Consider the following 69,395-nt stretch of genomic DNA (forward strand, 5'->3'; position numbering starts at 1 on the left):
CTGGGGGTGCAGAGCTGAAGCTGAGGCAGCACCAAGCTCTGCCAGCCCAGCCCCAGCCCTGTCCTGGGCTGATCCCCAGCAGTGTGGGCAGCAGGGGCAGGGAGGGGATTCTGCCCCTCTGCTGTGCTCTGCTCAGAGCACCCCTGCAGTGCTGGGGCAGCTCTGGAATCCTCATCACAGACAGGGACCTGTTGCAGCAGGGCCAGAGGAGGCCACAGCAGTGCTGGCAGGGCTGGAAGCCCTCTGCTGGGAGGCCAGGCTGAGAGAGTTGGGCTTGGGCAGCCTGGAGAGGAGAAGGCTCCAGGGAGACCTTCTGGTGGCCTTGCAGTGCTTCAAGGGCTGAGCAGAAAGCTGGGGACAGAGTTTGGAGCAGGGCCTGTTGGGACAGGCCAAGGGGGGATGGTTTGGAACTGCAAGAGGGAGCTTGAGAGTGGAGAGAAGGGAGAAATGTTTGACCCTGGGGGTGGGGAGAGCCTGTCCCAGGCTGCCCAGGGAGGCTGGAGCTGCCCCATCCCTGGCACCATTGCAGGTTATGTTGTTTGGGGCTGTGAGCAACCTGCTCTGGTTGGGGATGTCCCTGCTGGCTGCAGAGGACTGGATGATTCATTTAAAAACCAAATGAATTAAAATTCAGTTGAATTAGAAGAGGAAAAGAAAAAAAACAACCAAAAGAAAGAGGAAAGGAAAAGTCATTTAAGAAGTCAGAGCTGCAGGATGAGGGCGAGAGTCGCCTATTGCTCTACAGAACAATGAGTGATGGCTGCTGGAGGTGGCCAGAATGAGGGTGTGGGTTCTTCCTGGGCAGGAGGCATCCTGATTGCTTTTTGCTTTGGGATTGTAAGGGGTAAAACCAAACCAAACCAGAACAAAAACCCCAAACAAACCAACACCAAAACCACCCCAAGAAAAAACCAAACCCCAAACCCAACGAAAACCAAAACCCAACACAAAACCCAACCCCCCTGAAGTTTTTTCCTGGGCAGGAGGCATCCTGATTGCTTTTCCTTTGGGAATTTAAGGGGTAAAACAAAACCCAAAAAACCCAAACAAACAACAAACCAAACCAAATCCAAGCCCAAACCAAACCCAAATCCTCTCCATTATTTTTTCCTGAGCAGGAGTCATCCTGATTGGTTTTCCTTTGGGATTGTAAGGGGTAAACCAAAACCAAACCAGAACAAAAACCCAAACCAACACCAAAACTACCCCAAGATTAAACCCCAAACCCAAGGAAAACCAAACCCAAACCTAAAACCCACCCCCCCTGAAGTTTTTTCCTGGGCAGGAGGCATCCTGATTGCTTTTCCTTTGGGATTGTAAGAGGTAAAACAATACCAAACCAGAACAAAAACCCCAAACAAACCCAAAACCCCCAAACAAACCAACACTAAAACCACCCCAAGAAAAAAAACCTAAACCCAAAGAAAACCAAACCCAAACCCAAAACCCAACCCCCCTGAAGTTTTTTCCTGGGCAGGAGGCATCCTGATTGCTTTTCCTTTGGGAATTTAAAGGGTAAAAAAGCCCAAAAGGAAGCCACTTAATGGTGGGGACACAGGGTGGGGATGAGGGTGGTCACCGGGTGTGGTGTCAGCAGCTCAACCAGCACGGTGGTACCTTCACAGAATCCTCCAATCCCAGCAGGGACCTCTGGGGATCATCCAGTCCAAGCCCCCTGCTCCAGTAGGGCACCCACAGCATCCTGCCCAGCAGCACAATTCCCGGGGGGGGTTGGAAGCTCTCCGCACCAGGAGACTCCACAACCTCTCTGGGCAGCCTGCTCCAGGCCTCCAGCACCCTCACACCAAACAATTTTCTCCTCATATTGAGGTGGAACCTCCTGGGTTCTATTTTGTGCCCCTTTCCCCTTGTGCTGTCCCTGGGCACCACTGAGCAGAGTCTGGCCCCAGCCTCTTGCCTCCCACAGGTCATTTAGCTCTTGCTGAGCATTGCTCAGCTCCCCTCTGGGGCTGCTCTTCTGCAGGCTCCCAGCCTTTGCTCCTCAGAGACCTTCACTGTGCATGAAGCAGTTGGGGCACAGTAAGAAGGAGCTGATCACCTTCAGCAGGCAGCCTGCAGATGCTCAAGAAAAAGGACCCAGTGGTGATCTTGCAAAGCCATTTCTCAGCAGGGAGAAACTCCAACCCTTGGCCAGCTCTGTGCCAATGGCCCACCTAAAGCTTGGCTCTGGCTGTGCCAAAGTGGGGTGACAATGGCTAAAGCTCAGCTGGGCAACCCCAGCTCACCTGGTGGGGCAGGGTCAGTGCTGCCCTGCTGCTGGTGATGGGTTGGACAAAAGGACTTTCGAAGCTCCCTCCCAGCCCGATGCAATCTGGGAATCTGTTTACAAAGCACAAAAGCCAGCAGTGGAAAACTTCCACCCAAGGGAGAGCCAAAACATCTGGGGGAGGAGAGGGGGTCTGGGTAATGAAAGGACCCAGATCCCTGAGAACTTCCACAGGTGAGGTAGGACACAGTGGCCAGGCTGAACCAGCAGGTCTCAGTGGGAGATCCCAGGTCCCCTCCCCTTCCTCAGCCTCCATCACCCCTGGAGATGCCCCTGGGGCCCTGATTTTGCTCCTGCTTCCCACAGCAAGAAAATGCCCTTTTAGGGGCAACCCTGGTTGAGAGAATTGTCTTGAGGACAGAGCTTGGATTGTCTTTACCTGCAGGGAAAAAAATCTTTGGTATCGTGGCGAGTTGCTCCTCAGGGCATTTTGTTTGGTGTGGGCAGCAGATGTGGGCAGAGCCAGCATGGGAGCAAGGCTCAGCCTGGTTGTGGCTGGTCCAGGAGTGCTGGTGGGCTACAGGACACTTGGCTTCTGGCTTCTCCAGGCTTTCCCAAGCTGCTCAGTTCATTGAGACCATCAGGTCTCTCTAAGATCCAGAGATTTGGGGCTGTTGCTTGCATAGCAGCCTGGAGAGAGCTCCTCGTGGCTGGAAACAAGGTATTGGCCTCCAAGAAGCAAAGCTTCTCATGCTGGAAAAGGTCTTGCTGGGGCAAATGGGACATGGGTGGAAAGCAGAGCTCCCTGGAGGGCAGGGGGGTTGGTTAGAGGATGAATGGTGCTGCTGGATCATCTCTTCCCAAAAGCCAGCCCCTTGCTCAGTGGGTCCCACATCTGACGCCATCATCTGGTGCTGAGCATCTCAGAGCTGGCCAGGTAGAAGGCAAAAGCTGCAGGGACAAGGCAAGAGCTGCAGATTCAAACCCTGCTTTGCCACTCTGGCAGGGCCTGAAGAAGCTGAGATGTCCTTCCTCACAGTGGGCTGAGCTCTGGGGCCACCTCTTGTGATGGAGGCAAAGGATGGTGTGGTGAGGAGGGTGGGGAGGGCTGAGGAATCATCAGTTTAAGGTGAAACCTCTGGTGATGGTGGGGGAGCAGAAAGAAGCAGGTGCCACTGCCTTCTCCAGGCCACCATCACTTTCTTGACCTCCAAAGAAGGGACTCACTGCTGCTCTCCTCCTGTCTCTGCATGAGGAGGAGGAGCAGGAGGAGGAAGGAGCAGGGCATGCAGCCCTTTTCAGGGGGAACTCTTTGGACATTTGCAGGCAGCTCCCTGGCAGTCAAGGGCAGGCAGGGAGATCTTCCAAAGTCCCCTGACACCTGCTGGTGGGCTGAGGTCCTCCAGGCCCTCTTCCACTGCCTGGACTCTTCTTGAACCCCTTCAAGCAGAGCAGAAGCCTCCATGCAGAGTGAGAGCCAGGCTGGGGGGCACAGCAAAGCCTGGTAGAGGCAGCACTGGGTGCTGGGTGCTGCCTCTGACCCAAACCACATCTTTAGGGAGCAAAACCTCCAAACCAGGTCCCTGCACTCCACCCTTGGGTCCAGCTGGCTGTTGATGCAGCTCCATCCTCGGCAGCTCTTTCCACATAGGCAGAGGCAGATCTCTGAGGCCATCCCAAGGGACAGGGACTTGGGGGCATCACCTAGAGAGCTCTCAGCTGCAGAGGGGAGGTTTGGGGGGCCCAGGGGAGGTTTGGGGGGTCCAGGGGCTGTTTCCCTTGTCTCAGAGCACACAAGGAGCCCCAGGGCTCAGGTGGTGGCAGCTGATTGTCTCCTTCTCTCTCTGCACTAAGGATTTGACCCACAGAGCTGGATAAAGAAATGAAAAACCTCCCAAGACCCAACCCCAAAGTGCAGCCAGGAGCTGACTGCAGCAGCAGCTGGGATGGGTGGGTGCCCCCCGGGGTCCCGTGCCCCAGATACCCTTACCCTGTTTGCCAGGCACGGAGCCACGCCGTGCACCTCAGCACTTGCAGGCTGGATGAGGCTCTGTCCAGCCTGATCTAGTGTGGGGTGTCCCTGCCCATGGCAGGGGGGTTGGAACTAGATGATCCTTGTGGTCCCTTCCAACCCTGAATGAAACTATGAAACTATGAAACTATGAAACCCTGGGGTCCTCTGAGCATCCTTTGGCCTCTCTGAGGTCCTCCAAGGACCTGCTCTGAGGTCTTCCAAGCAAGCCCTGGCTTCCTTGAGGTCCTCAGAGTAGTCCCTTGGCCTCTCTGGGGTCCCCTAGGGCTCCTCAGAGAAGGTTTTGACCTCCCTGAGGTCCCCTCTGGGGGTCTTCCAAGCAGCACCCGACCTCCTGGGGGTGATCAGAGCAGCCCTTGGCCACTCTGAGGTCCTCCAAGGACCCTTCCAGGGGCCCTCAGAACAGCCTTTGGCCTCTCTGGGATCCTTCAAAGACCCTTCTGGGGGTCTTCAGAGCAGCCTTTGGCCTCTGGGGTCCTCCAAGGATCCTCTCTGGGGTCTTCCAAGCAACCGCTTTCTTTCTGAGGGTCCTCAAAGCAGCCCTTGGCCTCTTTGGGGTCCTCCAAAGACCCTTCTGAGGGTCCTCAAAGCAGCCCTTGATCTCTCTGGGGTCTTCCAAGCAACCCCTGTCCTTCTGGGGGGGTCCTTAGAGCAACCCTTGGCCTCTTTGGGGGTCTTCCAAAGACCCTTCTGGGGGTCCTTAGAGCAACCCTTGGCCTCTCTGGGGTCCTCCAAAGACCCTCCCTGGGGTCTTCAAAGTCCTCCTGCGGGTCCTCAGAGCAGCCCTGCCCTCCCTGCATCGCCGTTGCGGGGTTTGGAAGGAGGGAAGGAAAAGGAAGAGAAGAGGCAGAGGAAGAACCCAGGGGGTGGGAGTGGGGGTGTGTGTAGTGTTGGGGGGTGGGGGGTGATGAACAAGTTGGACACAAAGATGATCCATGCAGAGAGGTCCTCATCAACCAAGACCCCAAAGTGGTGGTGGACAACGAAAGCAACACTTTGGCCCCTCCCACTCCCACCCTCTTTTTTCCCACCCCACCCCCTCCCCACCCCCAAACCCCTCCCCCAAACCTCCCCCCCCCCCAATAATTAGCAACATTACTTCCAGAAAGAGTTATAAGTATTATTTTTCTTTGTTGTTGTCTTTGGTTTGGTTTTTTTTGGGGGGGTTTGGGGTTGGTTTTTTTTTTCCTCCTTTTTTTGTTTGTTTTTTTTTTGTTTGTTTGTTTGTTTTTTTTCATGCATAAATCAAATTTTCTTCTTTCTTTTTTGTCTTTTTTTTTTGTCTTTTTTTTTTTGTCTTCTTTTAAATTACATCTGAACACAGAACACGGAGAATAAATACTCTTTACGACATGACTCAGAGAAAAAAAAAGGAACACAGCCGAACGCAAAGGGAATCGGGGAGGGGAAGGGAGGGGAAGGGAGGGGAGGGGGGAGTAGTTTTTTTTCCTCTTTTTCTTCATTTTTTTTCCCCATTTTCTTCTTCTTTTCCCTGGTTTTCATCATTTTTCCCTCTTTTTTCCTCTTCCCCCCCCTTTTTGTCTTCATTTCCCCCTTTATTTTTTGTTCCCCCCCTCTTTATTCTTCGTTTCCCCCTTTTTTCCTCTTTTCCCACCTTTTTTCCTCTTTTCCCCCTTTTTTTCCTCTTTCCCCCTTTTTTCCTCTTTTTCCCCCTTTTTTTCCTCTTTTATCCCACTTTTCCCCCTTTTTTCCTCTTTTCCCACCTTTTTTCCTCTTTTCCCCCTTTTTTTCCTCTTTTCCCACCTTTTTTCCTCTTTTTCCCCCTTTTTTTCCTCTTTTATCCCACTTTTCCTCCTTTTTTCCTCTTTTCCCCCTTTTTTCCTCTTTTCCCCCTTTTTTCCTCCTTTTTTCCTCTTTTCCCCCTTTTTCCTCATTTTTTCCTCTTTTCCCCCTTTTTTCCTCCTTTTTTCCTCTTTCCCCCCTTTTTTCCCCCTTTTTACCTCTTTTCCCCCTTTTTTCCTCTTCTCCCCCCTTTTTTACTTTTTTCCCCCCTTTTTCCTCATTTCCCCCATTTTTCCTCATTTTCGCCCTTTTGTCTTCATTTCCCCCTTTATTCTTCATTTCCCCCCTTTATTCTTCGTTTTCCCCTTTTTTCCCTCTTTTCCCTCTTTTTCCCTTTTTTCCCCTTTTTTCCTCTTCTCCCCCCTTTTTTCCACTTCCCCCCCCTTTTTTCCTCTTTTATCCCACTTTTCCTCCTTTTTTCCTCTTTTCCCCCTTTTTTCCTTTTGCCCCTTTTTTCCTTTTTCCCCTTTTTTCCTTTTCCCCCCTTTTTTCCTCTTCTCCCCCCTATTTTCCTCTTTTTTGCTCTTTTTCCCCCCTTTTGTCCTCATTTTCCCCATTTTTCCTTTTCTCCCCTTTTGTCTTCATTTCCCCCTTTATTCTTCATTTTCCCCCCCTTTATTCTTCGTTTTCCCCCTTTTTTCCTCTTTTCCCCCCCTTTTTACTCTTTTTTCCCCTTTTTTCCTCTTTTCCTCTTCCCCCCCTTTTTTCCTCTTTTTCCCCTTTTTTCCTCTTTTTCCCTTTTTCCTTCTCCCCCTTTTTTCCTCTTTTCCCCCCTTTTTTCCTCTTTTCTACCCCCTTTTTCCTCTTCCCCTCCTTTTTTCCTCTTTTTTTGCTCTTTTCCCCCCCTTTTGTCCTCATTTTCCCCATTTTTCCTTTTTCCCCTTTTTTGCCTTCATTCCCCTCCTTTTTCTTCATATTTTCCATATTTTGTCGTTTTCCTTTTCCCCCTCTTTTTTCCTCTTTTTCTTCATTTTCCCTTTTTTCCCTCTTTCCCCGTTTTTTTCCTCTTTTCCTCTTTTTGTCTTAATTCTCTCCCCTTTTCTTCATATTTTCCCTGGGTTTTGTCTTTTCCCCTATTTTTTCCTCTTTTTTTTTATTTTTCCTTCTTTTTTCTCTTTCCCCCCCCTTTTTTCCTCCTTTTCTCCTTCCCCCCCTTTTTCCTCCTTTTCTCCTTTCCCCCCTTTTTCCTCTTTCCCCTCTTTTTAATTTCTCCCTTTTCTCTCCATCCCCCCCTTTTCTTCATTTTCACCTTTTTCTTCATTTTCCCTTTTCTTCATTTTTTCTCCCTTTTTTCTCCATTTCCTCCCTTGTTATAATTTTCCCCCCTTTTTTCTCCATTTTCCCCTTTTTCTCCATTTTTTCCCTTCTTAATTTTTCTCTTTTTCTCTTAATTTCCTTTTATTTCCTTTCCCTTTTTTCTTTGTTCCCCCTTTCTTATTTTTTCCCTTTTTCTTCGTTTTCCCCCCTTTTTCCTCTTCCCCCCCTTTTTCTCCATTTTTCCCTTTTTTATTTCCCCCTTTTCCTTTTTCTCTTAATTTCCCCTTTTATGCCCATTCCCCCCCTTTTTCACTCTTTCCCCCTTTTCCCTCTTTCCCCCCTTTTCCCTTCCCCCTTTTTCCCTCTTACCCTCCTTTCTCCCCCCCTTTCCCCTCCTTTTCCCCTTTTTTTCCTCTTTCCCCTTTTCCTCTTCAACTTCCCCCCTTTCCCCCTCATTTTCCACCCCCCCTTTTTCACCAGTATTATTTTTTTGGGGTCTTTTGTTTTTGTTTTTAAAGGACTTCTGCTTAAATATGAAATCTGTAAACACCAAGGGTCCTTTTATCATTATTATTATTATTATTATTATTATTATTATTATTATTATTACTAATGATTATTATTATTAACCTTTCTCTCTTTCTCTTTATCTCTTTCTCTCTTATTTTTTTTTTTAGGGGGTGTGTGTTCTTTTATTTTTTCTCTTTTTTTTTGGGGGGGGGGGTGGGGCTATTTTTTGGGTGGGGGTGGGGGTGTTTTTTAACTCCTTCCTCTCCAGCTTGCACCTCCTCCACATTCAATATGTCTCCCACTGGAACAACTCATCAAAGAAATAAGGAACATGCCGTCTTCTGCAAAAAATTATAATTTAACAGTAGAAAGCTTCAAGTCACAAAGTCCAAAAACTACCTAAGTAACTTTTTTTTTTTCCTTTTTTTTCCCCTTTTTTTCCTTTTTTTTTTTTCTTTTTTTTTTTGGTTGGTTTTTTGGGGTAATTTTTTTGGTCTTTTTTTTCCCTTTTTTTTAATTCTTTTTTTTCCCTTCTTCTTCTTCTTTTTTTTTTTTTTTTAATATATATCACATAAACTATACATTAAATATTCTTGAGGTATTTCAGAGAACATTGTCAAAAGGCTTGTAAGGTCTGTGCTGGGTGGATCATCAAGAAGGGCTTTCTCCTGCATAGAGAACGTCTTTGGTATCACAAGATCATGAGGTTGGGGATTGGGGGGGGGGGGGGGGGGAAGGGGTTGGGGGGAAGTTGGGGTTTAGAGAAGGGTTGGAGTGGTCAAGGGGTCCAGGCAAGATTTGGCCAAGGCAATAAGTGTGGAGGGACAACGGGGGAGTGGGGAGGGAATGAGGTAAGGGAGGTTCTGACCTGCTCTATCAGGGTTGCCCGGTGGGATGGTCCTGGTTGGGCTTGGTGCCACCTGGATTGACTCTGGGCAAATATGGTCTGGCACAAAAGGAGTCACCTCAGTGGCTGCCCAATGGGATGGACCTTGCAGAGGTCCTGGTTGGGCTTGGTGCCACCTGGATTGACCCTGGGCAAATATGGTCTGGCACAAAAGGAGTCACCTCAGTGGCTGCCCAATGAGATGGACCTTGCAGAGGTCCTGGTTGGGCTTGGTGCCACCTGGATTGACTCTGGGAAAATCTGGCCCAGCACAAAAGGAGTCACCTCAGTGGCTGCCCAATGGAATGGACCTTGCAGAGGTCCTGGTTGGGCTTGGTTCCACCTGGATTGACCCTGGGCAAATATGGTCTGGCACAGAAGGAGTTGCCTCACCTGGAGTCTGAACCAAGCAGGTACCACTGCATCCTAACCAAGATTGCTGGGCAAGAGCATCTCCTCCAGCAGGTCATCCACCACTGCCTTTTGCTAAAGCTGAGTAGTGGAGCAGCCCAAGATGTGCTCATCTCCCTCAGTCAGTCAAAAATGCTCCTTTAGGGACTTGGTTCCTGCTGAAAGGTCTCACAGCTCCAACCCATCTCTAAAGGAGAGGTTTGGAGAAATCTCAGGGTGAGGCTTTCTACTGCTCCTGCTTTTGTCTTTCCAAACAGAAAAACCAGGAACCCTCCCTGTGCTACCAAAGCAGGGGAACCAAAGCCTAAGTCTGAGCTGAGCGAGGAAGGAAAACCCTGTGATGAAATCCAGGACTTCTCATTTCCAATGAGACTCTGGAACAGGTTGCCCAGGGAGGCTGTGTCTGCCTCCTCCCTGGAGGTATTTGAGGCCAGCTTGGATGAGGCCTTGAGCAACCTGTGCTGGTGGGAGGTGTCCCTGCCCATGGCAGGAGGTTGGAACTGGATGGTCTTGAAGGTCCTTTCCAACCCAGCCCATTCTGTGAATCCATGAATCTCGTGGACTTCTGTAGGGTCCCAGCACTGAGCTGGGCTGGGGAAGGACATGGAGCAAAGCCTTTCCCCCAGAAGAAGAGAGGTCAGTGCTCCTAGGGCAAGAGGGGCTGGATGGAAGGACCCTGGGGACCATGCCAGGCTTGGTGGGGAGGGTGATACAGTGACATCTAAGCGGGGGACCACACCAGGGAACCAGCACCTTTCCCACTGCGGGCAGCAAGGGGGATGCTTTGTCTTCAGTCAGGACAAGGGTTGGGTTCCTCTCCTTCATCCCAACACCCAAAGACTACAAGAGTTTGCCAGAATCCATCCCTTTGGAGAGCTGAGGTAATAGAGTGAGTCTTTAGGGTCAAAGCAGAGGAGCAAAGAAATGGCCACACACCTTTGGTACAAGAAAAAGGCACTCATCTACCACGCTGCCATCCCCCAGCCGCTCGCTTGCCTTCTCCCTCACTCTCTGGGGACCCGACGGGGCTGGGGCTGGGGAGGACTGGGGGTGGCAAGGAGGTCTTGGCCAGGCTAGGGGGAGAGAAGCTCTCAGGCAGCCCAGCCACGAAGTGGGGGGGGGGGGGGGGGAGGGAGAGCAGGGAAAGTGGAGTTTCCAGCACAGACCAGACAAGGCAGCAAAAATCTTTGGTATCAGACGTGATTTTCCAATCACAAACATTGAAAACTCAAGTGAGGTAGCCTTGATTCTTGGGTTCTCACTAGAAATGTCTTTGCATCCTTGAGGGCCTGTGGCATTTACTCTTTTTTTTTGTCTTTTCTTTATTTTTTTCTTTTATTTTTTCCCTTTTTTTCTCTTTTTTTTTCCCCTTTTTTTCCTCTTTTTTTTTCCCTTTTTTTCCTCTTTTCCCTTTTTTTCCTCTTTTTTTTCTCTTTTTCATTTTTATTTTCTTTTTTTCCCCTCTATTTTCTTTTTTTTATCTTTATTTTTTCCTTTATTTTCTTTTCCCCTTTTTTATTTTCTTTTTTTCCCCTTTATTTTCTTTTTTCCCATTTTTTTCCTTTATTTTCTTTTTTCCTTTATTTTCTTTTTTCCTTTATTTTCTTTTTTTCCTTCATTTTTTCTTTATTTTCTTTTTTCTTTATTTTTTCTTTATTTTCTTTCTTTATTTTTTCTTTATTTTCTTTCTTTTTTTCCCCTTTATTTTTTTTTTCTTTATTTTATTTATTTTTTTCCCCCTTTATTTACTTTTTTTTTTCTTTATTTTCTTTCTTTTTTTTTTTTTTCCTTTTATTTTTTCCTGCATGTTTTGGGTTTTTTTGGGGTTGGTTTTTTTTTTGTTGTTGTTGGTTGGTTTATTGTTTAGTTGTTGGTTGGGTGGGTTTTTTTTCTTCACTTCCCAAACCAAGCCCCCTTCCTGGCTTTTGCAGCCCTTGACTACTACTCGGTGGGGTTCAGCAAATCCTTCCTTCCCCCCCTCCCCCCCCCCAACCACCACCATCGTCACCACGTCACAGACAAGACAAGAAGAAACAACGTCAGGGTTAAAAACTCAGCGGCGGGAAGCTGGGGGCCGGGGGGGGGGGGTGGGGGTCCTAGGGAGAGGTGTTGGAGGAGGTAGGCAATGAGGGAGGAGGGGGATGAGATTGGCTTTGCCCTTAACTTGTGGGTGGCGGTTGGCAAAACACAGCGGAGGCATCTCTACCCCTTCCCCCTCCTTCTCCTCTCTCTTCCTCTCTCCTGAACGAAATCGCTTTGGTTGGGTGTGAAGGTGTCCGGGCTGACACTTCCCCCAGCCCCTCCACCGCCCACCTACCCCGGGGGCTCTTTGCTGACAGATGTCCTCTAACCCCACCGGCGAGCACGGCCGGCCAGGGGCTCCGAGTGTGTGCAGGGCTTGGTTTGGGGGTTGGTTTTTTTGTCCCTTTCACACTTTTTGTCCTTTTTTCTTTTTCCCTTTTTCTTTCTTTTTTTTTTTTTTTTGTCCTTTCATCTTTCTTTTTTTTTTTTTCTTGTCCTTTCCTCTTTTTCTTTGTTCTTTCTTTTTCTTTGTCCTTTCTTTTTTCTTGTCCTTTCCTTTCTTTTTCTTGTCCTTTCCTCTTTCTTTCTTGTCCTTTCCTCTTTCTTTCTTGTCCTTTCCTCTTTCTTTCTTGTCCTTTCCTCTTTCCTTTTTCCTTTGTCCTTTCTTTTTCTTTGTCCTTTCTTTTTTCTTGTCCTTTCCTTTCTTTTTCTTTGTCCTTTCCTCTTTCTTCCTTGTCCTTTCCTCTTTCCTTTTTCTTTGTCCTTTCTTTTTCCTTGTCCTTTCCTCTTTCTTTCTTGTCCTTTCCTCTTTCCTTTTTCTTTGTCCTTTCTTTTTTCTTGTCCTTTTTTTTTCTTCTCCTTTCCTCTTTCTTCCTCGTCCTTTCCTCTTTCCTTTTTCTTTGTCCTTCCTTTTTTCTTTGTCCTTTCCCCTTTCTCATTTTCCCCTTTGTCCTTTCCTCTCTCTTTTCTTTTTGACGTGCTTTTTGTGTTGGTTTTTCTTTTTTCCTCTTCATGAACACATACATTATAATTTTTTTTAATCCTTTTTTTGTTTTCCTTTTTCCTTCTTTTTCACAAGGTGCCTTCCTGTTACACAACAGCTTGCTCTCAAAGTAAAGTGAATCGAAGAAACCATAGCTCTAGAACACAGATGGTACTATTTTACCCGCATCAAAATTCATCCTGTCCCTCTTTTTGGGGGTGGGGGTGGGGTTGGTTGGTTGGGTTTGGGGTGGTTGTTTCTTTTTTGGTTGATGGTTGATTTAGGAGGGTTTTTTTTCCCCCTTTTATTTTCTCCCCCCCACACCACACACAACTTTTCCCCAAATGGCAGGGAAGAGAAAAAAAAGAGGAGGGGTAGGAGGGGGGTGGATCTTGCCTCCCCCCCACCACCACCACCATCCATCCCCAAGCTTCTTCCCAATCCTCAGCGGCACCTCCTCGCTCCTCCTGAGGACAACCCCTGGGTTGGGCCAAGGGTTGATGGTGAAAGGGTTTGGCCTGGTGATTGCTTCTTCTTCTTTTTTTGGGGGGGGAGGAAGGGAGGAGGGGAAGTGAGGAGGGGGGGAGGTGTTGTTTTTTTATATGGCACAAGTCACCATGGAGAGCTGGGAGGAAACAATGGTGTTGAAGCTAGTACCAGTGCTCCAGACATTCGCATTTTAAGGCAGGTTGTTAATTGGCACAAAAGAAAAGAAAATCAAATCAAATTGCCAAAAAAAAAAACCCCAAACCACCCCCAAAAATTTGATGTCTTTGTATCTTGGGGGTGGCTTTTGGGGGGGTTGGTTGGGGTTTGGTTTTTTTTGGGGGGGGGGGTGGGGTGGTGGTGGGGTGGTGGTTGGATTTTCAGTTCCCAGTGAGTTGCCAAGCTTGGCCTCGAGCTCCTTTGGTGGTTGTGGTTGCTGTTGGTATTCCAGGAGTTTTTTGGTTGGTTGTTTTTTGGTTGGGTTTTGTCTCTTTCCATCTCTCTTCGAGGAGGGGGGTTGGTTGGTTTTTCTTTTGGTTTTTACCCCCCCCCTCCCCGCCCCCCCCCCCCCCCTCCCCACCTTTCCCCACCCTTCTCACACCCAGGGCTGGCTGGGTTTCACCACCCTTGGATTTCTTCCTCGCCCACCGTAACGCCGACGTCAGCTCCCGGGAGGGAATCCTTCCCTCCTCGGGGTTGGGTTTATCGCTTTGGGTTTTGTCATTTCTTTGGTAACAGAAGTGAAAAAAATAAAGGAAGGAGGGGGGAGGGGAGGGGAAGAGGAGGGGGGGGGGAGCATGGGGAAGGGTTGATGGTGGCGGGGGAATAGTGCATGTCAAGGGGTGGGTGGGAGGGTGGGGCAAGACCCAAAGCCAACAAAGCTGCTCGGTCTGCGTCTGGTCCTCAGCCGCGACGTGAAGCAGAACTCCCGCGGCGAGCGGCGGAGCCGGACACCAGGAACGCTCGAGATCCTCTTGCTCCAAGTCTCTCCTCCCGTCTCCTTTTTCCCAAACAATTCCTTATGTTTTAAATACCCGAATTCTGTAGCTAAAAATGTGCTTCTTTGACCTGCTTGGGCGCCAGGCGAGGCGGTGCGGCCGCGGTCCCCGGTCCGGCCGCGGCGCTGGCGAGGGGTGGGGGGATGCTCGGCCGCTTGGAGGCCACAGCCAGGAGGTTTCCTTTGCCGTGAAAGTTCCTCTGGGAGGGATCCAGGGGCAGGTGCTCTCGTGGGTTGGGGTGAGTGTGTGCATGGGGGAGGTGGGGGGGTGGGGGGGGTGCTCTTGGGGGGTGTTGGAGGTGGAAGGGGGTTGGCGGAAGGTGCCCGTGGAGGAGAATGGGGCTACAGGAATGGTCTCGACCAGGCGTCCAAAGCCTTCCCAGGGAGGGAAAAGCCCAAGTGTCAATGGCAGAGAAGGTCTGGCTGCCTCGGGAACCTCACTGCACCTCAGCGTGGGGGAAAAGCTTTCAGCAGCCAGAGACCTGGCAGGAGCCTGGTCACCCTCCAGGGGAGCGTTTTCCCTCCTCATCCCCCTTTGGAACCCTAGAAGAGCTGGCCCTGATTCCATGGGGTTGTGCCACAGCCCAGCCCCATGGCTCCACCTCTTGTGTCTCCCTCACCTGTACCCCTCCACCATGGGAGCCCTAGGGGTGGCTGTGGCAGAGACCCAGGTTGGTGGTGGGGTCAGGGGATGCCCCTTTCCCCAGACACCCTGGTGGGCACGTGAAGACAAGGTCCCGCGGTCCCCAAGGACCAGGCGTGCTTCCAAACAGCACCTCCCCCTCTCCCTCCACCCAGCATCATCCCTGCTCCACAAGGCTTTCCTCCAAGTCCTCCTGGGGATGGAGCTGACCTGGTGGCAAACCCTTCCCCTGCTCCACAAGCTGGCAGGACGTGGCAGAAGGCTTGTGGCATGAGGCCTCCATCCAGAAGTGACACCTGGCTGAGGGTTTGGTAGGCTGAGGGCCCCACAGCATCCAAAAGCACCCACCCTGGGACATGAGCGTGAGGCTGGGGGTCGGCTTTGTCATGAGGAGGATGCCTGGGAAGGGGGAGGGAAGGGCTGGGCGGCGGGGGGGGACATCATGCTTTGGAGAAAGTGCTTGTAGAGGACGAGGGCACCCCGGGGTTCGCGCCTGGCTCCTCCTGCCAGCGGTTCATGCACCGCCGCCGGGCGTTCATGAAGAAGTTGCTGACGGTGTTGAGCTCCAAGCCCAGCTGCTGGGAGATGGTCATCTGCATCTCCTTGGAGGGCCTCTTGTTCTCCTTGAAGATGGCGATCAGGGTGCGGCGCTGGAGGTCGGTGAAGACCAGGCGCTGCTTCTTGGGCTGCAGGCTCCTGTCCTTCTGCTGCTCCTGCTCCTTGCGCTTGCAGGCTGGGGGATCAAAGGAGAGAAGGAGGGACAGTCACTACCTGCCTGCTCACCACCCTGCCCCGCTGCCAGGGTGCCAGGCTGCCTTCCCAGAAAATAAACCCCCAGGCCCTTCCCTCCAGTGAAGCTGCTGGCTTGTAGCCCATCGCTCCCTAGGCTACCTCCCTCCTCTTCCTCCCTCTGCATCCTGAGCCTCTCAAGAGCAGCAGCGTGGGAAGGGCCTGGGTGAAGCCAATCGCCCCTTCAGGTGCCTAGGGTATGCCCAGGTCTCAGCATCTCCAGGTGACCTTGGGACTAGAGACTGAGGAAACTCCTAGGCTGGCTCTGCTCCCGCAGCCTGGCCATCGAGACCTGCTCCATGCCTTAATTCTGGGGGTGATCCATGAGCCTCCCTCTCTCACTGCACCCTGGTGTGGTCCCCCTCACCTCCTCAGCACCTCTGTGGATCTCACTGGAGGACTCAAGGAACCTGTGTCTCTTGGCCACCAAGTCTCTCAAAATAGAGGGAAGAGCCAGGGGCAGGGACATTGCAAAAGGGGCAGCCTGCAGCCACCACGTCCTACAGCAGACAGCCTGTAAGGACCATCTGTGGTTCCACCTGCTCTGGGAAGGCATTTTCCTGCCTCTGGAGGATGGAGAACAGCCTGAGCTACCTGAAGCTCCAGGAAATTCCATCTCTCCTGCATGCCTTTGCTGCTGGATCCTTTGGCATGTGTGGCAGTTTGAGCCAGCAGCAGATCAAAAGCCTCCCCTCCAGACTTGGCTGCAAACATGGAGGGAGGAAGGGAGGGAGGGAACGAGGGAGGGAGAGAGCTGAGCAGGGACCTTTGGTAAACATCTGGATTTTAACTGCAGGAATCTTTAGCTCAAAGCTGGTGGAAGGGGTGAGAAAAGGAGACTTTGCTATGATGTTCCTCTAGAACATTATGGAGTAACTGAGGCTGGTGGAGGTTGCTGGTCCACTTCCACCTCAAAGAAAGGATGACCTCAAAGCTGTCGAGGTGAGAGCAAGGCGCTCAGAAACTTGACTGGGTCAGGGCTTGGCAACATGTGGGCACTGTGGGTGGGAGCATGAGATGCCCATGGGCAAGGCAGGGCATGGGTCTGGCCCTCCAAGGCTGGGGCCACAGAGTTTCCTCCTGGAAAAGCTCAGAAGAGAGTCAGGGAACTGTGGGCTGAGCTCTGAGCAGCCTGATCCGGTGTGAGGTGTCCCTGCCCATGGCAGGGGGTTGGAACTGGCTGAGCCTTGAGGTCCCTTCCAGCCCTGACAATTCTGTGATTCCATGATGCCACCCCTTCCACCCCAAGCTGGGGAAACCTCGAGCTCAGTGAAGCAGATCCTTTCTCCAACACCTTCAGCCTCCCCTCCCAGCACACTGGGCTTGGTCCTTGCCCCACCCCCACGCAGCTGGTGGGAGGCTTCAATTCTGCTCCTGCTGGACAGGAGGCACCAAGCTTGACAACGATCGACCTCCACACTCAGGCCAAATCAGGCAGCCCTGGGTGTGGAGAGCCTTCCCCTCCCTTCCTCCCACCCCAGGCAGGTTTAGCTGCAAACCTACCATCCTTGAGGGACAGCCTGAGCCCTGGTGGGACCCTGTCCCGGGGGTACCTTACTCAAGTAGCCAGCAGAGAATGGTTTAGTGGAAACCTACCCTATGACCATCAGATGCTTGCAAAAAGAACAAACAAACAAACAAAATACTTTATAGAAAAGTTGACTTTGGTTCCAGACATGAGTTTAAAGAAACCCAAACCAACACCTCCCCCCCACACTCCCCAGCTTCCCCACCCCCCACCCCCAAAACCAGCCAACCAACAGAACAGAGCCTCCCACACACCCTCTGTGCACATTTGGAGCAGCTCTGCCAGCCCCCTCCCCACCTGCTGTATGCCTTCCCAGTGCCCCCCTTGCATGCTTGGTTCCAGCCCCACGCTGGTGGCAGTGGGAGGAACCTTGGGGCACTGGTGGGCACCTCGTGGGCATGGCTTTGGCTCTGTAAGGTGCAGCTTATGCTGCATCTGTCCACTCTACATGCAGCAGCTACATACATATGTGTGCAGGGATGTGGAGGTACAGGTGTAGGGATGTGGAGGTACTCACAGGTGCAGGGATGTGGAGGTACAGGTGTAGGGATGTGGAGGTACTCACATGTGTAGGGATGTGGAGGTACTCACATGTGCAGGGATGTTTCACCCCACCCATACCCTGAAGGACCTGCTGGAGCCATGGTGACCCTGCTGCAAGCCCAGCAAAGCCACTGGGACCTCCTTTGTCCCCTTGCTCTCCCACCTGCTGGCTCCCATTCCCACCTCCTGGCTCCCATTCCCACCTCCTGGCTCCCATTCCCACCAGCAGCACTGGACAGCCAGCCCCAGCACTCCAGCTCTCCAAGCTCACTTCTCCACCTCCCCATTCCATTCCTAGGAGTAATTATTACAAACCACTCACCCCGAGGCTCCCAGACAAACTCTAACCATCAGAGTCTTGCTGGTCAAACTGGGATCCAGCCTTCATAGACTCACACAATGGTTTGGGTTGGAAGGGACCTCAGAGATCATCCAGCTCCAACCCCCTGCCCTGGGCAGGGACACCTCCCACCAGCACAGCTTGCTCAGGGCCTCATCCAGCCTGGCCTTGAGCACCTCCAGGGAGGGGACAGCCACAGCCTCCCTGGGCAACCTGTTCCAGTCCCTCCCCACCCTCACTGCTAAGAATTTCTTCCTCCTCTCCACTCTCAATCTCCCCTCTCCCAGCTCAAAGCCATTGTTCCTCATCCTGGCACTCCCAGCCCTTGTCCCAAGTCCCTCCCCAGCTCTCCTGGAGCCCTTCAGGTCCTGGCAGGCTGCTCTGAGGTCTCCCTGGAGCCTTCCCTTCTCCAGGCTGAAGAACCCCAACTCCCCCAGCCTGTCCCCACAGAGGAGGTTCTGCAGCCCCCTGACCATCTTGGTGGCCTCCTCTGACCCCTCTCCAACAGCCCCAGGCCCTTCTTGTCCTTGGGGGCACCAGAACCGGAGCCAGCACTTCAACCCCGCGCCGAGAGCCGCCGAGGCCGTGGTGACAGCAGCTCCACACCTCTGTTATTTTTGGCCTCCCTCATTTCCTGTGCTCGTTTGTTTATTTATTAATTTCTTTTTCTGCTGACGCAGCCCAAGCCCCCCCCAGCCCCTCCCCCGCTCCTTCCCCAGCTCAATCTAATTACAGCTCCGCAGCGCAGGGATCGATCGGGACGCTGCTCAGCTCTATTTATGGTGGCCATCAACCCCACCCTCCACCCCCCCGCCCTGCCCCCAGCACAGGATCTTTTCCCTACCCCACATCCCCCAGGCACTGCTTTCCCAGGCAGGCTGGAGCTGGCCACCCCCCATGTCCCTGTGTCCCTGCAAGTGGTGGGAGCCAGGGAGAGGGATCAGCTCAGGGCACGGCTCTGAATCCCACCCAGCTCAGCACGGGCTGGGGCAGGGGGGGGTTCCTCTGTGCTTCAAAATCCTTTTTATACAAATCTCAAAGTCCAAAGGACTCTGCACAGAATCACTGGATGGTAGGGGGTGGAAGGGAGCTCTGGAGATCATCAAGTCCAGCCCCCCTGCCAGAGTAGGGTCACCCAGGAACACATCCAGGTGGGCTTGAAAGTCTCCAGAGAAGTGGACTCAGCCACCTCTCTGCACAGCCTGCTCCAGTGCCCTCCCACCCTCACAGTACAGAGTTCCTCCTCATGTTTAGATGGAGCTTCTGTGTTGAGGTTTATGTCCATTACCTCATGTGCTGTCACTGAGGACCGCTGACAAGACCCCTGAGAGCATTCTTGTCTCCCAGTCAGGTACTGGAGGGTCTCTGGGCCCAGCTGCAGTCCATGGGGTTGGGAATGTGGCTTCCACCTTGCCACTGCATTATCTCTCCAGCAAACAGCCACAGCACAGGCTGCTACCCTGCCCTGTCCTGCTCCTTGCTCCTCCTGGGGCACAGGAGACCCTCACAGTACCAGAACCAACAGTGAAGAGAAGGACTGGGGTCCCCTATGACCCATGGGAATGCTCTGATGGCCAGTAAGGGGTTGAGCTCATCCATAATGGAGATCTCTCTTCTCTCACATTCTCTCCTCAGCTCATCTCACAGTGTCTGAACCTCTGAGACCTCCACAGCTCAGCCAGGCTTGGCTGAAACCAGCCAGCAAGGAGTGACAAGGAGGAAATCATAGAATGTTAGGGGTTGGAAGGGACCTCCAAAGATCATCCAGTCCAACCCCCTGCCAGAGCAGGATCATGCAGGGCAGGTCACACAGGAACATGTCCAGGTGGGTTTGGAATTTCTTAGAGGAGACTCCACAACCTCTCTGGGCAGCCTGCTCCAGGGCTCCAGCACCCTCACACCAAAGAAGCTTCTCCTCATGTTGAGGGGAACTCCCTGGGTTCCAGTTTTTGCCCATTGACCCTTGTCCTGTCACAAGGCACCACTGAAATGGGCCTGGCCCCTTCTTGACACCCATCCTTATCATGTAAACATGAATAAGATCTCCTCTCCAGACTAACCAGCCCCAGGGCTCTCAGCCTTTCCTCCTCACACAGATGTTGCAGTCCCTTCATCATCCTCATAGCCTCCATTGGACTCTCTCCACCAGTTCTCTGTCTCTCTTGAACTGGGGAGCCCAGAACTGGCCCAAGCACTCCAGTTGTGGTCCGGGCAGGGTAGATCAGAGGGAGAGGAGAACATCCCTTGACCTGCTGGCCACACTCTTCATGCATCCCATCCCTCAGGTAGCTGACCTGGCTGTGGGGAAAAACACAAGGGGTAGACAAGGAAGGAGCTCGAGGAGAGGAGAAGCAGGAGGAAAGACCTCTGCCAGCAGAGACATCCCTCGGGGTCCACCCGAGGACTTCTGCTGAGGGCTCCTACCTCCCCCAGAGCCTGGTGTCAAGAGAAGGAGAGCGTTTTCCTTGACTTAACCTTGACCAGCAGAGAGCAAAACATCCTCCAAATCACCTCTAAAGGAGCCATCAGCGAGACAATCAAAGCGGCTGCTGCTCAGGAGCTGCGATTACTCCGCGCAGCGTGAACTCCGCCAAGCGTTTAACTAATACCCGACGGCTTGGCAGGCTCCCGCTGCCCCCCAGCCCCGGCTCCCTCTGCCCCAGCCGCAAACCTCTCCTTGCTCAGCCCCAGCCTCCTCTCCCTCTCCAGCCGCTCGCAACCACAACCTGCAATTTTCTGCCCACTTTGCTTAAGTGCTGGCGATTTGTTGAAATCACAAAAAGACAGCCGGCGGCTTTCAGAGCCAGCCCCGGCGAGCTGAGGGGGAGAAAAACAACCCCAAACCCACCCACTTCGGCTCCCTTTTCTCTCTGTCAATGCGGCTCGCAGCGGGGTCGAGGGATCGAGGAGCGTTTAGAGGCTCTAAGGGAGGTGGAGGGAAGGATGAAGGAGGGGGGGATCTGGATGTGGTTGGTCAAGGACAGGGTTTTTTTCAGTGCAGAGGTGGGCTCCGGTTGGGAAATGCATTCATAGAATCATGGAATGGTTTGGGTTGGAAGGGACCTCAGAGATCATCCAGCTCCAACCCCCTGCCATGGGCAGGGACACCTCCCAGCAGCACAGCTTGCTCAAGGCCTCATCCAGTCTGGCCTTGAACACCTCCAGGCAGAAGGCAGCCACAGCCTCCCTGGGCAACCTGTTCCACTCTCTCCCCACCCTCAATGCTAAGAATTTCTTCCTCATCTCCAGTCTCAATCTGTCCTCCTCAAGATTCAATCCATCCCCCCTCAGCCTATCACTGCAAACCCTTGTAAACTCACAGAATTGAGTTGGAAAAGGTCTCTAAGATCATCCAGCCCAACCATCAACCCAACACCACCAGGGCCACCAAACCATGGCCCCAAGTGCCATGGCCACATGGTTAAAACAAAACCAGCCCCGCTCCCGAAACCCACAGCGTGGGAAAACCACACCTCAGACCCCTCCAGAGCCTAAGAGATGTGGCCAGAAGCTGTGACACATCTGCAGATCTACATCCTCACAGTCCTGCCGGCTCAGAGCCCCACGGGCCAGCCCGAGCTCCTGTCGTCGTGTTTCCCCACCCCCTCCCCGGTGCGTGTCCCCCCACGCCACGTGGGGCAGAGGCTTCCCCGCCGGCGTCCCTGGCAGCTGCCAGAGGATGAGTCCTCAGGCCCGGGGAGAGCCCCCGGTCATTGGTATGCAGGCAGCACGCCGCGGGGTGAGCATCTTCCCCGAGCCCAGCAAATTAAATCTTCCTCTGAAGGCTGCAAATGAGGAGATGAGCCGAGACAAAGCGCTCGCCCCGCGCTGCCGCCGGCCCTGCCCTGCCCTGCCCTTCCCTTCCTCTCCCTTCCCCGGCGCAGGGCTGCGGGGACCGGCTCCGGCCAGCAGCCTCTGATCGACCCGCGCAGGGCTGGGAGGTTGTCGCCAGCCGCCCACACCGGCCACCCCCAACCCTCTCCCCCACTGCCCAGGGGCTTGTGGAGTGGGTTGGCAGGTGGAAGGAAAGGACTGGAATGAAACGATGAAGATGATCAGAGGGCTGCAACACCTCTGCCTCAAGACAGGCTGGCAGAGTTGGGGCTGCTCAGCCTGGAGAGGGGGATTCTGCTGCCCTGCCCTGCCCTGCTCTGCCCTGCCCTGCTCTGCCGAGACCTCACCTGCAGTGCTGTGTCCAGTCCCGCTTCCCCCAACACAAGAGGGACCTTGAGTTCATGGAGAGGGTCCAGAGGAGGTCACAAAGATGATCAGAGGGCTGCAGAACCTCTGCTATGGGGGCAGGCTGGGAGAGTTGGGGCTGTTAAGCCTGAAGAAGAGAAGGCTCCTGGGAGACCTCAGAGCTGCATTTCAGTATCTGAAGGGGAACTACAAGAAGGCTGGGGAGGGGCCTCTGGGGATAGGATGAGGGGCAAGGGTTTGTAACTAGAGCAGGGCAGAGTTAGGTTGGACATAGGAGGAAGTTCTGCACTGTGAGGGTGGGGAGACACTGGCACAGGCTGCCCAGGGAGGCGACTGTGGCCCTGCCCCTGGAGACATTCAAGGTCAGACTGGACGTGGCCCTGTGCAGCCTGCTGTAGCTGTAGCCATCCCTGCTGCCTGCAGGGGGGTTGGAGAAGATGATTTTTGAGGGTCCCCTACAACTTGACACAGTCTGAAATTACAAGCCCTTGGTGCTCCGCTGGGGTGAGGATGGTCCCTCCTGAGAGGGAGCTCAGCTGGGAGAGGCTGGAGGGGACTCTCAGAGCCACCCAAACACCACCATCCCTCTGGGACCTCATTTTGCCTCTTCTCAAGCGTTGCCTGATTTTTCATGGTGTTCTCAGCTTTGCCAGTGCTGGAGCAGACAAGTTTGTCAGGGCTGAGGGATGGTGAAGAAGAGACACAAAGCAGCTGTGGTGGCTGCTTGGCTCCATCCCTCCATATTTATCCTGCTTTTATTCTTGTTCTTTCCAGGCCAGCTTCTGTCAACCCCACCAGAGCCAGCCCTGGCCTGAGCCAGCTGCATCAGAACCCCTCATGGACACAGAAACAAACACTTTGAAACGACTTTAAAAGGTGGTGCTGTGGCTCTGAACCTTTCCTTTCTGCAGGGGTTTGATTTCTCACTCGCTTTTCTGGAGCCTTGCCTAAAAGGAGACCTGCTGCCTGGCTCCAAGCACCCCACCCCTGTCATCCCACCTGCTGGCAAAGTTGCTTCCCCCCTTTTCCCCATCTCCTCCTTTTCAAAGGTTGTTCTTTTTTAGGGCCGTGTTTGGCTGCTCCTCCCTGTCCCAGCTCCTCGCCCACTGCCACCAAGGAGCTGCTCAGCGCTCAGCACTGCCAAGCACAGCCCAGGTCCTGCCCAGCTGCCTGGGGTGAGGGAGAGCTGGGCAGTGGTGCCCTGGGAGTCCTCCCAGCTGCTCCATTCTCCTCGCTCTTCTCCCCAGTCACGGCCACTTAGTGTGATGAGGCCAAATTGGTGCTAATGAAGTGGTGGAGTCAGGCAGCGGCAGGCAGGAGCCGGCAGCGCCGCGGGGGATGGCAGCAGCAGGGGATGGTTGTCACCTTCTGGGAGAGAGAGATGAGGTGGGGATGAGGAATGTCTGGAAACCCTCCCACCCCTGAAATGAGTTTTCCTTGGAGCCAGCAACACCTGTTCATGCTCAGCCTTGGCACAAGAGCCCCAGCTGCAGAACTTGGGGAGGAGAAGGGAGTCTGGGGTTCAGTTCATGCCACAGTGACACAGAGAATCAAGAAATGCCAGAGAGGGAGCCTGCCTCAGGGATCTGGGGTAAAGGACATCCCTGTCACCCACACAGCTGTGGGTCCAGCTCTGTCCTCACTGCTCTATAAGAAAGGGGCAGCAAAGATCTATCTCCTCTTGGCATCAGGGGACCCCTTGGCATCCAGAGAGACCTTAGAGCAGCCTCCCAGGACCTGAAAGGGGCTTGCAAGAAAGGCAGGGAGGGACTTTTTACCAAGGGCTTGGGAAAGGATTGAATCTTGATGAGGGCAGACTGAGACTGGAGATGAGGAAGAAATTGTTGGGAGTGAGGGTGGGGGAGACACTGGAACAGGCTGCCCAGGGAGGCTGTGGATACCTCCTCCCTGGAGGTGTCCAAGGCCAAGTTGAATGAGGCCTTGAGCAACCTGAGCTAGTTGGAGGTGTCCCTGCCCATGGCAGGGGTTTGGAGCCGGATGACCTTTAAGGTCCTTTCCAACCCGGACCATTCTGTGAATCTGAACCCACGAATCACCCTGGGCTGCTGCTCAGTGATTCTCATCCTGCTGAGCTCCTCCTGCTAAACTCCCACTGCCTCCAGCAGCTCCTGGAGCTGTGTCTCTGAGCAGGGCCAGACAAATCCAGCGATCAATGCAGCACATCTCATCCCAGCACATCGCTCCCCAGCTGCTCTCGCTGCAGAGATGCTGTCCAGAGCTGTTACCATCCAAATAATGTTTGCTGCAGAGAGGGGAAAGGAGTAGAAGAGGGAAACCAGCAGTTTTCTGCATTTCCTGCTTAAATCTGGTCTTGGGTGGATTTGGTCTTGGGTGGATTTATCAGATGTGAAGTGGGAAGCTCTCTTAGGGTTTGGCTGAGCCAGTTCTTCGATGGCTGCTGGCTTTCCTGCTCTGTGGTGCTGTGAAAACCAGGCGAATCTGTAATCCTCTGGGGGGGATGAGGTTTGTTTCACCAAGGTTTGGGACCCTCTGAAAGCAGGTGGAGGGTCTCAGCAGGGACTGCTTCCTCTCAGTTGTCCCTCAGATCAGGAGGGACCTTCCAGACTGGAGCCCTTCCCTGCTGCCAGTTGCTACTACAAATGGCCTCAGCTCTCCAAGGTGGTATCCAGCCTGGATGCCACAGCCCAGCTCCAAGCATAACCCAGCTCCTGGCTATTCACACCTGGCAGGACACTGTCCATGTCCTCAGGCAAGCAGCTCGTGGTGGTGGCATGTGCCCAGGATGGTGACTGCACGGTGAGGGGTCTGGGCACAACACAGCTCCCTGAAAGGAGGCTGGAGCCGGGAGGGAGTCTGTCTCTTCTTACAGCACAAGGGGAAACAGCCTCAAGCTGCACCAGGGGAGGTTTAGGTTGGACATGAGGGACAGTTTATTTCCCAAAAGGGTTGTCAAGCCCTGGCCCAGGCTGCCCAGGGTGGTGTCACCAGAAGGGCTTCAAAGCCGTGGAGATGTGGTGCTGAGTGCCAGGGTTTGGTGGTGCCCGTTTGGGTTTGGTGGTGCCCTGGCGGTGCTGGGCTCAGGGTTGGATCTGAAAGGTCTCTTCTGAACAAAGCAGTTCTGTGATTCTATGGCAAGGGGGCGGGGACGGGGACACTGGCACCCGAGCTAGAGGGTAGGGAGCAAGAGGCTGGGGGCAGCAGTGGTGCCCAGGGGCAGGACAAGGGGCAAGGAGGACAAACTGCAGCCCTGGAGGTTCCAGGGGAATCGGAGGAGAAAGTTGTTTGGTGTAAGGGTGCTGGAAGCCTGGAGCAGGCTGCCCAGAGAGGTTGTGGGGTCTCCTTCTGCGGCAAGCTTCCAACCCCCCCTTGGCCATTGCGCTACCAGCAGCTGCCTTCGGGGACCCCTTCCCAGTCCCCCCGCCCTCCCCGCCGCCATTTCGGAGCGCGGCTCGCTCCTGCCGCTGATTGGTTTGCTTCCCCCCCACCCCCTCACACACGATGGTCTCTCCCCGCCGCGCTGGCGCCCCCCTGTGGACGCACGGGCGCATTCCCCCCGGGGGCCGTGGCAATGGTACGACTCGCCCCGCCCCCCGACGCCTCTGTCCAATGGCGCTTTGCGACCACTGCTTCCCCCACTCTCTGGGCCCCATGGGCTGTTCCAGCCGCCCCACACTGTGCGAGTGGTGCGGACCAACGCGTGCCGAAAGGGGGAGCGGGGCCAGATAGCGCCGGGAGCAGCTGGAAGAGCATCCCCAGCCCGGCTGCTGGGCTGCGACTCTTCGCGGGCCGCTTCACCGTCCCACGGCTGCCCCATCGCTACCCGATCGCTGCGTCACACAGTGCCCCATCGCTGCCCCATTGTCACCTGCTGTAATGTTCCATCACTGCCCAACAAGTGCCTCACTGCTGCCCCACACGCTGCCCTGTCACTGCTTCAGCGCTGCCCCATATCTGCTCTGTTGTCTCCTCTTGTAGTGTCCCATCACTACCCCACACGTTGTCCCATATTGCGACCCTATCGTTGTCCCCATCACCACCCCACATGCATCCCCATGACAACCCCATCACTATCTCACAGGAAGCCCCACCACGACCCTACACACTGCCCCACCACCTACCCCACACGGTGGCATGACCTCATCACTGCCCCATCACTGCCTCCTCCCTACCCCACACACTGCTCCATTGCCACCCCACACACATCCGCATCACGACCCCATTGTCACCCTGTCGCTGCCCCATCACTGCTCCATCACAGCCCCACCACTGCCCCAACCACAATCCCACCACAACCCCATCATTGCCCCACCACAACCCCATCACTGCCCTATCACAGCCCCTTTACTACTCCACACACAGTCCATTGCTGCTCCACAAACAACCCCGCAGGCCATCACCCCCTCCACATTGCCCCCCACCTCACACAGCCAGCCCAGCCCAGCCCCAGCCCAGGCCCCACTGCCCCCCAGCTGCGTGGGGCCGGCGCTAAGGCAGTGGCTGCTCCCCCGGCGCTGCCGTTATTAGCGCAGCTCCCAGGGTATTTCCTGCAGTAATTGGGCTGATCTGCCAGGGATTACGTGCTGCTGCTGCCACGATGGATGATGTTTTAATTCAAGTAGGGCACCTCCAGGGAGGGAAAGGCAGGGCAGGGTCGGGACAGAGACCCCCAAGCACCTGGAGAGGACACACGAGCTGGGTTGGATGCCCTCATGCATGACGGGGTTGCCTGGGCACAGGCAGCAGTGCTTAGGAGGGGGTTTAGGATGAGGAGCAACTGAAAATGTAGACCCTACTGGGTGCCTGAGCTTCAGGTTATTCCCAGGCTGGGAGCTGGGCCAGGAGATAGTCCATAATGAGATCCCAGTGCTGGGACACCAGTGATCCCAGCTTGCTAGGATGGATCATCCTTCATGGCTGCAAAGCAGCCAAGGATGCTCCAGAGCAGCTGGGGATGGCCTTCCCCAGCTCTCAAATAACAGCTAGGGAGGGAGGCACTTCCAAACCTCCAAAGCACAGCTGGGAGGGTCGTTCCCAGCTGCTAAATAACATCTGGAAGGGTCCTTTCTAATTCCCAAATGATGTCTGGAAGGGTTCTTCCTAATTCCCAAATAATATCTGGGAGGGTCCTTTCCAACTCAAAAAAAATGACTGGGTGGATCCTTCCCAATTCCCAAATGATGTCTGGAAAGGTCCTTCCCAGCTCCCATATAACATCTAGGGGAGGATCCTTCCTAAGTCCCAAATAACATCTGGGAGGGGAATGACCAGTCCAGGCGGTGCCCACCATTGCAGCCCCCCAGCTCCTTCTCCCTGCCTCTCTCTGGCCCCATCCTGGTGAGGTGGGGGTGAGGTGGGGGTGAGGTGGGTGGTGGTGGTGTTGCTTTTGCTTCTTCCCCTTTGACCACAGCAGAGAAACTCCCACACACACACACCACTCCCAGCATTACCTTTAAGGATGACCCCCACGCAGAGCTGTTCCTCCTGGTAAAGCAGCAATTAATCACAGCAAGCATGGGATGGATTTGCAATCAGCTCCCTGCTCCCACCACCCCCCTTTTCACAGCCCTGGGTATTTTTCCTACCACCCCCCTCTTGCCCCCCCTCCCCCTCAATGTGGGGCTGGTGCAGCCCATTGATCCGGCCGGGTCGATGCTATTGAAACTCCCACGAGTGGCTTTAACTGCGTGTTGGATATTGCTGGCACATCACTCTGGTGGGTACGTGACCGGCAGGGAGCTAGGGGGGAAGTGGCGAAGGGGAAGGGGCTGCGGGAGCCGGGATTAATCCCGACGGAGCTGGGTTATTCCCTGGGTTGTTCAGTGGGTGGGAGCTGCCCGACCCTGGGAGCTTCCCCTCGAAGGTGGGAATGTAATGGTGTGGCTAGGGCTGTAGGGGGGGTGTAGGAGGTGTTTTCGGGGGGATGGTTAAAGGGAAAGGGTTCTCTCAGCTAGGTTTTGTTGCTGCGTGGGAAAGGGGCTGGAGGGGAAGGGGGGAAACGGGCTGAGAAGGAAAAGAGGAGAGAAAAGGGGGAAATGAGAAGAAAAATGGAGGGAAAAGAGAGAGAGAGAAAAAGAAGAGGAAAAAGAAAACGAAAAAGGAATATGGAGAGAGAAAGAATAAAGACAGGAGAAGGAAAAAAGGAAAGGAGAGGGGGAAATGGGGAAAAGAGAAGGAACAGGGAGAAAATAAAAGAGGAAAAAAAAGGGGGATCAAAGAAAATTGTAAAGAAAAGAGAACAGAAAGAGAAAGGATAAAGAAAGGGGAAGGGGAAAAGGAAAGGAGGGGGGAAATGGGGGAAAGGGAAGAAAAAAGGAGGAAATAAAGGAGAAAAATGAGAAAAAATGGTGAAAATTAAAATTGTAAAGAAAGGAAAATGGAAAGCAATGAAAAAGGAGAAGGAAAAGGGAGAAAATTTGGGGGGGGGGAAGAGAAAAGGGAAGAGGGAAAAGGAAAATTAAAAAAGGAAAATGAAGAGAAAGAAAAAAGGAAAAGAGAAGAAAGAGGGAAAGGGAAAGAAGAAGAAAATGGAGAAGGGGAAGGAAAGGGGGAGAGAGAAGGAGGAGAAAAGAAGGAGAGAGAGAGAAAAGGAAAGAGGAAAAAAGAAATAGAAAAAGGGAAAGGAGCAGAAAAAGGAGAAGGGGAGGAAAGGGTAAGAGATGGGGAGAAAAAGACAAAAAGAAGAAAAAGGGGGAAATAAGAAGAAGAAGGAAAAGGGAAAGAAAAATAATAAAGAGGGTGAGGAAAGAAAGAAAAGATAAAAGAGAAAGGGAAAAAAATAAAAGGAAATTGAAAGAGAAAGAGGACAAAGAGAACAAGAAAAGGAGGAGAAGAAAGCAAAAAGGAGAGGAGCAGCAGGATCCAGTCAATGTCTCAGCTCTCTCCAGCCCATTCTCACAGCCTCTTTGTTTTCCTCTTTCCCTTCTTGCCTGTTTTCTCCCGATTTTGCAGGACAGAGCAGAGCCAAGGATCTCCCTGCTGGGTGATGCTGACACTGCCCAGGGTGGGGGTCACCCCTTCCCACCACCAGCACTCCCTTCAGAGCGATGGGACAGAAGAGTGATGGGCTGGGCTGGAACTACCATCCCAAGGCAGCATAAACCCTCCATCCACACCAGGAGAAAAGAGGCCAGGAGGTTGTCCGAGCCCCACAAGTCATCAAATGTTCCCCCACCAAGTCCTTGTCCAGGGGAGGTGACAATACTCTAATGCCCCCCACCTCCCTCTCCAGGCTCTGCCTGCATCTTCTGCTGCAGAGAACGGGTCCCATCCTCCTCCAAACCGGCATCCACCACGGGGTAACTGCATCCCACCCTGGCCAAAATCCAGAGCAAAGAATGTGGAAGGCATCTTGGAGGTGTTGAAGGCAGAGGAGTGGCTGGGAACCATCAGTTTGGGGCTGGGAATCATCAGCTGATGACTGGGACTCACCAGTCCGGGGCTGGGAATCATCAGTTTAGGACTGGGAATCGTCAATTTGAGGCAGAGAATAGTTAATTTGGGGCTGGAAATTGTTAATTTAGGGCTGGGAATCATCAGCTGGGGGCTGGAAGTCGTCAACTTGGGGTGGAAAAGGCTGTTTCAGTTTTGGGGAGATGTTTTCAGGTCATCTCCAGGAGAAGCCATCTGCTTTGAAATCAGCCTGATCTGGATGACGTCTTTTTCAATCCTTTTTCCCTCCTGACACGCAGAGCACATGATGACACCCCCACCTCTCACCCCATCTCTGTATCCCCTCTGTTTACCTCATTTCTGACACCCTCTGAGCTGGAAGCAGCCACAGCACAGCCACAGGGTCGAGCACCAAGCTCACCACACGCCACAAAAAAGCAAATCCAGTGCCCTAAATCCAGCCTGGTCCTGGTTCAGTGTGTGTGGGGACAGGTGGGTGAGGGGGAGGTCCAGAAGGAGTCCTCCAGTTAGAGGAACTCCACTGGGAGTATCAGGGTAGGAGTTCATTGCCTTCCATGTGAGAAATGTCATCAAAATCCTGACATTTAGCCCCCCCAAAAAGAGAACCAAAGGTGGGTGTTGGTCCAGCAATCCATTTAAAGCCATGGGTCCCCCTGGGTGTGCTGCCATCATACCACCCTCCTCATCCTCATTCCTGGCAAGTAGGGAGGCCTATGGGGAAGGGATCCTACCATGGGAAGTGGACCCCCCCCCCGCCCAATGCCACAGAGGCTTTGGAAGCACCACAGCATCAAACCTATGATTTTTTTGAGCCCTGGAGCAGGCTGCTCCGAGAGGTTGTGGAGTCTCCTTCTCTGGAGGCTTTCAAGACCCATCTGGATGTGCTCCTGTGTGACTTGTGCTGGATTCTATGGTCCTGCTCTGGCAGGAGGGTAGGACTCGATGGTATTCGGAGGTCCCTTCCAACCCCCAACATCCTGTGATCTGTGATCACTTTTGAGCCGAACTGGGCTGGATGCTGGTCCAGCCGCTGAGCTGTAAACGATCCAGGTGGGTGCTGGGGCTGGGCCAAACAAGGGACCCTCAGAAGGTGGGGGGAAAGAAAGAGAGCGGGGCCAAATTCCAGCGAAATTTGGCCCTGGGAAGGGCTGGGATGCTGCTGGCAGGCCCTGGCGTCACGGCCGCATTGCTGCCCGCGCTGCCCGGTGCCGATGCTCCGTGCTGGGAGCTGCTTTCGCCGGCGGCTGAGCCGAGCCGAGCCGTTGATGTCTCTGTCAGCCCCCGATGCTATCAGCCGTCAGCAGCTCCTGATGCATTTGCAATTTTATCCCTAATGGAGAGAGTTTGCTCATTACCTGCTCTTTATCAGCCCAGGGTTGCCTGACTCCTGCAAAGGGCCATCGCTCTCCGGAGCTCATCATCCAGCTCAGAGGTCTGGCCCTTGTCGTGGCGTCACCGAGTCCCTCAGCTCTACCAAGCCGGCGCTGCTGTCTTCACACACGTGGCACAAGCACTGTCGCCCCCGCTCTTATCTGTGGGGAAACTGAGGCACGGGGCGCGGGGGGTGGATGCTCAATCTGTCAAGCCACTGCTGAGTCACAGCTCATGTCCCTTTGGCTGCATGATGGCACTTGTTGGGGATGTCCCCATAGCCAGAGACAGCCTTGCCCGTGGCTCCGTGCCCTCCCAGTGCTGGGAACTGTTGCAGAGGCTCCTCGGGAAGACCTTCCCCTTTGAAGACCTCTGACATTGATCCGCTCGGGGGTTTTACAGGCTCTCTGACAGCCAACCCTGATGTGTTGGGTCTTCAGGTGTGCCCTCAGAACTGTGCCACGCACTGCCCCCTCCCAGCACAGCCCAAACTCACCAGCTCCCAGTAGTTTTATGCCCTCCCTTGACAGGGGGATTACACCCAATGATCTCCAGAGGTCTCTTCCAACCACTACCATTCTGTGATGCTGTGATTTAGGGCTCCCTGGATTCATGCCAGCAACAGATCTCAGATCTCCTCCAGCCTGGACTCAGCAGAGCTGGGTCCTTTGCCACTTGCCCGTGCCAGCAGCAGCAGCAAAAGCTGCAATTAGATTTTCCTTCATGGTTTTGTGTTTTGCCAAGACTTTGGGGTTTTCCTCACTGCTCTGCAAGAGAGGAGATGACAGCTGGTCCCCTTCCCACAGCCAGCCTCTGGTTCCCCCTCGGTATGGGGACTTTCCAGCTCCTTCTCCTGAGCTCAGCAGAGCTGAGCCATGCTGGGACTGCCAGGAGCAAGGAGGTTTCCCACAACCCAAAGGGGTCAGTCCTGCTGGGTAATTTCTGTACCTTGGCTTTGGGAACACAAAAAGGAGAAGGACAACCACAGCCATACAGCACTGAGGCAGGATGGCAGGTCCAGGTCTCCCAGGAGACCAATGCAGGGCAGGTATGGTGGCATCTGCCATTCCCCAAATTAGAAGCCAGGCAGCAATTTCCACCCCCCACAACTCCCCAAACCCAGCTCATGGTGATACTGAGTCCTCCAGGGCATGGTTTGGTTGGTGCAACCAGGTTCTGTGGTGCAGAGCTTGGAGACAAAAGCCCAGGAACGAGAAGGTGAAGGAAAGAACCAGCATGACCCCCAAAGGTGGGGACAAAAGATCAGTACCCATAGCAGGATGGGGGGAAGAGCAGTATGAGCAACCCCACTGCCCATCTCAGCCTGCCCATGGTGAGTGCACATGGATGGAAGTGGGGGAGGCTCAGGTACAAGGGTGGGGGTGTTTGTGGGTGTAAATAGCAGTGGAGATGTGTGGGTGCAAGTGTGTTTAGGAGGCTGTAGGTGGGTGTACATGGGTGTAGGTTGGGTGTAAGTGGGTGGAGATTTGGTGCAGGTGGGTGGAGATTTGGTGGAGGTGGGTAGAGGTTTGGTGCAGGTGGGTGGAAGTTTGATGTAGGTGGGTGGAGGTTTGGTGGAGGTGGGTGGAGGTTTGGGGGTGGAGGTTTGGTGGAGGTGGGTGGAGGTTTGGTGCAGGGGGATGTATATGGGTGTAGGAGTGTGTGTATGGGAGTAGGTGGGGGTAGGAGGCTGTAGGTGGTTGCATGTGGGTGTAGGAGGCTGTAGGTGGTTGCATGTGGGTGTACATGGGTGTAGATGGGTGTATGTAAGTGTGGGTGGGTGTAAGTGGGAGTAGGTGGATGTGGATGAGTACGGGGGGTGCATGTCGGTGTACATGGGGGTAGGTGGCTGTAGGTGGCTGTACCTAGGGGTAGGTGGCTGTAGGTGGATGTACCTGGGGGTAGGTGGCTGTAGGTGGATGTATCTGGGGGGTAGGTGGCTGTAGGTGGCTGTACCTGGGGGTAGGTGGCTGTAAGTGGCTTTAGGTGGATGTATCTGGGGGTAGGTGGCTGTAGGTGGATGTGCAGGGCTGTGGGTAGCTGTAGGTGGCTGCTGTACATGGGGGTAGGTGGATTCACCTCCTCTCATCACATGGCACCTCCAGGTCCACATTTCTTCACCTAGGCATTGCCCTGTCCATGCTGTGACTTCACCAGCAGTTGAACAACTCCAACTCCTTCAAAACCCCTTCAGATACATTCTGGACCGCCTCACTCACACTGCAGAACCTCCGCCCAGCACCCAGAGCAGCGGCACCGATCCCTAACGGAACACAACAATGTTCCCTGGAAGACATTCAAAGTCCTCCCTTATCCATGCAAATGTGTCTCAGCTTTAATATCAATTTAATTTCGATGCCCTGGTCCCTCCTCCCAGCACCAGAGACTCCAGTGGGGGTGGTTTGTTTCATTGTGGTTTACCCAGCCCCAATGTTTTCACAATCCATCATCTGTTTGGCTTGCCCAACCCCACCTTGCTTTGAACCTTGCTGGAGACACTCTCTGTTGTCCCAGCCTCATTCCAAGCCATCATATCAATCATGGAGGAGATTTGGAATTTCCCCTTAATCAGCAAACTCGATGGCTGCCGACCTGCACGGAGCCAGCACTAAATGGGATGAAGGCTGCCAAAAGCTGCTGCCGGCTGCTTGCCAGCCCCAGCGCGTTCCTGCCTTGCTGGAGAAAATTTTTGTCCCCAGCTTCCCTTTTGGGACAAATTTTCAAGCCAAGGGCTGACCTCAGCCCCTCTACGCTGTTGTTGGTGCTGTGCAGGAGGTGGACAATGGCCAAGGGCATGTCTTGGGTGGATTGGATGCATCCGTTCCAGGCTGATGGGACACATCTCAGGTTGATGGGACACATCCTAGGTTGGTGAGACAAAGCCCAAGTTGATTTGACAGCCCCCAGCTTGATGAGACACATTTGGGGTTAGTTAGACACATCCCAGGCTGATGGGACACAACCTAGGCTGACGGGACTTGCCTCAGGTTGATAGGATACATCCATGCCAGGTTGATGGGACACATTCATCCCACATTGACCTGACACAGCCCAGGTTGATGGGACAAATTCTAGGCTGACTAAAGCCTCAGCTTGATGCTGAGCAGCAGGCTCTGTGCATCCCAGCTCCAAAAAGGGAGCTGAGGCAAAGCCCGGTTGCATAGATGTCAGGTGAAGGCAGATCAAAGCTACCTGATGCTTCCATCCATACCCTGGGTTCTGGGTTCCCACTGCCCAAGCCTTGCCAAGAAACCCGAAGGAATCAGGCAGCAAAGGGAGGAAAGCTCTTCCTCTGAAGCCAAGAAGGTGCTGGGAAGTGGCAGGTTCAGTTTCTACCGTGTCTGGGGAGGTGACAATTCCCACAGAAAACAGCTCATCCCACAGCAGCCACGTCCCACACTGCACCCCAATGTCTGGAGCAGGAGGACACATTAGTCTCCAGATCCTCACGGAGCTGCCAAGCCCAAGCTTTCCCCAGCCAGACCCTGCTGGGGTGCTTTTCATTCGTCCTTATTTTTCCGGTGGCATGATCATCACCACCCAGCCACACGAAGGCTTCAGGCGAGGAGATCCGTCCTGCCTGGGAGGTTTCCATGGGGAATTTCTGGTTCCTCCACACCCAGGAGATGCTGCAGGGAAGCTGGGGCAGGTGATGTGGGATATTCCAGGGCAGGAAAACAGATGCCTGGGTCCTGCCTCTGTCTTCTCCTGCCATCACCATCCCTCCACCACGGCACACAGCAGGTTTGTCCCCGATTTTGGCTTTCATCCCTGAGGAAATCACGGAGGAGGACAAACCTCTGCACCGGGAGCACGGGCAGAGCCTCCCCCCCCCCACCCCCCCCCCCACCCCGAGCCACCCCCTCTGCCAGGGGCGCAGGCTCCCCCAAGCCCTGCAACCGCATCCGAGGGGAAGGAGAAAATATTGGATTTGTTTTGTGGAGGAAAGAAAAAATCCAATATTCTGTCTGCGCTCCCAGACTCTGCGCCCGGCTACGGCCGGAAAACCGCTGTAAATCTCCCCTCTCCCCCACCAGCTGCAGGAGCAAGAGCCCTTTGCCTTTTAATATTCTGATTTTACCTCCGCTGGTTTAAGCCCCACCAGCTCGACATTCTCTTTTGTTGAGCAGAGCTTAAACCTGCTCTCCCAGCTCTCCCGACCCCGGGAAGCTGCCACGCACACCCTTCCCGGCAGCTCCCGGGCAGCGGCAATGAGATTTTAATAGATGTATTTTCAAATTAGTTCTGGGCCTTTCAAGACTTATCAGTTAAATGAGGTTTTTCAAATTGATTCAAAGGTCACTCGGAGAGTTTTCTCTTCTCTGTTATCTCTCCCTCCCGGTTTCAGTGGCCATTGACAGGACGGAGGAAAAGGGGGGAAATATCACCACCACCACCACCACCCGTGTTGTAAACCCCCAGGAGAAAAAAAAAAAAAGGTAAAAAGAAAAGATAAAAAAGAGGGGGGAAGAAAAAAAGAAGAAACAAGAAAAAAAGAGAAAGAAAAAGAGAACGAAAAAGACAAAAAAAATTAAAAAGAAAAATAAAATAAAAAGATAAAAAATAAAAAGAAAGAAAAATAATAAGAAAATAAAAATAAAAGAAAAATAAAAAATAAAAATAAGAAGAAATGAAAATTTTAAAAGAAAAAGATAAAGAGAGATAAAAGAAAAAGAAGGAAAAAGAGAAAGAGAAAAAGAGAAAAAGAAAGAAAAGAAAAAGAAAAAAGAAAGAAAAAGAAAGAAAAGAAAGAGAAAGAGAAAGAAAAAGAGAAAGAGAAAGAAAAAGAGAAAAAGAAAAAGAAAAAGAGAAAAAAGAAAAAAGAAAAAAAGAAAAAGAAAAAGAAAAAGAAAAAGAAAAAGAAAAAAAGAAAAAGAAAAAGGAAAAAGAAAAAGGAAAAAGAAAAAGAAAAAGAAAAAGAAAAAGAAAAAGAAAAGAAAAAGAAAAAGAAAAAGAAACTAAAAGAAAAATAAAAGCAGCCAGAACCTGCCCCCAAAAAATGCCAAGAAAAAGCTCTGGGCCCTGCTTTGGGGGCTGCGTTGGGTTGTGCCTCTCGGGGGAGAGGATGAGCAGAGCTCCAGAGGGGGGATTTGTGGGGAGCACGATTCCATGGACATGGGGAGAATAGGACCCTGAGGGCACTGTGGAAGAAGGACCCATGGACAAGGGGGAAACAAGTCCCACGGACACAGGAGAAGCAGGGACTCATGGACATGGAGGGAGCAGGACCCGCAGAGAGCCGGAGCAGGATATATGGACGTGAAGGAGCAGGACCCATGGACATTGGGGGACCAGGATATATGGACACTGAACGAGTGCGACCCATGGGCAGGGTGGGAGCAGGATCCATGGACTTGAAGGAACAGAGCCTGCAGACACGGGGGAGCAGAAGCTCACGGATAGGATGGGAGCAGGACGCGCGGACACGGGTGGGTCATACCCAGAGGCACGACGAGGGCGGTTGTTTTCTGATGGGGAGGGCGGAAAACCCTCGATTTAATATTTAACCGGCGGGAGGTTTATTGGCCCCTTCGAGGCGCAGATTAGGAGCAAACAGAACAACAGCCGCGGGCGGAGCGCGGCTGATAAGGGCGCGGAGCGGTGCGCGGGGTGCGGAGAGGGACGCGGCGGCTGCTCCAGGTGGGAGGCGGGGGAAAGTTGTGGAAAAACGAAAGAGAAGAGGAAAAAAAAAAAAAAAAAAAGAATATTCTATAAAATAAAATAATGCAAAAAAAAAATTAAAACAAAAAAGGGGGAAAAATTGAAATTAAGGGGGGAAAAAAAAGAAAAAGAAAAAGAAAAAGAAAAAGAAAAAGAAAAGAAAAAAGAAAAAGAAAAAGAAAAAAGAAAAAGAAAAGAAAAAGAAAAAGAAAAAGAAAAAGAAAAAGAAAAAGAAAAAAAGAAGAACAAGAGAAATTAAATAGAAAAAAAAGAAAATAGAAAAAGGGAAAAGGAAAGGGGGGGGTGGGGTGGGAAGAAAGAAATAAATAATTAAAGCCAACCCTAAGGAAAACCAAACCAAACCCCCAAGAAATCAAGGGGGGAAAAACCCAAACAAAACCCACCGCCACCACCACCACAAAAAACCCAAAGCATTTTTCTTTCCCTTTTCTCTTGTTTTCCCCCAAGAAGGCGGCGGTGGATTTCCCTCCGTTCCCCTCTCCGTGGATTTTTTCCCCTCGGGCATCTCTCCCCGACGGGGGTCGCGGTGGGCTTCACATCCCCAAAATCTCCTCTGTCCCTCTTTTTGTGGCAGGAAATTCGGATCATTCGCTCCCGATGCTACCAACCCTGCCCCGCGGCTGCGGAACAAAAGCGGAGAAAACCTTCCGCGCTTTTCTGCCGCTTTCCCCCAAGGCAAAAGCCGAGGCCGGTGGACGGGGGCCGGGATCATCCCGGTGCCCGCGGCCCGGCAGGGTAGGAGCCCGTCGTTGGGCCAAAGTCGTTTGAAAAAGGCTGAAAAGTGAAAAAGAATTCGGGGGGGGGGGGAGAGGAATTCTTGATCGGTTAAGTAGCGCAGTTTTGTCCCTGTTTGTGGCGATTTGTGTGCTCTGAGTCCCGCTCTTAATTAGTGACCTTAATTATCGGACCGGGGAAAAAACCTCTCCTGTTTGCTTCAGCCCAGAATTCGTAGTTCTCAGGGTTTTGTGTGGTTTGGGTTTGAGGGGTTGGAAAGAAGGACGGTTCAAGGTGAGGTAGTGCTTGAGGGAGAATGTCATGGGAGAAGAGGAAAAGGAAAAGGAAAAGGAAGAAAAAAGAAAAGAGAAAAGAAAGAAAAGAAAAGAAAAGAAAAGAAAAGAAAAGAAAAGAAAAAGAAAAGAAAAGAAAAGAAAAGAAAAGGAAAAGAAAAGCAAGAAAAGAAAAGAAAAGAAAAGAAAAGAAAAGAAAAGAAAAGAAAAGAAAAGAAAAGAAAAAAAGAAAAGAAAAGAAAGAAAAGAAAGAAAAAGAAAAGAAAAGAAAAGAAAGAAGAAAAGAAAAGAAAAGAAAAAAGAAAAGAAAAGAAAAGGAAAAGAAAAGAGAAAAGAAAAGAAAAGAAAAAAGAAAGGAAAATAAAGGAAAAGAGAAGAGAAGAAAGGAAAAGAGAAGGAAAGAAAAGAAGGAAAGGAAAGGAAAGGAAAGGAAAAGGAAGGAAAGGAAAGGAAAGGAAGGAAAGGAAAGGAAAAGGAAGGAAAGGAAAGGAAAGGAAAGGAAACGGAAGGAAAGGAAAGGAACAGGAAAGGAACGGAAAAGGCCGGAAAGGAAAGGAAAGGAAAGGAAAGGAAAGGAAAGGAAAGGCAAGGAAAGGAAAGGAAAGGAACGGGAAAGGAAAGGAAACGGAAAGGACAAGAAAGCAAGGAAAGGAAAAGGAAAGGAAAGGAAAGGAAAGGAAAGGAAAGGAAAGGAAAGGCAAGGAAAGGAACGGAACCAGGACAAGGAAAGGAAAGGAAAGGACGAAAACCTAAATTTAAAACGAAAATAAATTTAAAACGAAAATAAAACGAAAATCAATGCCTACAAATTTTAAAAGGAGAACGAAAAGTGAGGCAGGAAGGCTAAAAGAGCAAAGACAACGAAGGATGAGAGAGGGAAAGAGAAGAGAAACTGCAAAAGCAGGAGGAAGAAGTGGAGGCACCGGGGAGCGCGGGCCCGGCCCGCAGCCGCTGGACCTTCCCGGCCTGGTTCGGGGGCTTTGGGGCATCCCTGTGCCACGGAGGCCCACTCGGGACCGAGCTGCTCCTGGGGCTTTCCTGGGCCGGCCTTATCCCCAACGCTCCACACCGGCGAGAAGGTTTCGGCACGGACACGAGTCTGGGACGGGGAGAACAAAACAAAACCACGGGGAAAATGTCTCAGATGAGCACAGAGTGGGGGTGAGGAACCACGGGAAGCTTTTGTGTCACCACGGGGACACAGCGATCCTGTCGCCCCTGCTGAGAAATCACCACGAGTGAATGTCCTAGTCCTGAGTGTCGGGGTAAAGTTGCAATGGGGAAGGGGATTCACGGTCAGGGACCCCTCTGATAGAGTGGGAGAGCATCCACCGGAACATGCGTGGAGGAGAGCACCCAGGGGGACGGGCAAGACGGAGGAAGTACCCACCGCCCTCCACGGACACGCGGGGTGGCAGCAGGCGCTTCCCCACCCGATCCCACAAGAACGGAAGCCGGTTCTCCCCCCAAGAACCACCGAGTGAGAGGGATGGAGGGTGGGGGTGCTCGGAGCCCCGATCCACTATTCAAAGACCCTCAAGGGTGCCACTGTGGGTGCTCCCCCCACACCCACGGGCCTTGCCAGGCCTCGAAGGTGGGGGTGTCACGAAGTTTGCAGAGCTGCATTCGGAGCGGGGGGGCTGCGGCCATGACAGCGGTCACAGAGATGGATGGCCCGAGGGGACGGGCCCCGCCAGCTGCTGCCCAGATGTTCCCCCCGTGGGACCCCCCTAGTTTTGCAGAGCCGGAGGGAGCCCGGGGCTGGAGGGGGCTGCAGCCTTCTCCCCCCCCCCGCTTTCCCCCCCTCCGCCCAGGGCTCGACCTTGCTGGGGTCTCGGTTGAATAATTAATTAATCGGGTTCATCTGCGGACTGGGGGGAACTGGAGTGGAAAGAGGAGAAAAGCGGCAATTGCCATGTTATAGGGACCCAGCGTGTTTATCGATCCGCGATTTACTGACTCGGCCTGATCCGTCCGGTGGGATCCTGCAGCCGGCATCGGGACCAGGACTCGAAGCATGATCAGAAGCAGGACCAGGATCAGGATGAGAATCATACCTAGGGTCAGGACCAGCCAGCTCCCCGGCCATGCCCTGCATCTAACACTCGTGTTTTCTCTCACCCTGGGAAGGAAAAGGGCCTCTCACTGCCCAGGCGGGAGACGGATCCTTTCCCTGCTTCCCCGGGGGTGGGTCGCAGCCCTCCAGGTCCTTCCAGCCCCGCCCCAGCCCCGGGGCAGCCAGGAAGGACGAACAGGCTCGACCTGGCTGGCTCGGGCTGGGGCTAAGGGGATTCGGCTGAATCTATGGGGGGAGGCCAGGCAGGACACCCCCTACCCCCTTCATAAGCACCCCGCTTCTCAGGCAGCGGGGCCAGGGCTGTGGCCGGGGGCTTTCAATCTGCCCCACACCCCGGGCCCGAGGGGAGGAAGTTGCGGGAGAAACGAAACGAAAAGCTGGTCCCGGCGGGGCGGCAGCGGGGGCTGAGGCCCCGGAACAAAGCGGCCGGGATGGGGGAACGCCGTAGGGGGCTTCCCCCACTAGGTGCCGGGGCCTTGTCCACACCCCCGCCACATTCATGCGAGGGGAGCTGGGACTCACGAGGGCGGATTCACGGCGAGCGGGGTTGATTTGGTGGTTTTTGTGGTGTTTGTTTGGGTTTTTTTTTCCCCCCTGTCTTTGCGGAAGGCAAAGAATTTCAACCCTGTCCCCAGGAAATTTTGGGGGGGGGGTGAGCGTTAATTTCCTTAAATAATGTCTCCGACGTGCCCCTGGGGCTGAGGGAAAGGCAGTGCTGCAGAATAAAAATAAGGTGAAATAATGAAAAAAAAAATAACGAAAAATTAGACGAATAAAAATAAAGGGAAGTGAAGAGGGGAAAGAAAGAAAAAGAAAGAGAAACCAAGAAAAGAATAAATAAAACAATAAAAACAAACCACATTTTTAGGGATAATAAATGTCCCCCGAGGCGGAGGGAGGAGCAGAGTGGGCCCCGAACCGGGTAGGATCGGCGGGCAGAGACACCCCCATCTTGGGTAGGGAGCCCTCGGACATTCCCCCCTCCCAACTAAAAACCGAAGTTGTGGGTTTTGTCGTCCTCATCCCGATCCCGGTGTCAGATTTTGGAGAGTCGGGGAGCAGGCACCCGCTGCTCCATCAACTGGGGCATTAACCGAGCGATCGCGGCAGTGTTTAAATCTTTATTTACCAGAACCTTGTAAAGCCGGGAACAATTTGCATCCTATTAACTGCTTTTCAATAGGGCATCGACTGGAACTAAAAGATGCCACTACCCTGCCCTAATTAAAGAGCAACTGAATTACACTAAATACATATGAAACGCGGGCTCCCCTCCATAAATAACAGCGAGCTCCCGGCCGCGCTCCCCGGGCTCTGCCCGACCCTACCGGCGAGTTCCTATTTCTATTAATAAATAAATAAATAATAATAATAGTAATGATACACGAGTGGGTATTTTTTCCCTCTACGGCTTGGCCCCCGCGTAACCCCGGAACGAAGGAGCCCGGGGAAGGAGGGACTGGAGCGGCTCCGGATGCCACAGTGGGTGCTAGGGGGTTGCCAGGTTGACCCCTCTGCCAGCCCTCGGTCTCTCGTTTTCTCCAGCAAAACCTTCTGCCGAGCGCCGGTCTGAGGCCGAACGAGACCAGCCGGGGCACCAGTCGGTCTCAACCCGGACCTGGAACGGGAGCATGGCGGAAGTGGGGATGTCGCTTTTGTTCCCCCGAGGGCAGGCCGGTGCCCAGGAGGGAGCGAAGCGCAGCCCCCGGAGCTGCCTATCCGATCCCCGTTCCCGCACTAAGGCTCCAGGAGATGGACGGTTCCGGGGATTCCCTGGGAGCACGGCTCTGGTACCGGGCGGCGGGGCCACACTGCCAAGGAGCTCCATGAGCGGGCCGCGGGCTCAGCCCGCACCGACGGAGCGTGCCCGGGGGGCTGCCGGGGGGTAGATGGAGCCGGTTCGGAGGAGGAGGGACCGGGGTGAGAGGCGGCCGAACGAGAGGCTGCCGGTACCCCGGTATCCCACATTTCCCGGTAGCAGGAGCAGGCCCAGGGAGACGGGTTCCGCCTTAAATATTATTCACCTTAAATACAATTCAACTTAAAACCAATTCACTATAATTCACCTTAAATATAAATCGCTTTCAGTATGATTCGCCTTAAATGTAATTCCCTGTTAAGTATAATTCACCTTAAGTATAATTCACCTTAAATATAATTCACCTTAAATCTAAGCAGCCTTAAATCGCCTTAACAATAATTCGCCTTAAAAAGGATTCTCTGACATGTAATTCATCTTAAACACAATCCGCCTTCATACAATTTTCCTTCCCTTTCTCCTCGGAGGAAGGAAAGCCTTGAGCTCCAAACCGATTCAGGTGACACCCCGGCCCAGCCACGGCATCCCAGCAAGGGCTCCCCACGAGTGTCGGCACCCCCCACTTCCCCAACCGCCCGGAGGTGTGGGGCTGGTGGCCCGCGGCAGCCCGGGCCGTGTCCTACCTGCCAGCCTGAGAGCAGACATCCTCTGAAATTCCGGCTCCTGCAAACCATTTCCACATCCTGCGGAAAGTCTCACCGGCCGGACTTGAGCTTACTCCAGGGCTTGGGGGTTCCGCAGCAGGTCCGACAGGGTCCCTTGGGAGCGGCACAAGATCCTCTGGGCGAAGATGGCCTGGGGGATGCTGTAGCGCTTCAGCTCGGCCGTGATTCTCTGAGCCACCTCCTTGGTGTTGATCTCCTCCACCTGCCCGGGAGCCACCGGGCTGGGAACCGCTGGCCGAGGCCTGACGCTCCCGTTCGCCCAGGAGGGACCCGCCGGGCTGGGCGTGGGGGGTGGCCGTGCGGGTGCATCCCGTTGAGAGGGGGCATCATAGCCGAGCTGGGTGCTGCCAACCCCCGTGCCAGGTGCTCCTCGCCCCGGGACAGCATCGCGGCGTGCGAGTCGAAGCCGTTGGGCGACAGCATCTTCTCGTTGGGCAAGTGGCTGCCGGGGCCGTAGGGAGCCAGCGGCTGCTGGGCGTTGTGCAGAGTGCCCAGCCCGTTGGGCAGCGGCGAGAGAGGCTGCCCCATTGCTGGCATGTCCTTGGGGTAGTGGCTGTAGAGGTTGCCCATGGAGGCCAGGCTCCTCTCGTCGCGCGCATGAGGGTGAAGCTGCCGCTCACGTTGCCGGCCAAGCGCTGGTGCGGGTGGGTGGTGGTGGTGGTGGTGGTGCGGGTGATGGAACTTCTCCGAGACGGTGGAGATGGGCGGCAGGTGCTGGAGGGGGGGTCAGCGTGGTGTAGGTGCTGCTGAGGCTCATGCCGGAGGGGGACTCGCAGGACATGCTCATGGCGGGGTGCAGCGGTGGCGGCCAGGCTGTGCTCGGCGCGGTAATCCCCCCCCTCCAGGATGGAGGCCATGCCCGACACCATGGCGGGCCGCCCGTGCGGCACCAGGTTGCGGTGGGAGCTTTGGCGGGCCGTGAGCTGGGCTCAGCAGCTCGGCCGGGCTGCGAGTGCGGGACTCCGTGCAGGCTGCCCAGGTTCTCCATCGCCAGCTCCATGGTGGCCGCCGGGCTCTGCCGCTGCCTCGCCCGTTCGCTCGCTGCCTTCCTCCCCCACCCCCCCCCCCCCCGCCGCCCGCCTCCTCCTCCTCCTCCACCGCCGCCTCTCTCCCCCCACCCTCCCCCCCCGCTTTCCCCCCTGCCCCTTCCCCGCTCCGGATTAATTCAGACTCCGCGCTCGGGGGATCGATCTCCCGCTCCTGGAGCTCACACCACCATCATTCGCCGCTCCTGCCCCAACCCCAGCCCCGCCTTGGTGCGCTGCGGCCGGGAGCGGAGCGGGGTTCGGTGCGGGGTTCGGTGCGGAGCTCGGTGTGGGGCTCGGTGCGGTTCGTGCGCTCGGGGGGTCGGTGCGGCGCGTTCGGCCGCCGGCTCCCGGCAGCCTCGCTCTGAGCAGCGGCGTGACGTCAGCACCGCCCCGCCCCCTCCCCCCCTCCGAACCGAAGCCCGTGCCGTGTCCCCGTCCCCCCCCCCCCGCCCCAACATCTCCCGGTGCGGAGGGAGCGCAGTGACCGTATCCCCAACACCCGCCGGGGTCACCTCACACGCCACACGCCGAGGTCACCCCTGCACACCCTCCCCCCCGGCATTGTGGTGACCCCCTCCCGCATCTGGGTGACCCCGGCACCGAGGTGACCATCCCGGTAGCGAGTGTGTCCCCCCTCGCACCCAGCACCCAGTGCGCATCTGCCGCCGCTGCACGACCCTTCCCACCTGCACCCGGGCACGTCTGGCTGACCCCCACCCCCTGGATGGGCCTGTCCCCAGTGCCTCTCAAAACCCCCCCTGCTGACCTCCCCGAGTTTGCCCTCTCTGTTCTTCCAGAAGGGGCTCAAACATGCCTGTCCCCCCGTATCCCTCCCGCAGCAGGCACTTCTTGCCGTGCCCGGGCAGTGGAGAGCATCGGGACGGATGGGGGTGTGTGTGCGCCTTGTCACGGGGAGGGGTGAGAGGGACATCCGTGGGGCCACACAGAGAGCTGTGCTGCAGGGCCTTGGGGCAGAGATGGAGAATAAGGGAAAGGGAAAATTGCAAGGAAGAAGGCAAAGAGAAAGGGAAAGTAGAAAGAAAAGGGGAAAGGAGAAATTGAAAGCGGAAAGGGGAAACGTAAATGGACATGGAAAATGGAAAGGGAAAAAGGGAAAGATGGGAAAAAGGGAAAGAAGGGAAAAAGGGAAAGAAGGGAAAGAAGAGAAAGGGAAGGAAGGGGAGGAAGGGAAAGAAGAGAAAGAAGAGAAAGAAGGGAAAGGGAAAGGGAAAGGGAGAGGGAAAGGGAAAGGGAGAGGGAAAGGGAAAAGGAAAGGGAGAGGGAGAGGGAGAGGGAAAGGGAAAGGGAAAGGGAAAGGGAAAGGGAAAGGGGGGAAGGGAAAGGGAAAGGGAAAGGGAAAGGGAAAGGGAAAGGGAAGAGGAAAGGGAGGGCAGAAGACGGGAGGAAGAGCCGACACAAGGCGGATTTAGGCCATCGGCCATGCCGGGGCTGGGTGCCTTCCTCGGGAGCGTTTCCAGCCGTCTCCGGTCTCCATTTCCCCATTGAGGGGCAGCCAGAGCGGCTCTGGCATTCCCGGCCGTTCCCAGCCCCCGGTCCGAACCGAGCCGCTTTCCTGAGCTGTACCGGGCACACTGAACAAACACAGAAGAAACACTGCTCAAACACAGCCCCGTCTCGGCCATCGCCAGGTTCAGGGAGCCCCCCGCGGCCATTCAGACTGCCGCGGGGCAGCGGCAGCAGGTGCCTGCTCGGCGGGGGCGATAGCCACCGGCCAGGCTCAGAGGGCTTCTCAAGAAAACCAACATCCTGCCCAAACTCAACCCATCTGGTCCGACCTCTCTATCCCACCCCATCTCCTTTATGTCATCCCATCCATGCTATCCCATCTCATCTATCCCATCTATCCCATCCCATCTCACCTATCCCAACCCATGTATCTCACCTATCCCATCCCATCCATTCCATCTATATCCTACCTCCTCTACACCATCCCATCCAATCCATCGTTCCATCCCATTCGTCTTACCCACTCCATCTCATCCCAACCATTCCACCCCATCCCACCTATGCCATCCCGACCATTGTATCCCATTCCTCCCATCCCACCTCAAATAAGTACCCCATTCATTTCAATAAAGCCCTGCGAGTTCCCGGGCCGTGGTCACCCGTGGAGCAGAGGATGAATGGAGTGCGGCCCCCACCGGAACTCCTTCTCTGCCCCTATGACCCCTTTATCCCGCAGTCCCACCCGCTGGAGCCGGGATGCAGAAGGAATGTCTTGCTCCAGTCCCAGTATTCAGTCCCGGTGTGTCCCTCTGGGGAAGTCCTTCGACACCCCGAAACCGGCAGGGAGCAGAGTCCCGGGGGCTCGGAAGTGGATGCGACGTCCCCAGTATGCAGGTGGACTAGGGGGGCGTTTCGGGAAGGGAACTGGGCAGGGATGGGCAGAGGTGGGGGAGGTCCAGACCTGGGCAGGGATGGGCAGAGGTGGTCTAGAGCCTGGCAGAAATGAGCAGAGGGGGTCCAAAGGCAGGAAGAGGGACAGGGAGGGATCGGAGCCGCGGGGAGTGGTGGTCCGGAGCCGGGCAGGAATGGGCAGGGTGGGGCCCGGAGCCGGGCAGCAGCAGGGGATGCCAAGCGTGGTATGTGGAGGTGCGCAGCGAGGAGGAGGTGGGGAACAAGCCAGGGATGAAGCAGCCGCGTCTGGAAGGGTTTCATTGAGTGTAATAATGGCGATAGCATCGACCGGTGGATCGATCGCCCATCGATAGATCTGTCCCTGCAGCTGCCCAGCGCACCCATCGTCCCGCACAGCATCCCCAGGCCAGGCTCAAGACCCCTCCTCACCACCCCCGCACCTCTGGACCAGCAGCACCGGGCGCCCCCCCCCCCCCCCCCCCCCCCAAGCCCTGGGGCAGGAGCTGGACTCTGGCCTCCGCCGAGCTTTGCACCGAGCAAACAACAACAAAAAAGAGAAAGACTTTTTAGTAATTAGTGCGACGTAATTGAGTAATGCGGTAGCCCCCCCCCACCCCCCCAGCTCTTCCCCGATCGATGCCATATCATTAGGCGAGAGGCACCGAGCGATGCGGGGCTGGGGGAGCGGGGAGGGGCCGGTGGGAGCTCCGCGGGCCTGGCCCCAGATTCCGGATCCCTGCCCCGCGCCCGTGCCGCTGTCGCAGTTGGTTTCGCTGCCTCGGCGGCGTCCCCGAAGCGGGGGAAGCCCCTCGGAGCGCCCAGAGGCGCTGACGCTGGGCCGGGGGCAGCGCGGGGGGAGAGACCCTGTCTCCATTCGCCAGCTGGATCCTATTGATCCCTTCCCTCGCTTCCTCTTTTCTTCCCGAGCTCCCTCTTCCTCTTTAATTCCCATCCCTCTGCTCCTCCGCAGCGCTCCGGGAGGAGCCAGGCAGTGCCGGCACCCCGGGGGGGGACAGCGGTAAGTGCAGCCCCCCCCTTCCCCGTAGCCTCTCCGGAGGCTTCATCCGGGACTATCCGGGAGAGACTCACAGCCGGGCAGATCGAGTACCCCTCCCTAAAATTAAACCCTCTGCCCACTCACAGCCCCGATCACTCCCCCACTTCCCACCCAGGGGGAGCGGGGATCCCGGGCTTGTCCACAGCGGAGCGGTGGGCCCGCTCCCGGGAAGGAGGAGACGGGGGGGCAGGAGGGGGGGCAGGAGGGGGATCCGATCTGGCAGCCCCGGAGCTGGGGGAATGTTTGGAGAAGGCAGGACACACTGCTGCCCGCTCCCTACCCCCTCTCTGCTCCCTGCCCATTCCCTGCCTGCACCCTGCCTGCACCCTCCCCGCTCTCCGCCTTCCGGGGCCGTACCGCGGTTGGTTTGCGCTTCACATATATTTTCTTTTTCTTTGTTTTTAATACCTTTTTATTTTCTCCCCCCCTCCCCCTCCCCCCCCCAGGAGCAGCTCGAAATCCCAAACCATCATACGGCCAGAAATACACCCGGAGGAGCGGGGCGAGTTATTTCTTGCAGCCGGCGAGCAGGTACAGGGCAGGGGACAAACCATTTTGTTTCGCCGGGCAGGGAAGGGGAAGGAACTGGCAACGTGGCGCATCCCGCCATGGCTCCTGCCCTTCCCAAGTTCCCTTAAAGTTCTTCAAGGCTTCCAAACAGCAGCTCCATCGCCTGGCAGGTGAATTATTTAGTGCCTATAGATCCCTCTCAGCCCCTTTCATTCCGGTTTCCAAATCTTCCCCAGCCCAGCCTGTGCCTCTGGATGTCTCTCGATTTTCCAACAATCAAGCGGGAGGCAAAGAGCGTGGCAATTTCTGCCAATCGATTTTCCATACAATGGGCCCCAGATGATGGTTTAAAATGTGAGAAACTCAAATGTGTTGGTTTAAATAAGACTTTGGCAATCGATAGCTGTTAAAAAAAAAAGAGAGAGAGAGACTTTGATACCGGTTCTGGAAGGGGGTTCAAACGGCTTCGCTTCCGAAACAAAACAAGGCAGAAAAAAATCCAAACCAAACCAAACAGCCCCACCGGGGCCGGAAAAGTTCCCGCTCGGGTTTGGGGTTGTTAAAGAGAGATTTGGGGAAAAAAACCCACTTCGAGAGGAGGGAGGTTCAGCTCCCGAACCGGCCGGTCCCGTCGCCCGCTCCCCTCCCCGGGGTTCCGCCCTGCTCCGCGCATCCCCGCGGCTTTCCCAGCTCGTGTTTTAGGGGAAGATTTCTCCTTTCCTGGGTGTTCTCGCGGCTCCCAGAGCGTCGTGGTGCTGCTTCGGGATGGAATCCAGCCTGGAACAAACTCCGGCTCTTTCCTCACTCACCTTTCCCTTTGCTTCAAATCTCGCCCCCCAACCCCCGGCCGCCCCCTCTCCATCCGCGTCCTCGGCGGCGTTTTATTTATTTTCAGACAATTTCAGCTGCACCCTCAGGCCCCTTCCCCTCCGCTCTCGGCTCCTTTTTCTTGTTCTTTTGCGGGATATAATAAATATATTTTATTTTTTATTATTATTTAAAAAAATTACCCCACTCATCTACCGGTGAAAAATTTCCCCCTCTCTTCAGAACCGGCTCCTGGAGAGATTTAGGGAAGGGGACAGACCGAGGGCCTCCCCAGGATCTGCCCCCCCAACACCGGCCCGGCTCTGCCGCCTTCCTCCGGGCTCGGTGGGTCGGGTCGGGGCCGGGCTGGGAGCGGGGAAAAGCGGCAGCAACAGGGGCAAATGAAGCGGGGGGGCTGCGAGGCGAGGGTAGGGGGAGAACCGACCCCTCCACAGCCTTTCCGGAGACTTTTCTCGTTTACCTCGAAACTTTGAGCGGCCCCGAAACTCAGCGCCCGGGAGCAGCGGGGCCACGGCTGCGGTGGGGAGAGACCCCGGAGGGGAGTTTCCATCCAATTTCACCCTGGGCGGGCAGTTTGAGGAGGGGGTTTTAATCTTTTCGATGTAACCTCCTGAGGTTTTCACCGAACAAAGCGGCCCCGCTGAGCTCCTGCGCAGCCCGGGCCGTGGCCGTGTGCTTCCACGGCTCCGTACCCACCCGTGACCGGGGGCCAGACCTCCCCCGCCTCACTGTCCCGAGATCCGGGAGAACCAAACGGGGCCTCTGGGAGCCTCTTTCATTCTCAATTTGTTTTCAAAAGTTCCCGGCGGAGCAGCCCTGAACTTTATACCCTGGCAACGACTCGGGGAGGGCTCGGCCCCGCCGGGGCTTTTGTGGCAAAAGTGGCGAAAATCGCAAAAATTCGCCCAGATCCGAGCTGTGAGCTTCATAACTCACCTCATCCCGCCTCTTTTACTCCCATTTTTTTGCCCCCTCCCTCACGTCCTACCTCTGCCTTTCCCAGCTCTGGTCCCGGGCCGGTGGTGGGTTTAACAGTGAGACTTGCAACGAGTTTGCCCATGCTCCGCGGGGCTGGGCTGGGAGGGTGTCCCCCAGACCCTCGAAATACCCTTCACCCCACTCCCTGCTTCTCCCCTCTCCCACTTTTCCCTTTTTGTACGTTTCGGGACTCTGTAGCCCCAGGCTCTGAGCACCCCAAAGGTTCCCGGGGTGTGTGGGGGGTGCCTGCCCGAGGTTTTGTGAAGCACCGAGGAAACGAGGAGAAGCGGGGCGGGGGGAGGGGGTTCCGCCGAGATGCAGCCAGTTCTGCATCACCTCCTGCACCGGCAGCCCCCGAATTCAACACGAGTAATTTATACCTTAAGTGTGTTCGGATCTGTAGAGAACGAGCCTCTATTTATTTCATCCAGAAGCGATCTATTTATTTCATCCAGAAGCGATTAGGATTTTAATTCCCCCCCCCCCCCCCCCCCCCCCTGTTTCTCTCCATTACCCTCAGGTATTTTTCTCCCCCCCTTCGGGACGCCGTTTCTGCTTGTTCGACAAGAAAAAGAAAATCCCATTTTGGAAGACTTTTGTCCCCGGTCCCGAAGGCAGTTGGAAGGTACCAACCTCCCCCCACTCTCGCGATCCTGCACCGCGGAGCGGACTTGGGAAGGGTCCCGGGGTGGGCGTGGGGGCTGCCGGGCCCGGAGCTCTCCCCTGATCCCTGCGGTTCAGCCCCCGCAACAGGTCCCTCTGCTCCCCGAGGCTGCGGGAAGCTGATGCGACCTGCGGCGGGAGCCGGCGGAGGCAGCGGGGAGCCGGGCAGGGACCGGTGGGAATGGGGACACACAGGGACAAGTAGGGATGCGGTGAGGCACGGATGGGATGAGTCAGGAGTAGAGACATGAAGGGATGGGGATGAAGGAAAATGGGAAATGAGGCAGGGACCGGGACAAGGCAAGGACGGTGACCGGAAGGGATGGGGATGAGACAGGGACGGGGGATGTAGCAGGGATGGGGATGAAGAAGGCATAGGGATAGGCAGGGACGGGATCGAGGCAGTGGTGGGGTGAGGGAAAATTAAAAATTGGGCAGGGAGGGGGACAAAGCAGGGACAGGGACAGAGAGGGATGGGAAGAAGCAGAGATGACGGCGAGGGAAAATAGATTTTGAGGCGGAGAAGAGGAAAAGACAGGGAAGGGGACAAGGAAGGGACAGATATGAGATGGGGATGGGAACAGGCGGGGATAGCGACGAGGTGAAACAGGAACAAACGGAGGCAGTAACGGGGGACGAACCGGGGACGAGGCAGGGCCCTGCCGGCCCCCAGCCAGACCACTCACCCACCCCGCGCTCAGCAGGGACAGGCAGCAGGTCCCCCTCAGCACCCACCCGGGCCTGCCGATGCCTATCACCCAGCCCCGTCTGAGGGCAACACGGGCACCTATCACCCGCAAACCCACCCCCCCTCCCACCAAACTCCACCGCCGTCGCGGGCACAAAGCCACCCCCGCGGCAGACGCCCCCCGCAAGCCGCAGCCCGGGCGGGGTGCGAGGCAGCGGCACCCCTTTCCCCCTGCCCTCCTCTCTCCCGCGGCAGTAATTGCTGCTGTATTTATCCAAACTAGGAGGGGGTGGCAGAGGAGGACTTCGAAGAGTAATTTTCCGGGAATTCTCCTCGGTGTAATTGTCCTGATAATAAATCCAGACGCTTAGGCTGTGTATGAATTGCTTTTTACCATTTTCATTTATTATTGAACACAGTGGGGAGAAGGGGAAGACGCAACAGGGCTCTTTCTTGTGAGAGAGAAGGGGAGAAGGGACCGAGGAGACAGATTTCTCTGCAGATCCGGGAAGCCTGGATGTGTTCAGCATCTTGCAATCTGCTGGGCTTTATTTTTTTAACCCCAACCCCCCCCCCCCCCATTCCCTTAATACTTAGCTTGTTTCCCCAACCCCCCTCTATTTTTATTCCTCTTTTTTTTTTTGTGTGGGGGGGTGGATATTGAAAACTAATTAAATAAGCCGTTAGCTAACACGTTAAATTAAGATCCACTCTTGGATTTAATGATGTCTCCAGAAGAATTGACAGAAATGTGAAGACAGACTGTCAATAGATTCCTTCCCCTGGTTACACTGTATAAATGTGATTAAAAGAGATCTCAAAGCAAGGCGTCACCACACGGCACCCACCCAGGGATGGGGGCCCCCCAGGGCACCCCCAGAGGGGCAGGGCCCCGGCAAGGCACTGCCAAAAGGGATGAGGCTGTGAGAAGGAGCTGTCAGGGTAGCCACATAGGGATGGAGCCATCATGGTACCCACACAGGGATGGAGATGGCATGGTACCCATACAGGGATGGAGCCATCATGGTACCCACACAGAGATGAAGCTGTCATGGTACCCACACAGGGATGGAGATAGCATGGTACCCACAAAAAGATGGAGCCATCATGGTACCCACACAGCGATGGAGATAGCATGATACCCATACAGGGATGGAGCCGTCAAGGTACCCACACAGAGATAAAGCTGTCATGGTATCCACACAGGGATGGAGCCATCATGGTACCCACACAGGGATGGGGTCACAGGGGAACACTTACAGGGATGGGGCCACTGTGTCACCCACAAGGGGACAGGGCCATCAAAGCACCCCCAAAAGGGATGATGCTATCGTGGCACCCACACAGGGATGAGGTCACCAGGGAACCCTTACAGGGATAGGGCCATAGTGGCACCCACACAGGGACAGGGCCATCAAGGCACCCCCAAAAGGGATGAGGCTCCCACAGAGGGATGGGGCCAGCAGAGTACCCACATGGGGACATGGCCACCAAAGCACCCACACAGAGATGGGGTCACTGGGGAACCCACACAAGGGTGGGGCCACCAGGGCACCTGTGGGTCTCTGGAAAGCAATGTCTTCTGAAACAGGTGATGAGAGTAGATGGAAGGCAGGAGCACACTGCCGCTCCCTGGGGTGGTGTGTGGAGGACTGGGAATGAGAAACCACCCAGAGCCTCTGGAAATCACCCAGAGTCTTTTGGAGCAAAACTAGAAATGAGTAGATTCAGATTGGATGTGAGGAAGAAGTTCTTCCCTAGGAGGGTGGTGAGAGCCTGGCACAGGTTGCCCAGGGAGGTGGTGGAAGCCTCATGCCTGGAGATTTTTAAGGCCAAGTTGGATATGGCTGTGAGCAACCTGCTGTAGTGTGAGGTGTCCCTGCCCAGGCAGGGGGGTTGGAACTGGTTGATCCTTGAGGTCCCTTCCAACCTTGACTATTCTATGATTCTATGAAAGCAATGTCTCCTGAGGGGGGTGATGAGAGTAGATGGAAGGCAGGACCACACTGCTGCTCCCTGAGGTGGTGTGTGGAGGGCTGGGGATGAGAAACCACATAGAGACATGATTTGGGTGAGAGCACCACCCTGGTAAAGACCCTGAGAAAGGGGGAAGCATCCCTCTGCTGCTGTCCCCCACAGACAGCCTGTGGCCAGAGCTTCTCCTTGGTGTGGTCCAGGGCAGATTTGTGCTGTATGGGTGGCTGCAGAGCTGAGCCATGGCTTTGTGCTGGGCTCCAGCAGTGCAAACAGCGACTGCTGTGGTGAGCCTACACCCACGGCTTTGTGCTTAAGCTCTCAGGTAAAGGTTACCTTAGCATCCAGGCTAGGGGAAAAAAAAAACCAACAAAAACCACCTAATCAATGGCTGATACAGCCTGAGACTCAGAGAGACAACATACATCTATCACTTAGGGATTCGATGGGCTTAGAATAGTCTTGTCAACAAATGATTGTTTAAACAGAATATCTCAACTGTTTATGGCACCCTTAATCCATCCACACATCTGAGCACCTCCATAACCTGTCCTCAGCCTGGATTGCTCTCTAGAAACCTCTGTCGTTAGGTCCAGAGCTGCAGCACACTTAAGCATGTGCTTAAGTCTCTTAGACTTCAAATTAATCATCTGCTTAAGTGTTTTGCTCCAGCAGGCCCGGCCTAAGAACAGGGAAATACCTGTCAGGAGGTTAATGGATGAAGATTTGGTTTCCTGCCCTTCATTTGCCTAGCACAGAGAGGGCTGAGTGCACACATGTGGGCTGTGGCCACTGAGCCTCCCCAGCTCGTGCACAAACAGAGCCAGTTGCACCTGACTGGGCAGGATACCTTCTAGCTCCTTCTGCTCCCCTGGGCCCTGGAGTCCTTGAAGTGGCATTTCAAGGAGGCTTTGGGTAGGGGGTGGGTGAAAAAAAATCCCTCAGGGGTTGGGAGTGAAAGGATGCAAAGGGGAAGAGGAGAGGAGCAGATGGAGAGGGCTGCAAGAAGGGCTGCAGGAGAGAGTGAGGAGAAAAGAGAGGCTGTAAAAGCATCAGGGAGACAGAACAATTGCTACAGCATCCGTGAGGACCTGAGCAGGGAAAGCAAGGTGTCAGCTCCAACCAGGCTGGAGACCTGCTGGTGGAATCACAGAATGGTTTAGGTTGGGAAAGAGCTCTGAAAATCATCCAGTCCAACCATCAGCCTACCACCACCAGGGCCATTAAACCATGGCCTGAAGTGCCGCAGAGCCATTTGGGTTGGGAAAGCCCTTTAGGAACATCCACTCCAACCATTCTCTGCCTCTATACCAAGTCTGGTGCTAAACAATGTCCTTCAGCACCACCTCTCTGAGGCTTTGTAACCCCTCCAGGGATGGGGATCCGACCACCTCCTCATGTCTACCTGCAGCCCCTGCAGTGCACCCAGCACAGCATAGCCTGGAGATCGTGGACCCAAAGGTTTGCCTGAGCAGGTGCTGGCTGAAGCCCAGTGTCAGTGTCCCCCATGCCCTTACCTGGAGGGTTGGCCATGACCTGGGGAGCAAATCCCAGCATTATCATCCCCCTTCTTGTGTCCCTCACCTGCCCAGGCTGCCTCTGAGGTCTCTGGGGTGGGGAGAGGTCTTTTGCTGTGGGGTCTGCCCTTGACACTTCTTTCAGGTTAACTATCCAGCAGATTTCAGTGCTGTGGGAAGGGGATGTGTGGGGGATCTGCTGTGTGTTGCCTTAAGTAACTGCAGCTTCCAGCTGGATTTGAAGAGGGTTTTAGGTGTTTGGGGGCTCACAAGGGGTGGGGGGGCAGGGGCTTGTGGAAGCACAGCCCTGCAGAACAAAAAGCTCAGTGAGGGAGAAGAGAGTGTCAGAAAGAAAGGAGCATTAGAGCAGGTGTCAATATTTCTCCTCAAAATGCAGAATACATTTTCTTCTCTGAAAAATTAATAACCTCACTTTGTCAATGGGCTCTCCCCTCCCACCTCCCCTCCTCCCACTGGCCTCCCCTCCTCTTCCTCCCTCTCCTTGTCTGCAGATGTTCAATGGAAAAGAAACAGGGAATGGAAAAAAAAAAGCAAGAGGGGAAAAAAAAAAAGCAGGCAGTTAATCCTCAGCAATCCCAGACTTGAGCTTTTTAACAGCCTCTCAGGGTTCATCTCCCAGCCACAGGATCTCTGTGGAGAAGGGAAATCCTCCTGGCTCCAGTTCAGCTCAGCATCTCCAGTGCCTGCTGCGCTGTGTCTGGGCAGATCACAGCCCATGGCACCTAGGTTGGGGCAATCCTTGGCATCAGTCCAGGCTGGGGGTGAGGAGACTGAGAGCATCCCGGCAGATAAGGGCTTTGGGGTGTCAGGGGATCAGAAGCTGGACAGGAGCCAGCAATGAACACTTGCAACCCAGAAGGCCAGAATGCCCAGAAGCTGTTTGGGTGGGTTGGATTGGTTGATGGGTTGGACACGATGATCTTGAAGGTCTCTTCCAACCTGGTTTGGTTTATTCTAATAAAGGTTTATTCTATTCTAATAAAGGCCAATGGCAGCCTGGGCTGCAGCCAAAGCAGTGTGGCCAGAGATGGAGAGAGGGGATCCTGCCCCTCTGCTCTGCTCTGGGGAGACCTCACCTGCAGGGCTGTGCCCAGCTGTGGAGTCCTCAACACAAGAAGGACCTGGAGCTGATGGAGAGGGTCCAGAGGAAGAAAAAAGAGTTATCAGAGGCCTGGAGAACCTCCTCTGTGGGGACAGGCTGAGAGAGCTGGAGTTGCTCAGCCTGAAGGAGAGAAGGCTCCAGGGAGACCTCAGAGCTGCATTTCAATATCTGGAGGGGATCTACAGGCAGGCTGGGGAGGGACTGCTCAGAAGGGCCTGTGGGGATAGGCTGAGGGGCCATGGTTTGGAACTGGAGCAGGGCAGAGTTAGGTTGGACATCAGGAGAAGTTCTGCACAGTGAGGCTGGGGAGACACTGGAACAGGTTGCCCAGGGAGGTGTTGGAGGCTCCATCCCTGGAGACATTCAAGCTCAGCCTGGCTGTGTCCCTGTGCAGCCTGCTCTGGCTGGAGCTCTCCCTGCTGCCTGCAGGGGGTTGGACAAGATGCCCTTGGAGGCTCCCTTCCAACCTGCTGCAATCTGTGAATTCCCTGGGAGGTTGCTGTTCCTGTGCAACCTTGGAGCAGCCTGAGGAAGGTTGTGGGGACAAGTTAGGTAATGACCAAAAGGATCTGGGGACTCAGCCCCTGTGCTCTGGTGAGATTCAGCCAGGTGGGTGCCAGGGGCGCTGGAGCTGCCTTCAGTCTCCATCTTAAAGACAGGTAGCCAGGTCATAGAATCACAGAATCATAGAATGGACAGGGTTGGAAGGGACCTCAAGGATCAGCCAGTTCCAAACCCCCTGCCATGGGCAGGGACACCTCACACCACAGCAGGTTGCTCACAGCCACATCCAGCCTGGCTGCAAAAACTTCCAGGGCTGAGGCTTCCACCACCTCCCTGGGCAACCTGTGCCAGGCTCTCCCCACCCTCATAGGGAAGAACTTCTTCCTAACATCCAATCTGAATCTCCCCACTTCCAATTTTGCTCCATCCCCTCAGTCCCATTACTCCCTGACACCCTCAAAAGTCCCTCCCCAGCTTTCTTATAGCCCCCTTCAGATCTTGGAAGGCCACAATAAGGTCTCCTCAGAGCCTTCTCTTCTCCAGACTGAACAACCCCAACTCTCTCAGCCTGTCTCCATAGGAGAGCAGCTCCAGTCCTCTGAAGGGCTTCAGCTTCTGTCTCCACTCAGGATGAGTTTCATGGCTGGGTTGGGAGTCTCCCTGGGCTCCCAGAGGCACCAGCAAGAACCTCCAGCTAGCTTCAGATGGTTATGAAGTGTCAACTCGATGCCAATGTGCTGCCTGGAAGACTGGAGGAGGCTGGGACAGGGGTGGCTGCAGTGCTGCTCCTCTTGGGAACATCACAAGGTGATAATTACAGGATCACAGGCTGTTAGGGTTGGAAGGGACCTCTGGAGTTCATCCAGTCTAAACCCCTGCCAGAGCAGGAACACAGAATCCAGTGCAGGTCACACAGGAACACATCCAGACATGGCTGAAAAGTCTCCAGAGAAGGAGACTCCAAATCCCCTCTGGGCAGCCTGCTCTAGGGCTCTGTGACCCTCACAGTGAAGAAGTTCCTCCTCCTGTTGAGGTGGAACCTCCTGTGCTGGAGTTTATATCCATTGCCCCTTGGCCTATCACAGGGAAGCAGACCCTCTGCCCATCTCCCCAGTATCCAGTAATCCTTGAGGGCAAACTCTTGGAGGCTGCAGGACTCAGAGGCAGTTGGGAGAGCAGGAGAGCACCAACCACGCCAGGCTGCTGCAGCTCAGGAGCAAACCTGAAGGTTTCCGTGGCAGTGAGGACCAGGAAGATTTTCCCCAGAGCAGCAGCTCAGCTCAGCTCTTGAGGCCAGTGCAGAGCTTGTCAAATATTGAGCAGGGACATCAATGCTGCAAGCTCTAAGTGAAAGCAAAAATCAGTTAATGCTCTTCCCGAGCTGTCCTCTTGGTGTGGGGAGTCCTCGTGGAACCCAGGGCAGGCGATTGCCCAGGGGTGGATGTGCTGCTGAGTAATCTGATCAGCCAGCAGCCACTCATTGCCAACGTGGGTGTGAACCAAAAGAGCTGAAAAATCCTGGTGGGGAGAGGGAAAGCACTGCCTGGGCTGAAGGAAGTGCTGAGAAGGTCCAGAAGAGGACATAAAGATGATCAGAGACTGAAGAAGCTCCCCTAAGGGGACAGGCTGGGAGAGTTGGGGCTGTTCAGCCTGGAAAAGAGAAGGCTCCAGGGAGACCTCAGAGCAGCCTTCCAGTACTTGAAAGGGCTCCAGGAGAGCTGGGGAGGGACTTGTGACAAGGGCTGGGAGTGCCAGGATGAGGAACAATGACTTTGAGCTGGGAGAGGGGAGATTGAGAGTGGGGATGAGGAAAATTTGTTGAGAGTGAGGGTGGGGAGAGCCTGGCACAGGTTGCCCAGAGAGGCTGTGGCTGTCCCCTCCCTGGAGGTGTTCAAGGCCAGGTTGGATGAGGCCCTGAGCAAGCTGTGCTGGTGGGAGGTGTCCCTGCCCATGGCAGGGGGTTGGAACTGGATGGTCTTGAAGGTCCCTTCCAACCCAAACCATTCCATGATTCTATGAATCTATTCATCAGAGCCTGTAAAAGTCTACTCAACACCCCCTGGGAGGCTGGAGGAGAGTTTGGGCACCTGATAGGAGATGGATTCCTCCTCCTGGGAGAACTTGGGTGGATTTTCATTTCTTCTGCTAGAAAATAAATAAAGGAAGGAAATGAGAAAAATAAATCAGTGCTAGAAGGAGAGAATCATTTCGCTTGAAGAGACTTTTTAGATCACTGAGTCCAACTATTAACCCAACACTACCGAGTCCACCACTAAACCATGTCCCTCAGCACCACATCCCCATGAATTTTAAACCCCTCCAGAGATGGTGTCTGAAGCACTGCCCTGGGCAGCCTGGGCCAGGCCTTGACAACCCTTTCAGTGAACAAAAAAAATCCTCCTAATGCCCAGGCTAAACGTCCCCTGGTGCAGCTTGAGGCCACTCCCTCTTGTTCCCTCAAACCCATTAGTGACATTGTCAATCAAAGCAGGTGGCTTGACAAGCTTTGAAGCTGCAGCAGAATTGGAGCTTGGGCTGGTTTTCAAATTTCCTTTTAGTGTGAATTAATCATGATTTGGAAGCAAAAAATAAGATCACAGGGGGCTGGGAGGGCAGAAGGATCCTTCTGGAAAGGGCTGAAGTTGGACAATCTGCTGAGTCCCACTCATCACGTGTGGCCGTTGGGATGGCTGAAAAGGGAGAAAAGGAGAGCTGAAGAGTCAGCTGCCCCCCCCTTGGAGAAGGATTTGCTTTGGTGATGTGATCTCCTCCTGATTTTCAGAGCTTTCTGAGCACCCCAGGCTCTGCTCGATGGGGAAGGGCTTTGGGTGCTCCCAGAAATGGAGCCCACACTGACAGGGCCCTCAGGCTGCCTCTCCTCCAAGGTCATTGTCCTGCTGCCTTTGTGCAGTTCTGGGCTCCCCAGTTCAAGGGAACTGCTGGAAAGAAGTCAGTGTAGGCTGGGGAGATGCTGAGGACCCTGGAGCAGCTCTGTGAGGAGCAAAGGCTGAGAGCCCTGGGGCTGAGAGCCTGCAGAAGAGCAGCCCCAGAGGGGTTCTGGGCAATGCTTGTCAATATCTAAAGGACAGAGCTCAAGAGGCTGGGGCCAGATTCTGCTCAGTGGGGCCCAGGGACAGGATAAGGGACAAGGGGCACAAACTGGAGCCTAAGATGTTCCTCCTGTAGAGGAGAAGAAAATTCTTCGGTGTGAGGGTGCTGGAGGCCTGGAGCAGGCTGCCCAGAGAGGTTGTGGAGTCTTCTTCTCTGGAGAGCTTCCAATCCCCTCTGGCCATTGTGTTCCTGGACAAGCTGCTGTGGGTGCCTGGCTGTATGATCTCCAACCCCCATCAGCCTGTGATTCTGTGATGCCTCCATGACAAAAATCAGTGCAGGACAAGAAAATTCACAAAGATAACTGCAGAGAAAGAGAAAGTTACAGCAGCAGTGAGGACAACTCCTCGTGGCAAAGGACTTGGCTGCTTCCATCAGCTTGTGGCAGGATGAGGCTCAGAGCTGAAGTTCAGCCCTACCTGGATGCTGTGTGTGAGGTCCAAGTGAGAGCTCAGATGTGCACCTGCCTCGGGTTGAGCTGAGTTCAGCTCTTCCTGCTGGGATTTTTAATTGACATGAAGCTAACAATGTAACTTTAAAGCTAAACCTTTAAAATAGGGTAATAATACACATATCCTCTGATGCTTCTTCCCTTGCCTGAAGTGTGCATGGTCAAATCAGAGCCCATCAGCATCCACACAGTATCTAGAGGGTCAGATCTAACATCCATCTGGCCTGGTTTCTAAGCTCTGTCAGTGAGCTGTAGCCTATCCAGACATGATGCAGGGGCTCACTGACCACCACCTTGCCATCAGGAAGAGATTAGTGAGCTCCTCCTCTGCAGGCTGACTCTGAACTCTTCTGGTGGAGAGCCCCAGAGTCGTGTGTTGAACCCAAAAATGAAGCAAAGAGGTAACCCAGAGGACACCTGACCCAGCAATCCTATGGGCCAGTGTGGGGGAACACTTAGATTAACTTGGAGTCAACAAGGCTGTGCCAAGGGCTGAGCAGCGGGATCAGAGGTCCTGCCTCGCTGAGCAAGCCTTGGTCTCAGGTTTGCTGTCTGGGAATCATCTCTGCATGTGAATTACCTCTTGTGGCAGCTAATAGAAGTGGTTGGCTTCAATGACCCTGGAGAAACTGTGGCTTTTTCCTGGCTTTTGAGGGAGTCAGCCTGCGCTTGTGGAAATGAGGCCACTTCACACGGGTGCCTCACAGGGGAGAGCGTCCACTTGTGAGCACTTGTGGTCAAGTATTAACCCCTCTGTCCTTTGGCCACCTGAAGATAATCACAAATTAAGGGTTGCAAAGCTCTTGAACAAAGACTTTGGGATCTGGGTGCTGGCTTCATCTGGGGAGCAGGGGAAAAGGCATCGTTAGAGGACACGCAGGAGATGCATGGATCTACAGTGAGATGGGGATCAATATCTGCACGGTAAATACTCTACAGCACCTGGGGAATGACCACCCCACCCCTGATCTCCCTCTGACGGAGGAGGAGCAAAACTTGGGCCAGCACTTTTTAGGAGGAGATGACGCTGTCGGGGTGGGGGGGAGAGCGAGAGCTGGGAGGCTTTGCGGCAGGGAGATGCACCTCTAACGCAGGGCTCTTTGGAGAGGAGGGATGGACCTTGTCTACAGACAAAATTGTGAGGCCAAATTGGTCTCGTGTAGACACCCTTAAATCATTTTAAAGCAGGTTGGTATCGGTTTGCCTAACTCGATTCCTGCGCCAAAGCGAAGCGGAATCGATGCAGATGGGGTTTCCATCGACCTCCCTCCCATCCGCACAAAGGTTTTGCCCCAGGTTAATGAAATCAGGTTTCAAAAACACCACACACGCACACACACACACCTGGAACGGGAAAAAAAAAACCCACCCCAAAACCCCTCCACCCTAACTTGTGGAGGGAGAAGGAGGGGAGAGGAAAAGAAAAAGCCCCAAAGAAGCAGGCGCGGAGGCAGCGAGGAGCCAGCCCGGGAGCGCGGGGAGGGGAGGGGAGGAGCGCAGGCGAGGCTGCGGCGGTGGCGGCGGAGCGGTGATAAGGGTTGGGTCAATAGAGTTTTTGCAAAGATTTCTCTTTTCTTTCCTTTTCTTTTATTATTTTTTTCTTTTTTTTTGAAGAAAGGTTAAATGTGAGGTGATATCGATTTCCCTTTCCTCCCTGTCCCTCCTCTCACCACCCCCCAATCCCCAGCTTCCCCCCACCACCACCACCCCCACCTCCTCCCCTTCCTTCCCCTCCTCCATGCCCTTTCTCCACCTCCCCGCAGCCTGCAGCCATCCCTGGGAGGAGGAATTGCAGCCCAAAGTGGCCAAGTGACCAGGGAAGGACCACGGGGCCCGGCCACGGCGCTGACCAATGGCCGCCCAAAGGAGCCCCCGTTGCTTAGCAACCCGCTGCAGAGAGAGAGGCAGAGAGAGCAAAAAGATGGATTTTCAGATTGCAGCAGCCAAGCAGATCAATTCTGCAACATGGGCTACAGTGGCCAAGCGGAATCTCTCTTGCTCCCAGCAGGTATTGATCCAGCCATGCTATAGGCATTGAATGAGCTCTAATAAGTCCTGAGTAAACAGGAACAAGGACTTAAGTGATAGCCCAGCAGTCAAACATCAACTCCCTTTGTCTTCTTCTTCCTCTTCTTCTTCTTCTTCTTCTTTTAATTTATTATTTCTTTTTTTTAATTGCTGAAGGGTTTGCAAGAAAAGGACAATAAAGTTTATTGATAGGAAAATAAGGAGTCAGAATATCACCACAGCTGCAGGCCCGGGAGGGGTTTGGAAGGGAAAAGTCTCTGCCTCAAAAATCCAGGTGGGCTTTGCAGAGCGGTGATCCGTGGTCACCTGTGCTGAGTGTGGGTTCCAGCTTCCCTGGGCTTCCCTGGGCATGGCCAAGACAAGGTCCTTCAAAGTGAGGTGGGGTTTTCTTTTGCCCTCAGGGATAGGCTCCTGAGGGAATGAATGTGTCCAGAGATGCCCATTCGAGGCAGATGGGGAAGAGAGCAGATCCAGGGGTTTGGACTCAGGTGATAAATCTCTTCCATATCTCCAGAGGAGGAAAGGGGAGATCAAACCTTCTCACAGGGGAGTGAAACACAGCCCAGCCTTCAGGGAGAGGCTGGGAGCCGTGAAAATCCCCCTTGGTAGACACCAGGGCAGAGAGTAAAGCTGGGTCTGATGCTGCAGGGCCTGAAGGACGCATCCAGAGCTGCAGGTTGCTCATGAAGAGGAAGGGAGCAGACTTGGCCTTGGTTGTGACAGAGGCTTTGTTTGCTGCAGGGAGATACTAAGGCTGAGAGCAGAATCAGGAAAGGAGCAGTCTGGAATGATCCAGGACTCTGATGCCAAAGGAAAGGACAGAGGGTGGAATTTGGGGTGGGCATAACCAAGTGTGAAGGACCTGCTTTTGTGGAAAGTGCATGGCTGGGGCCAAGGAAAAACCCAAATAAGCTCAGATGATGAAGACTTCACTTGGTGGGCCCCAAACACTCAGCTGGGATTGGGCTTGTGCACAAACCTCCAGATCCTGGGGGTTTCCAGCTGCCCTCTACTCAGGAGCTGCAGTGACCACCCCATTGCAGGCCAAGAACCTGGGAAACAAACACCCTATGGCCATGTCAAAGCCTGCTCCACTGTTCTGCTCCTCTCCCTCTTCCTCTCCCTCTCCCTCTTCCTCTCCCTTTCCCTCTCCCTCCCCCTTCCCTCACCCCTCCTTCTCTTCCCTCCCCTCTCCCTCTCCCTCTCCCTCTCCCTCTCCCTCTCCCTCTCCCTCTCCCTCTCCCTCTCCCTCTCCCTCTCCCTCTCCCTCTCCCTCTCCCTCTCCCTCTCCCTCTCCCTCCCTCCATCCCTCTCTTTCCTCCCTCCATCCCTTTGCATGTGGCTGCTTCACTCTTCACTGCTCATAGAATCATTTTAGTTGGAAGAGAGCTTTAAGATCCTTGAGTCCAACCATTAATGGCATCAGTCCATCCTCACATCTCCTCCACCAGCATCTCCGTCCCTTCTTCCTTCCCCAGCCTTTACCTCCCTGCAGGGAGGAGTCCCATGGACTCTCTGGCTCTTGCTCCTTGTGTCTCAGCTTTACCCTTTGTCTCCTCACTTTCCTAAATGTCCTGAATTTCTGCCTCCAGCTCTATGCATGGTGAAGTCTCCAACCATCACCATCACCTAAGCCAGTAAGTGTTGTGGTTGGTGGTGTGCAGTGGCCAGGAGGACGAGAGTTCCATCCATGGGCTGCACCAAAAGAAGCTTGACCAGGGCAAGGGAGGGGATTCTGTCCATCTGCTCTGCTCTGCTCTGCTGAAACCCCACCTGCAGCACTGCCTCCAGTGCTGGTGCCACCAGCTTAGGAAGGACCTGGAGCTGCTGGAGAGGGTCCACAGGAGGGACACAAAAAAAATCAGAGGGCTGGAGAACCTCCCCTGTGAGGACAGGCTGGGAGAGTTGGGGCTGTTCAGCCTGGAGAAAAGGCTCCAGGGAGGCCTTAGAGCAGCCTTCCAGTACCTGAAGGGCTCCAGGAGAGCTGGGGAGGGACTTTGGACAAGGGCTGACAGGGCCAGGATGAGGGAGAATGGCTGGGAGAGGGGAGATTGAGAATGGAGACTGGTGAGAAATTCTTGGCAGTGAGGTTGGGGAGACACTGGCACAGGTTGCCCAGGGAGGCTGTGGATGTCCCCTCCCTGGAGGTGTTCCAGACCAGGCTGGATGAGGCCTTGAGCAAGCTGGGCTGGTGGGAGATGTCCCTGCCCATGGCAGGGGGTTGGAGCTGGATGATCTTTCAGGTCCCTTCCAACCCAAAGCATTCCAATATTCCATGAATCCAGAGGGCTGGGTGCTGCTCTCCATTGCCTCGCTGTCCATTCCCAGATGACAGCAGTTAAACAACTGGAGCTGCTCCAGATTTATGCTCCTGGAAACGAGAGCACCAGCATGGGGCTGCCTCCAGCCATTAAGAGGCCGGGGAAATGAGAGCTCTCTGCTTGCACTCTGAGTTCTCTCAACCCACATTTCATCAGCCTTCGTCATAACAGGGCTGATAATTAATTGATCTGATATCAAGGAGGCTGCCTCCCGCACTCCCTGCCGTGCTTCAACACCGCTGACATCAAGGGAGCCCTGGAATCCCTAACATGATCCACGGGCAGAGGCAGCAGAAGGGAGCTGGGCACCACCTCCACAAGCAGCTGGGTGTGTTTGGCACTGTGGGCACCTGTGCCCCCATCCCTTGGGAGATGGGACAAGTGGGGAGGTACTGGAACAGGTTGCCCAGAGAGGCTGTGGCTTTGAGCTGGGAGTGGGGAGTCTGAGACTGGAGATGAGGAAGAAATTGTTGAGAGTGAGGGTGGGGAGAGACTGGCACAGGCTGCCCCAGGAGGTTGGGGCTGAGGGGATCTAATCCCAGTTTGCCCCTTGACACTGCTGGGGATCCAGCCCTGAGCTCCCATGGAGGGGCTTGCCCTGAGCCACCAACCCTCCAGGTCCCTCTGCAAGGAACAGCCAGAAATGCACTTAAAAACCTCACAAAATTCAGGACCTACGGTGTGAAGGACCAAGCCCAGCCTGGCCACAGACAAACCCTCTCTGAGCACCTCCAGAGCCTGAGGCAGCTCAGGACTCCCACAACTTCAGCTCCAGCCCGGAGCTCCAGCCCATGGACAGAAGCTGAGCAGCCTCTGGGCCAGCCCTGTGGTTGCAGGGACAGAACTCTGGGCTGGAAGGAGCTGACTCAAGCCCAGGTGGGATTGAAACTTGAGGAGGGGAGATGGAGACTGGAGATGAGGAAGAAATTCTTGAGAGTGAGGGTAGGGAGACATTGGCACAGGCTGCCCAGGGAGGCTGTGGCTGCCTCCTGCCTGGAGGTGTTCAAAGCCAGGCTGGATGAGGCCCTGAGCAAGCTGTGCTGGTGGGAGGTGTCCCTGCCCACGGCAGGGGGCTGGAGCTGGATGAGCTTTAAGGTCTCTTCCAGCCCAACCCATTCTGTGAATCTATGAATGTATGAAGGCAGACACGAGCCCTGGCCCGGCCCCAAAGATGTTTTGCTGTTTTGCAGGGGGAGATGCAGCCTCTTCTGCTGAGGGTTTCTGCATTTCAAAGTAATATCAGAAGGGCTTGAAGCTTAATCTTCGTTACCCAGGAGGCTGTCGGAATCAGGCAAAAGGAGAAAAAAACCCTGGATCGATCTGGCAGTATGAATTTATTCCCGGGGGGTCCAAGGCACCAATATTTTCTCTCCCCCCCCTCTCTGTTAAAGAGATAGCAGCAGCCTGATGCAGAGGCCCCTCATGTGCCCACGGCAGGAGTTCCTCACTGGCAGTGGGGATGATGACACGGGGATAAAAATCATGGGAGGTTAAATGGTATCACCCAGAGGGCTGGAAGGAAGGCTCCTGACAAGAGCAAATGACTTCTCGTGTTCTTCCAGGGCCTGAAGGGGCTCCAGGAGAGCTGGAAAGGGACTTTTGACAAGGGATGAGAGTGTCAGGATGAGGGAGAATGGCTTTGAGCTGGGAGAGGGGAGACTGAGACTGGAAATGAGGAAGAAATTGTTGAGAGTGAGGGTGGGGAGAGCCTGGCACAGGTTGCCCACGGAGGCTGTGGCTGCCTCCTGCCTGGAGGTGTTCAAGGCCAGGCTGGATGAGGCCTTGAGCAAGCTGGGCTGGTGGGAGGTGTCCCTGCTCATGGCAGGGGGTTGGAACTGGATGGTCTTGAAGGTCTCTTCCAATTCAAACCAATTTGCTGATGGCTTCCTGCATCCTTTGGCTCTTTGTGTTGCTGGTGGTTAAGGACATGGGGAGAGGGGCAGGGAATGAGGCAGCAAATTGGCACTGAGCAGGTCCCAGGGCTGCTGAGACAAAGATGTGAGAGAATTGAATACCTGCAGTCCCTATGGTGCTGGGGTTCACCTTAGGTGGGTGCCCCATGGCTGAGCTTCTACTCCCTTTGTGGGGGATTGATAAGTGCAGAATGGTCCCATCCTGACCACAGGTCCATGCTGAGGGCAGTGGGGTGCTGGTTTCTGGGGAGATCCTGGTGAAGTTTATCATGAAACCCTTCACCCTGAGGAGCTCACCTTGAGGGGGAATCAACAGAGGCTGAACCCAGGACAGCTCTCTGCTGCAGGCTCTTGTTCTTCAGCAACACCACGGAGAAATGTTGACCCTCCAGGTCCAGCACGACTCCGTGGTCCCTGTTGGTGGCTGCTCTGCTGGGGGCTTCTCCTCCCTGTGCTCTGACACTGGCCAGGGTCTCCTGGGGAGTGGCAGCATGGTGACACCAAGGACACTTGTGAAGCTATTTCTGCAGTGCACGAGAGGCATGTGCCAGAGCCCAGCCAGTATCTCCCTGTTCATACTGCGAGACAGAACCCTCTTCCCTTCAGTCACAAGAAGGACTTTGAGGTGCTGAGAAGGGCAATGAAGCTGAGGAAGGATCTGGAGAACAGGGCTGGGGAGGAGCAGCTGAGGGAGCTGGGGGTGGTTAGTGTGGAGAAGAGGAGGCTGAGGGGAGACCTCCTTGCTCTCTGCAGCTCCCTGAGAGGAGGCTGCAGTGAGGTGGGGGCTGGGTTCTGCTCCCTGGGAGTAAGTGACAGGATGAGAGGAAATGGCCTCAAGCTGCCCCGGGGGAGGTTTAAGTAGGACCTCAGAAGAAAATTCTTCACTGAAAGGGTTCTCAAAGCCTGCCACAGGCTGCCCAGGGAGGTCGAATCCCCCCATCCCTGGAGGTGTTTCAAAGCTGCAGAGGTGTGGTGCTGAGGGCCACGGTTTAGCCCCAGCCCTGGGGCAGACTTCGAGGACGTTTGGACTTGGAGGATCTTAAAGGTCTTCTCCAACCCAAACAATTCCACAACTAGGCAGCCAGAGCTGGGCGGGGGGGGGAATGGATTTATGAGCTCTCCCCCGCTGCAGCGGCTCCAACCAGAGCTATCAGCTTCCCACCACAACGTTTCCCCCAGCCGTTTGAAATTTCAAACAAAATGTAAAACAAGGAATAATGGTAAGGGGAAAAAAAAAAGCAACAACCCAACAACAAACAACAACCAAATAAGAAAAAAGGCCTTAATTAATTGAAGCAAATTGCATCACAATAGCGATCGCTCAGTACCACAGCTAAGTGCCCCCATTACTCCGATTTCAAGTCAGCATTCGCGGAGACTGAATAAATCCCAGCCCCCTCCGTTCCCAGCCCGCCCCGCAGAGGGGCAGGGGGATGTGGGGCTGTGTGTCCTGGGGGGGCGGTGGTGCTGTGTGTCCTGCCCGTCACCCCCCTCCCTCCGCGCAGGGAGAACCCCCAGCGCTGCCCGAGCGGCCGCAGCCAGAAATGGCAGCCAGGAAAAGGAGCAGCAAAACAAACTAATTGCTCGGCTTTTCGATTCTTTTCCCTTCCCTCCCCTCTTCTTTTGGTCTTTTCTTTTATTATACATTTTTTCCTTCTTTTCCTCCTTTTTATTTTTTCCTCTTTTCCCCACTTTTCTTTTTCCCCTCTGCTTTCTATTTTTCTCCTTCATTTTTTCCGGCTTGCTTTGTTTTATTTTATCTTCCCTTTTTTCTTTTTCTTCCTTTTTCCCCTTCTGTTCTTTCTTTTTTCTTCCTTTTTCTGTCTTTTTTCTTTCATTTTTTTTTCTTTATTTTCCCTTTCTTTTTCTATTTTTCTTTCATTTTTTATTTCTTTATTCTTTCTTTTTCTTTTTCTTTCCTTTTTTCTTATTTTTCTTTCTTTTTTTCTTATTTTTTCTTTTTTCTTATTTTTTCTTATTTTTTTCTTTCTTTTTAATTCTTTTTTCTTTCTTTTTTCTTATTTTTCATTCTTTTTTCTTATTTTTTCTTATTTTTTCTTTCTTTTTAATTCTTTTTTTCTTTCTTTTTTTCTTATTTTTCTTATTTTTTCTTATTTTTTCATTCTCTTTTCTTATTTTTCTTTCTTTTTTCTTATTTTTTCCTTTCCATTTTTTTTTGTTCCCCCCTTTTTCCTTTCCCCTCCATTTTTTCCTCATTTAAAATAGCTTTTCCTTTTACTTTACTCCTTTCCCTCCCTTTCTTCCCCTTTTAAAAACTTATTCTTTTTTCTCCTCCACTTTTTCTTTATTTTCAGCTTTTTTTATTGTTTCCCTATCTTTCTTTTTCTTTATTTTGTGATTTTTTCCCCTTTTCCTCCTTTTTTTTCCCATTTCCCTCCCTTTTCCCCCCTTCTTTCTGCTATTTTTTAAATTTCTTCCTGCTCTCCCCCTCTCTATTTTATTTTTATCCTTTTTATTTATTTTTTCTTTTTTTCTTTATTATTTCCTTTTCTTTTTTCTTTTCTCTTTTTTTTCCCATTTCCCCTCCTGTTTTCCTCTTTCTTTCTTCATTTTTTTCCCCTGCTTTATTCCTGGTGTTTCCCTTTTGATTTTTTTTTCCCTTTCCCCCTACTTTTTTTATCCTTTAAAATGGTTTTATTTTTTTCCCTTTTCTTTTCTCCTTTTTTTTTATATCTGTTTTTTCCTTTGGATTTTCCCTTTCCCCTTCCTTTTTTTTTCCTTTTAAAATTGTTTACTTTCCCCTCCCCTTTCTTTTTTTCCCTCTTTTTCCCCCCCTTTCTTTTTTCCCCCTTTCTCCCCCCCCCCCCCCCCCGCACTCTCTCTCTCTCTTTTTTTAACCTTTGCAATAATTTCCCCTGGAGACTCCCCCGGAAGCTTTTTCCTGGCTTGTTTCCCCTCAGCACTGCCCTGGTCCGTTTATCAATATCCAATTAATCCCAGTTTATATCAAACCATTTATTTCCTCACCGCTCAAACAGCCTGGCTGCCCCCACAAGTGACCAGCTTGGCTCAGCTGGGTGCCACAGCCCCGTGGCTGGCAGCTCCCTGGGCATCACTTGACAGGGACAAATGAACTGGCACCTGGTGCCCAGGGCCGCGGTGAGTGTTGGGGGACTGAACTGAAGAGCACACATGGGACCTCGGCAAGGATTTGTTGGTGGCTTTGCTCTTTTCACCCAGTGCTTCAGTGCTTCACCCAGGAGCAGGCTGGAGCCCTGCAGGTGCCAGCCTGGATCCCTGCTAGGTGCCAGCCTGGAGCAGCTTGGAGCTCATGAACCGCTACGTTGGGTGGTTGGATGAGATGCTAAGCTGGAAGGATGTCCTTAAAGAAGAAGTGAGGAGGGGGTTGCTGGACCACAGCCCCTCGGGCACGTCCCCCCGAAGGCAGCAGTAGGGTCCCGCATCCCGGCATCCCCAGCGCGGACCCCGTCGGGGCACCGGCAGCGGCTTTGTTCTCCTGCCCTGCCTAATCAAGGCGGGCTGGGAAGCGCTGCTGGATGTACCAAGCGTGCTCAGCCTGGAGGCACCTCCTTCAGGAGCCTAATGATGGAAAACTACCTCTGAGGTGGTGCAGAGCCGTCCCTCCTCCCCGCCGGAGAGGGTTTGGTACGGCCAGCATCGATCCCGATAGCAGGTCAATGGGAATCAGCAGCAGGGAGGCTCGGGGAGGGGAAGCAGAGCCTACCACAAAGAGGCTTCGGCAGCCCGCGGCTCGCTGGGATCCTACCCCAGGATCTGCTCTTGGGATCTCCTCTGTGCTCCCAGCTCCTGAGCAGGTCCCTGGTGACTGCATCCTCCTGGCCGCGGGTGGCTGCAGGGAGGTGATGCTAGGCAGGGGCAGCCCTCGGGCATGGTAGGAGAGGGGAAGTTGGCTTTTCCCTCTCCCTCCTCAAAAGCATCAAATGTTCCCTCTCTCCTCTCAAGCAGCCCCTGAGCCCCTGTCCCCAAACCTCACCACCAGCCAGCCCAGCACTGCAATTCCTATGGAGTGGCTGCTGCAAGGGACCCAGCAATCAATTAATCAATCGCAATCAAGATCCCAGGGTGCAATCATAATTAATGTTCAGTCCTGATTGATCATGTCACGGTTTGGCCGTGGCCACGTGAGCCAGGATGACAAACCTGACCCTTTAATGGTGCTTTGGCAGCTCCCACTGCCAGCCCTCCCCAGGGCTGCCCCTTCTCCTGCAGGAGGGGCAGAGGTGACGCCCCAGGAGACTCATCTTGGGAAGGGGACAGCATGATGGGACCTCGGTGGGGGAGGGCTGGCTCTGCTGGGAGCAGGTGGTCACAGGACATTTGTGCACAGAGAGGGTGACAGCAGTGGGCACCGTTGCCATGACCCTAACCTGGGCTAGTGGAAGAACCTCCCCACAGCAGGGAGCTGGAACTGAACGGTGTTTAAGGTCCCTGCCCACCCAAACCATTCTATAAATCTATGGATCTATGACAGGCACCAGGGTGACACCTGTTGGGTGAGTGTCACCATTGAGTGGGTGACACTATGGAGTGAGAGTCACCATTGAGTGGGTGTCACCACTGAGTGAGAGGCCCTATTGAGTGGGTGTCACCATTGAGTGGGTGTCAGTGACCACTGAGTGAGAGGCACCATGGAGTGAGAGTCACCACTGA

General features: G+C 54.1%; 1 protein-coding gene across 1 annotated transcript; it reads right to left on the minus strand.

Moving 5' to 3' along the window:
• Window positions 1-13,206: 13,206 nt before the first annotated feature.
• ONECUT3 (one cut homeobox 3) lies at window positions 13,207-42,688 on the minus strand. Its single transcript, XM_068156345.1, is given in 11 exon segments — window positions 13,207-14,989; window positions 41,628-41,673; window positions 41,675-41,701; window positions 41,703-41,735; window positions 41,737-41,889; window positions 41,892-42,263; window positions 42,266-42,323; window positions 42,325-42,392; window positions 42,394-42,471; window positions 42,473-42,573; window positions 42,576-42,688. Coding segments are annotated over 11 exon segments (1,323 nt in total). The 5' UTR covers window positions 42,670-42,688; the 3' UTR covers window positions 13,207-14,696.
• Between the last annotated feature and the right edge of the window lie 26,707 nt (window positions 42,689-69,395).

Source organism: Melanerpes formicivorus, unplaced genomic scaffold (genome assembly GCF_026170545.1).
Source record: "Melanerpes formicivorus ecotype bairdi unplaced genomic scaffold, bMelFor1.0.p_v2 SCAF_34, whole genome shotgun sequence".
Classification (NCBI taxonomy): domain Eukaryota; kingdom Metazoa; phylum Chordata; class Aves; order Piciformes; family Picidae; genus Melanerpes; species Melanerpes formicivorus.